Below are 71,683 nucleotides of genomic sequence, written 5' to 3' on the forward strand. Positions count from 1 at the left end.
TCTGGCAGGACTCAGCATTCACAAGTCCCTAGGGACCACACACAAAATAAAGAGGTAGCTCTAGATGTGCACACAAAGACTCCCCGTACCTATTTCCTCTGCTTACCACAAAGTAAGCAAAATCACCATTTCTCCATGATAGGGGTTCATCTCCATATCTAATGTCCTGACTTCTCAGCTGTGGCATGAAGGTCAGGCCTGCATCTGGGGACTGAAGGGGAAAGTAATTAGTAGTTCTCCAGGAGCCTGAACAGGTTCCCAAGCTTTAGGCACACTGACAGGTCTTCACATACCATCATCTACTGGGAGCCACTAAGAACCAAGACAGTGGCACAGACAATCACAAAGGTTTGAGTGGCAACCACGAACTTGGGCCAGGCCAATTGCAAGTTCTCAAATAAACAACCTAACTTATACTGCAAGGAACTAGGGAAGAAACTAACAAGGAGCGTAAATGAAAAATAGAGACTTTATGGACAGTAGGGAAAAAGTCAGTGAAACTAAGACTGGTTTGTTCGTTTTTTAAGATAAACAAAATTGACAAATCTTTGGCCAGACTCAGAATAAGAGACAAGACCAAAGTTAATCAAATGATAAATGAAAGACGACATATTATACCTGTTAACTACAATAGTGAGAATTTACCAATAGAGTACTTTGCAGTCTTACTGGTGCTTAAATTTTTCCAAAGAATCATTAAACAGGCCATTAAAAAGTATTAGATTGGGAACATACTGTCAAAAAGAGGGGAATAAGAAAGATTAGGAAAGGTCAAGTTGGGAGTAAATGAAGTATCAATTAGAGAAATGGTTTAGAACATGTGTTACTATTGATAGCTTACATGTGCCTATTTGGCAAGAAATGTGAACCGGTCATTTCAAGTCTAAAAGGCAAAGGACATAAAAACCACAACCATGTAAAATATTGATCCTATTCACCTTCCAATGTCACTTTCACCTGATGGAAATCCTTCAGCAGCTCTAGAGCATTAATGTGTAGGAGTCAGAGCTTCATGACTACTCTTATTTGGCTAGTCCTTTCCCATTGGAACAGGACATCTACCTAACCATGTTAGGAGTAGGTGGGGGCTATTTTCCCCATGGGCTCAGGATTTTGATGGAGTTAACCAATGCCGGGTATAGGGGGCAGGGTAGCAGAGAAAGGGTAGAGGAGAATAAGTCCACATAGTTTTACACAGTTGGAAATGGAAGATCCAGAAACTTAACGACTTCAGTGACCCCTAATACCTCTATTATTTTTTCAAGTTTCAGGAAGAGTATATTGTACTTGTGTACTAAAATTACACATTTTCTCCTGGTTCTCAAGAGTTGTCATTTATCTTACACTACTCTTCAGAATATTTTAGGGGTGCCTGGGTGGCTCAGTCGGTTGAGTGTCCGATTTTGGCTCAGATCATGATCTCGCGGTTTGTGGGTTCAAGCCCTGCGTCAGGCTCTGTGCTGACAGCTCAGAGCCTGGAGCCTGCTTCGGATTCTGTCTCCCTCTCTCTCTCTCTGCCCCTCCCCTGCTCATGCTCTGTCTCTCAACAATAAATAAATGTTAAAAAAATTTTTTTAATGAATATTTTATATTTTTAAATATTCTGTATTCTATAAGTCCCCTTAAATGACTTGTAATCAGTTTCTCTAAGGGCTGTGCACATAATGTTGCTGGGGTGGTATTAGTACAGCAAAAGTAGGCAAAATTCTTGCTGGGGACACACAATTACATTTTACAAATTTCATGCCACAGAGTGTCCTCTGGGACACATAAATTGCACTTGGAATAGTCACCACAGCTATTCGCTGCAGGGTGAGATGCGGGATATTTGAAGAATTTTCTGAACGACTGTAATATGAATGTTTTGATCAGAAGTTACACATCTGAATAATCCTTATATACAGAAGTTGCCTATGATGAAAAATGCAGTGCTTACTAGTTAAAATGGGAGAAGTTAGAGAAGTTAACGAAGTGTGCATCATTTAAACACCAGAAGAATATGTGGCTATGGGAGATACACTATGTTACACTAGGGTTATTCATAGTTTTTAGTGGTATTCCAACCTTTGGGGCCTAGCCGCACGTTACAGGTGCATCCCCAGGCAGAAATGGTAGAATCTTCCATACCTAATCAGGACTTTTTCCACCTGGGTGGGAATATGATATGGTATATACGTATCAAAAAAGAAAAGTATATATGCGTATGTGTGTGCGTTTCGTTTTGTTTTGCTTAAATAAGTGTTTCTGTCACTTGCAACTGAAAGAGTCTAATACTTAAGACAACCCATAGCCCACGACTGTGATCCTTTACACTTATAGTATGTTATGAACACGGAGGCTTTGTGCCTGAACTGGAGTTCATCTGGCTCTAATATTAGGGTTAATTTTATGAAATCAAAGGGTGAGATTCCCGGCTAATAACCCAGATCACACAGCAGACAAACCTGAGTTTTAACCTAGAGTTTGACCCTTACAAACTGTGTTCTCTGGGGCAAATTACATGATTTTATTTACCTTTATTCATTTTAAAGAGAAAACCATATCTGTTTGGCTGTCCATATATAAGACATTATGTATGGCTTATATATAAATAACCCTTGCGCACCTACCGCCTGTTAAGCTTTAAGTGCTAAAAACCAGTAGGAGCATCAAACAGGAAGGGGCGGAGCTCCAACGGCGGCCGGGGCAGAGCGCCGTTGGGGAGGAAGCTGCGGCAGCGGGAGGTGCAGGTGTGAGTCCGGCGGTCCGTTAGCCGCCCGCACTGCGCCCCTCGCCTTCCCGGCCATTGGTCGGAGGTCGGCGAGAGCCGGGGTGACTCTCGGATCTATGCCCTGGGGGAGCGGCGACACCAGATTCATGGCCACCGCGGCGGCTCCGTCTTCCTTGGCCCTCAGCGCCTCCAGCACGGCCGGGGCCCCCAGCTCATATGGAGTCTTCTGCAAAGGGCTCTCCCGCACCCTGCTCGCCTTCTTCGAGCTGGCCTGGCAGTTGCGCATGAACTTCCCGTATTTCTACGTCGCGGGCTCGGTGATCCTCAACATCCGCTTGCAGGTACACATTTAGTGCCGTGATTACGCTGCCTACGTCCCGGCCAGGACATGGCGGACTCCCAGGAGGCCTGGCGGCGGTGAAGAAAATTTGTAAGCACGGAGCTCTGGAATCTCGCGAGAGGTCGTGAGCGCTCTGTGCGGTTGCGCTCTCGGTTCCTACCGGAGCTTCCAGGGCCGGGGAGGAAAGCGGGTCGAGACAAGAGAAAGGAAATACGCGATTTTCCGGGGACAGCAAAGAACTTCAGTTAAGGCCTACGACAATATTTAAGATGCTTTGCAGCCTTAAAAAGAGGACGAACATGATGCCGGGTAAAGAAAAGGGCGGCTACTAAAGTTTTCAGAAAAAAATATTTTTCATGTACAAGCTCACGGTCCAAATTAAAACAAATTTCGGGAAGATGGGATTGGACTGGAACCAAGACATTGAATGAATAAGAAGGTGAAGATCTTAAAGAGATACGTGGAAGGCAAATATATTTCTTCAACAAGAGAAAACAATGACAGTCTGAAATTCTCAGTGAAAATAACCACAAGTGTACAGGAAAAACATCCTTCTAATACCAAACAACGAAAAATGCTGCTGGATTTTGAACAGGGTTGGAGTGTTAGAAAGTGGACCCTCTTGCAGTGTCCGTGTAGTTCAAGACCTTGGAACCAAAGAAAAGGAAGTCCAGTCATAGCACTAACCTTGGTTATTTTGTGAATAACACTTCAAAAATCATAATAATTAATGTAAATGCTGTTTATGGTTTTTATCTTTTGAGAGAATACTTAATTATGGTTACAAAGTAGAATGCAAATGTTAACAGCTTTGATAATGGAAAAGTACAGTTTTCAAGTAGGGTTGTTGAAGGGGGAGGGGAAAGTGTATGGAATGGTAATGATATCCTTATAAAGTAGGAAGTTCAGAGATACAGTCTTGTTGATGTGGAAAAGAAGCATTTGATTATTTAAAGGGTACAGGGCACAAAGAGTATGCCATAAAGTTGCTAAAGTCGTAATATAACTATTTTTAAGAGGGAGGAGAGTAGGAGAGAACAGCTTGAATTCAGTAAGAAATGACTAAAGATAGGTAGAATGTCTCAAAAAGAAAAACTGAGAGTACGGGATGTGTTTGAATATAAAGACAAGAGATACTTAGTTTTTCAGAGTCTGGGGATGGATTAGTGATCTGCAGAGTTTTTAAAAATTAAGGAAACAAACGTGCCTGGCGGGCTCAGTCGGTTGAGCATCTGACTTCGGCTCAGGTCATAATCTCAAGGCTTGCGAGTTTGAGCCCTGCATTGGGCTCTGTGCTGACAGCTCAGAGCCTGGAGCCTGCTTCAGATTCTGTGTCTCTCTCTTTACCCCTCCCCTGTTTCTGCTCTGTCTCTTTCTCAAAAATAAACAATAAAAAAATTAAGGAAACAAATTTATTATGAAACAGGACAATTCAAAGTTTTTCAAGAACTACACTGCATACTTCCAAATTATGAATAATACTAGTCCTATAAAGTCAGTCATAATTATATAAATGCTGAATACTAATGCAACAAGAAATGATTGTGGGGATTGGAGAGGAGACAGGTATGTGTAATGGGGAAGAATCAGTCAAGATCTAATGTAGAGAAGTCAATAAATCAGTATATAGACATCCAGAAAAAACAACAATAAACATAAGAAGTGGTTGTCTCGAGAAAAAAATCAGAGATAAGTAGAGAAAAGATAGAGGATTGCTGTCTTTCACTACCAGTGTAACAGTACTTTGGTTTTTCTTAACTGTATATATATTTCCTTGATTAAAAATTAATTTAGGGAGACCCGAGTGGCTCAGTCAGTTGAGCATTGGACTCTTGATTTCAGCTCAGGTCATGATCCCAGGTTTGTGAGATCGAGCTCCGAGTCAGGCTTCGTGCTGAGTATGGAGCCTGCTTAGAATTCTCTCTCTTTCTCTCTCTCTCTCTCTCTCAAAAAATAATTTAAGTTTTATTTTTAGAAGTTCCCCCCCAGGCAATTGAAAAGTACAGCATTGGTTAAGAGCCACCATAGTGAAATGGAATTGAGTTTTTAAATCAGGCCGATCATTGTTAAAATACAAACTTCATTTTGTGGTCTTAGGTGAGTCCATTAATCTGCCTAAAACCCAATTTCCTCAACTATAAATGAATAAAAATACCTACTTTAAAAAATCAGTCTGAGAATTTAAGATAAGCCTGCCTTAGTGCTTGATGCATACACAAACCGTATCTGTTCCAACAGAAGATTTCATTAACATGTGAATGAAACTTAAAACTCACAGAATACCGATTGTTTTCCAGTAGAGCTTTTCAAGCCTGAAGGAAGTCCATAAGGTGCTGACCTTGGGGGTATGGGGCAGATCCTCCAGAAGGATTTTAGGTGAGATAAAAGGGACCATTGTTTGCAGAGGTCAGGGTTTAAACTATTTGCTGTTTTGTGTTCCACTGTGTCCCACCAACAAGTATACTCTAGGGTTGGTAAAATAAGTGTTCCCTTAAGCACCAGGTCTGGCTTTGGGAAATTGTATTTCCTACTCTTTATTCCTTGTCTCTAAGCTGTTGGGTCATGTCCTCCTCTTACTACTTTACTTTTTTCTGCCTTCTGTATTTTTTTTTCTTTTCTTTTTTTTTTGTCTTGTCTTTTTTCTTTTCTTTTTGCCTGTTGTTGATGTCACTGTTTTAATTTAGTTTTTCCCAGATTCCCCTGACTATATTAAGTTAATTTCTTTTACTCCATCCAAAGGCTGTGTTAACATCAACTTATGCCATTTTCATAGGCTGCCTCATTTTTGCCTAATTGTGCATTAGTTATCAGATGTGGATTTTTGTTTTTAAATATCCAAGAGACCGGTTTCTACAATCTCTAACCTTGGTTATTACATATTGCCCTAAGAGTGCAGGAACTAAAACATTTTAATCTAAAACATCAGAAATGTAATTTGATCAATGAAGTCTGCCAAGGGACTTACCCATGGTGAGCGTCACTATTCCCTGGATGTACTCGTGTCTTTGTACCAAAGAATGGCTACCATTAGTCCTGGTACAGTGAGGTACAGGGATGCTCCATTCAGGTGGCTACATGAACATGTGCCTTCTTCAGCCTTTTTTCTTCAGATCAGCCTTTTGTTACACTAAAGAAACCATGGCACTTAGCACTTACTATATCATATCCTCCGGCTATACTGGAAACTGTGAGGGAAGATACTGTATCCTATCCAGTTTTACAGCCTGTATAGTATCAGCAAATATAAAGTAGGAACCGAGTGAAGGCTCCATGACTTACCCTTTATTCTTAACAATTGCTCTTACACCCAGTCCCTATTTTTCTTCCAACATTTATAACTTACTGAAGTTTCCCAGGGGAGAAAACACGATTTTTGCCCTGACTAAACCACTTATTATTCTAATGTGCAAATAGTTTTATTCCTTTTAGCATCCTTCTAGGCAACATCCATGAAGCCAAAAACATTCATTGCTCTGTCCCTTACCTATAGCATTGCCTAATGCAAAGTACATCCAGGCATAGTTGAATAAATGCCAAATTAGTTGGGGTTTTTTCCCACACATGGTCATCAATGAAGGAAATAAAGATATTTGCCCCTGATAATAAAGTGATTCACTTCATTGCCCATAAATTGAGCTCTTTCAGGCCACCATGAATATTGATTGGTCCAAGGATCCTGCAAGCATGGAGAAGCAAAGAGGTGGCATAGTTCTCACCAAAAAAGAAAAAACGTTTATGAAGTGTAAATGATAAAAATGCTGGGGGATGAGGACTGTGTTATATTTTAACTATAAAAGGGAAATGTGATCATAGAATATAATATAACTTAAAAGGGAACAAGAAGTTAATATAACTTTAGTTGAGAGCAAAAATACTTGTGATTGCTTGGCTAAAAGGGCATATCATTATTGCCAGCATTTTTAATTTGATTGAGTTTTTACTACCAGGAACTGTGCAGTTATTTACATACAGGGTCTCCATAATTCTCATGTATACCCTATGAGGAAGACCTTTTTATCATCATTTTTCAGATAAGGAAACTGGGATTTAAAGAGGCTAAGTAATTTCCCAAGGTCATAGTAATTGGCCAAACCACAGTTTATCTCTAAAGATACTTTTGATGAGAGAATCAATTTTTTATGATGTATAGGTAATTCTGAATAATCCTGTTTCTTAAATTTTCAAACAAAAGTAATTCCTGGGTAATAGTTGGCAATATCTTTTTTTTTTTTTCTTTAGTGTAATTATTGAGGGCTTTATGTATGAGAATATAAGCATTTGATATAATTTGATATTAAGTCCAGTATTTTATACTGTCTGCTGCCTGAAGTCATTTGGCCTGTTTGTAGGGAAGGGGATGAAGGGAGACAGAGAAAAAGACATTACCCCTAGAATGGAAACACTTTCCCCTTAAGGTGTAGAGATTAGCTAATCATGAATTTTGAAACTGTCCATCACTGCTTTGGGGAGGCCTAACTAAATTTTCTGTTAAAAGTCTTACAATCCTATTCTAATGGGGACTTTTCCTGGTAGAGCATGAATAGATTTGATAGAGTCAAAAAGAAAATGGGACTTACACGTGGAGACGTCAAGGGGCAGGAATGAAAGTTTAGGCATATAGGAACAAAAGGAGAGGGGGAGGAAAATGCCAGAAACAGCCTGGAAAGTAGTCTGAAGAATAGACTTGGAAGGTTTCGAGCAAGTGAACCAAGAAAGGAATCCCTGCAATAAATAGAATTTCAACAGGTTTCAGTTGAGTCACATAAATCTGCTTGGATTACCACGAGTGTGGGAACTTCATTACAATTTTAATAAGAAATCTTTAATAACCTACTGCCCAGCAAGATTACCATCAGAACAAGTCATGAATCTTTACAGCTAAAGTCCACTTCTCCTCACCTCTCCTCCACACAAATACCAATCTCAGTCATGCTCTTGGAACAATCAAAAGGCCAAGGACATTACTGAGTGCCTACAACAAATGATAAGGAACTATGGAATCCTTAGTAGTTTTAGCTGCAGTACCTCTGAGGCCAGGCAATCCTACCAGTTCCTATCCTAATTAGGGATCTGCCACATACATTAGGAAATTTTGCCCATCTTTATGGCTTTCCAATACTGTGGATTTATTCACAGGAAGGTAGTGGAGGGCATCCATGAACAAAGAAGAATGAAAGTTGTTCATTATACTGGGTGAAATAGATTTAGTATACCTTTTCATAGGAACCAAAGTGAGGAAAAATAAATTATCACAACCAAAAGGTAAAAGTTGCTAATGAAATAGTGTGCTTCAAATGTCTGCTCTGAAATCATGGAGAGTGGGGCCAACAAATAAATAAAAAGAGGTTTAATTTGAAAAAGGAGATTTTTTTTAAGAAACTATCTTAGTTTGCCAATTAATAAAAAGAAAACTTTGAAAGCATTTCAAACTGAAGTCAAAGAGGACTGTAATTAATAGGAGGCCTTAAAATTCAGAGGTCAAGTTAGATCTGTATAAAAGGAAAAAGAAGTTATTTTTTAAACTAACTCATTTAAACATGGTGCCAAGGAATAGAGGTACCAGTGCCTTTGTGTTATAAAGCTGCATGGATGTTGGTGTTTCCCAAAAGTGCTAAAATTGAAAATAGCCCAAGGGTGCCTAGGTGGCTCAGTTGGTTAAGCGTCTGACTTTGGCTCATGTCATGATCTCATGGTTTTGGGTTCAAGCCCCACGTCGGGCTCTGTGCTGACAGCTCGGGGCCTGGAGCCTGCTTCGGATTCTGTGTCTCCCTTTCTTTCTGCCCCTTTCCTGCTTGTACTCTGTCTCTCTCTCTCAAAAATAAACAAACATTTTAAAAAAAGAAAGAAACTAGCCCATCTGTCACCTGTGATTTTTTTCCTACAAATAACCTCTGTCAATAACTTTCTTTCTCAATTGTTCAAACCAATCATCTGATCAATTTTTTAAATGAAGATTTATCCTGAGAGGCGTCCAGCATATGGCATCGATTCCTACAAAAAGCACTAACCAACGTCGCAGGTGAGTGGAGTGTGAAATTATGGGTCTTGCACATGGCCCCCTTGTTTCCGTACCTCAGTTAAGGAAGTCCCTGGTTCAGAGCACACGAAGTTCAATCCAGAACAGCAGACAAAATACCTAAACCATCAGGAAGTCGACAATGTCACCTTTGAATCCGTATTGATCCATGCATATTTCCATTGGTACCTTTTCTTTTAGTAAATTTCAAGACCATATGGCTCGAAATTAAACTTTCTTAGCTTGGGCAAGGGTCCAGGCCAAGCTCTACACCAAGGGCAAGGGCTCAGGCAAAAGCCTCTTTTGGCATTGAAAACAAGTTATTTGCAACTCTCCTGGTCTCAGGTGTGGGCAAACTGAAAAAATAAATAAATAAAACTTAGTACATTAAGACTATAAAGAGTGTCTTTAAGGGGTGCCTGGCTGGCTCAGTCAGTAGAGCATGTGATTCTTGATCTTGGGGCCATGAGTTCAAGTCCCATGTTGGGTGTAGAGATTACTTTTTTTTTTTTTTTAATTTTTTTTTTAACGTTTATTTGTTTTTGAGACAGAGAGAGACAGAGCATGAATGGGGGAGGGTCAGAGAGAGAGGGAGACACAGAATCCGAAACAGGCTCCAGGCTCTGAGAGGTCAGCACAGAGCCCGATGCAGGGCTCAAACTCACGGACCGCGAGATAATGACCTGAGCTGAAGTCGGATGCTTAACCGACTGAGTCACCCAGGCGCCCCTGTAGAGATTACTTTAAAAAAATTCTTAAAAAAAAAAATTCCTTTTGGAGGGAAGTGATAACAAGAAAGCAATGGCAATCACTGGGAACAATAACTTGGTCCCAGAATAAGATACAATTCTCTCCTGATTGCATGGGACTAGCTATAGATGTGATAGGTGTAGCTTTTCTTGGATCATGACTAGAGTCTCTAACACAGGCTCTTGTTACAGGAAGGGGGAACCATAGGCCTCAATCTCAAATTATCTTTTTAATAGGGAAAATGCAATACATCAGTAGCCACTAACCAGTCTATAGCACAGGCCTCACATTTTAATAGTCATTTTCTGTGCTTCTTATTGTCAGGAATAGGTTCCTGCTTATAGCTTCATCCCCCCAACATTACTACATGAGAAGTGAAGACATAGTCCCTGTGAGACATTTACTGCTAAATCCCACTCATAATGGTTGTTTAAATCATTTTCATCTTGGTCATTAAAGTTGACTGATACCAGAGTGTAAATCTAAAAACGAAAACTAAATATGCTTGTTTTCTAATAAGCGCAAAGTAATCTAACTTTCCTATTGAACAGGATGCATTCTAAAGCAAATTATCCTCAATATCTGAATCTAAATATAACCAGTATTAGAATTTCACCTTTCCTTGAGCAAGATAATCCCAGGGACAATCATTAGGAAATGTCTTCTCTTTCCATTTTATAGAGATTTGGTTGACACACAGCACTGTATAATCTTAAACTGTGCGCCATAATAACTTGACTTACAATTATTGCAAAATAATTACCACAATAAGTTCAGTTAAAATCCACTATCTCACGTAGATACCCCCAAAAAAGTACTTTTCCTTGTGATGAGAACTTTTATGTTTTTTTTTTTGTTGTTTTTTTTTTGAGAGAGACACAGTGAGGGTGGGGGAGGGGCAGAGAGAGACGGAGACAGAATCTGAAGCAGGCTCCAGGCTCTGAGCTGCCAGCGCAGAGCCTGACGTGGGGCTTGAACTCACAGACCGTGAGATCATGACCTGAGCCGAAGTTGGACGCCCAACCGACTGAGCCACCCAGGTGCCCCAATGATGAGAACTTTTAGGATCCACTCTCAGCAACTTTCAAGAACTTTCAGGATCCACTGTGATAGCATACCATACAGCAGTGTTAATCATAGTTCCCATGTTATACATTACATCCCTAGTATGTATTTTTCTTATAACTGGAAGTTTGTACCTTTTGGTCACCATCTAATTCCCCCACCCCCCACCCAGGAAATTTCTTATATAGTGTCCAACATAATGAGTGAAGTTGAAAAATATAAATCTTTAGGTGGCCTGGCTGGCTCAGCCTGCAGAGCATGAGACCCTTGATCTCAGGGTTGTAAGTTTGAGCCCCATGTTGGGTGTAGAGATTACTTAATAAATCTTTTAAAACTATATTTTAAAAAATCTAAATCTTTATGTGGGTCTTATGTGCATGGGTCCTAATCATCATGGTTACATCAGATGGTTCCTGGAGTAAGACACAAAACCCTTATGGTTTTTATATTCTTCCCAGCATCAGACCTGACCTACTGCTCCATCAAAATTGACTTATAACCCACATGTATTCAACCTTGATTATCTAATTTGTTTTTGTTTTTTGTTTGCTTCTGCAATTGAAACAATGACAGCCATTTAAAACCCTACAAAGATCTCTTCATTGTTGATAGTTTTAAAACATGTTTAAAATTATAATCTCTAAAAATTACTATATATCAAACTTATATTCACAATTTCCATATCATTAGCAAGCACAATTTTGCCACCTGCTGACCTTAAGATTATATACATTTTCAGGTACTTTGATTTCATTTCAATTATTTTAGGAGAAAAGTCAACCTAGCACTACATATATACACACACATGTTTAAATTTTATACAAATACACAATATTCCCTTGTAAACTTTCCCTTCTTATCCCTGGTGAGTGAGTTGGTTGTGTTTGTCCTCTTTGACAAGATACACAAATGTTCATATAATCAATCCTTACATGCAGACACACACCCCACACAAACCCAGTGTCTAAGTGCATAAAGTAGACATAAAAGCATTATTCTACACTTAGGGATAATTATTCAATTTCTTTTTATAGATTAAGTCAATTTTTTTGTCTTATTCAACAAATGTAGTGTCTATTCTAGCTTGGATTCATAGTGACAGTCTGTTCCTTTGTTTTAAAAGTTATGTCTTTGTTACGGGACCGTGCTTCTGGCATTTTTATTCCTTTCTTTTTAACTTAGTATTGTACAAATATTCCACCTCGTTCAACTCGGAGAGGATTTTCTTTTCTAAATAATCATTTTTTCTCACATATGAATGTAATAAATATCTGCTAGCATGTGTAACATTAATACATGTTGCATTATAAATTTTATATTCATACTGACTCAAGTATTTTCTTGTTACCAGCAAGTTTTACAATGGCAATCATGTTTGCTTATTAAGTTTATAGGTCATTCTAGGGAAAGTCTGTGATGTTTAATAGTATCTAAAAAGCATCCAGTGAGAAAAACAAAAGTTAAAATGGATCTTCAATGTTCATCATTAATTCTCTTGGGTTATAGAAAATTCTGGAAATCTATGAAGCTAAAGGTTTCACCATTTTCAGGTGGCAATTGAGATGCCACAGTAGTCCTAAAGCAGTTTGTCTCAGTTTGCTGTTTCCAAAAATGAGGATCAATGAGTGGCCTGAAGGAAAAAGAGCCGATGTCAACGTGACCACCAAATTGGCATGATGTTTCTTCAGTAAAAGGAAAATCCAACCTGTTAACTGGATGGAAAAAAAATGAACCGTGGAGAGGAGGAGGAAAGACATCACCATTTTCATGGCCCTTCTATGGGCCTCTGTGCTGAAGTCCCTCGAGCTGGAGTTCAGTTGCATGTTCCTGGTATGTCTCATCAAGGAGAGAAATAAAAGGAGCAGTGAGGTCAGGGACAGAAGGAAGGGGATTAAGTAGATGAAACTGAGAATAACCAAGCTGTTAAGATACACAGTTTTACTTACATCTAGGGGCCGAGTTGAGTTTCTTTCATAGTTGTGGTAGATGGTAGCCCAGAGATCAGAAAATCCAACTAATAATTTGTAGTTGAAAACCAGTAAGAATAAAGACCCCAGAGGAAGCACAAGGAGCACCCTGCTAATTCTTTGCCTCAGCCAGGTGAAACAGCGGTGGGAGAAATTGGCTATCCTAAAGAAATAGAAAACACTCAAGCAGGTGGCAAACCAGGTAGCTAGGTGATTGGTCACTGTCCAACAGATACTAACAGCGGTAGCTAGTTTCTCAATGTTATATAGATGTGGCCAAAACACCATTACAAGCGAATCGAATAGTATCATCCAAAGAAGAATGATTCTGGAGACAGCCAGGCTGGTGAGGATGCAGTCAGCTGGCGAGAGCTTTCGATGCTTCACCCAGTCAATGCAGTTGACGAGTACGATGAAACCATTCCCCAACATTCCAATCATGAATGCTCCTACTGCTGCTGTCAGAAAGGTATTTTCGATTCCAGATGGCATTTCTGTAGAAAGAATCCAGGAAGCTAGCCCTATGTTTCACTGATTGTTGTTGTTGTTGTTCTGTCAAACGTTGGAGGGTAAAGTCCACTTTGATACCTTTCACTTTGATATTAAAAATGCTCAGATACTATCTCATTGATCTTCACGAAAGATCTTTCTCTTTGGTTCCAGCTGTAAGTCCGAGCTTTACACAAGGAGATCCGGTCTCACAGACCTAAATGAAAAACTTTAATGTAACTTCTAATCAGCTACTGATTTCCAAATTAAACAGTAAATGTTCCCACTCATCACTGGCACTGACAGCAGTGTTCCGCTTGTGAGGACATCTGGAAGAATAAAGTCAAATATGGGAACATGCAAATACGAGGCGATTTCTTTACACTGATTTGCACTTTCCTTTCTTTTATTTTTTTAATGTTTATTTTTGAGAGAGAGAGAGAGAGAGAGAGCATGAGCAAAGGAGGGAGAGTAGAGAGAGAGGGAGGCACAGAATCCAAAACTGGCTCCAGGCGTTGCTGCTATCGGCACAGAGCCTGACACAGGGCTCGAACTCACAAACCATGAGATCATGACCAGAACCGAAATCGGATGCTTAACTGACTGAGCCACCCAGCCGCCCCAGCGCTTTCCTTTTCAATGGAAAATACCATTTGGGTGGCACATGGGTGGCGCGGTCAGCAAAGCGTTGGACTCTTGATCTCGGCCCAGATCATGATCTACGGTTTGTGAGATTGAGCCCAGCATGGGGCTCTGTGCTGACAGTGTGGAGGCTGCTTGGGATTCTCGAAAGAAAGAAAGAAAGAAAGAAAGAAAGAAAGAAGAAAATACAATTTGGATTCAGGTTGCTTAATTTTAATAGAATTCTCAGGCACTATTCATTAAATCCATTTGATAAAACCCATCATATTTCAGACACTATTATAGATGTGGTAAGCGTAATAAAGAGAAGTAACGTCAAGGAGCTCACAGGGTATTAGGAAAAGCAACGTCAAATAAACTGTTACCATTGAATGTGACAGAAGTTTGACCAAAATGTAACTTGCCACACAGAGAAGGGTGCTACAAAATCTACAGCCAAAAGTTCTGGTTTCACCAGGATAGTGACGACTGGATGGGATCTTGAAACTTTTCAGGATTTCCTGAAGAAATAGACACAAAGGGAAATGATCTTCCAGAAGGGTATAAAACCATATGCAAAGGTACCAATATCAGACCTATTTGAGCTGTTACTCTGAATTTTTTGAGCTTTCTTCTCAATCAGTTACTGCCTATTTGATTCTGAATAAGCTCTTGTCAACTGAGAGGGAAAAAATAGTAAGAAAAAAATAGAGTAGAAAAAAAAAATGGAGGAGTGGGGAGTGGGAAGGGGTTCTTTTCATTTATCCTGCTTTTGGTAAAATCTTTTGTCTCATAAAAAATTCAGTTACAGTAAAATTTATTTTAGTTTGGTTTTGGTTTCAACAAACAGGTAACTTTAATACAATCGTCTTTCAACCTCAACCGCAAGGTTCTCTCTCCTATTGAGAGAACTTTAGGTGTACGTACGTGTGTTATATTAATAATTAATATATGTTAATGTCTGTGAGCCAACCCCAGGGAATCTTACTTAATTGTCTAGGATATATTGTTGGCACCCATTGAGAACTCCTCCATACATGGTTTAAAGTACCTTCTGAACCCAGGCAAAAATCTTTGTACCTGAAAGCTGCAAATCTATGAAGATTCTCCAGGAACGAGACAGGAATTTTGCCCCCTAGCCCTCTGACAATGCATTCCCCATTCATCCAATTTTGACTCTGGTTAAAACTACCTGTTTTGTGTTGGCCTCAGACTGTCAATAGTGATGCTCTACATTGCCAATGCCTGAACACTCAAAGGCCACGCCAGAAGTCACAGGGCACCAAAGGGAGCACCGACCTGGTGTTCTGCTTTTATGCACATTGAGAGTGGGGGCCTAGGATTTTACAGGCACCAAAAACATAATGTCAGGCATGTAGACTAGGTGACCTTAGCTACCAAGTACCTCTACGATCACATTAAGCTCCAGGACAGAAGGGACTATTTTGTTGTCCACCGATGTGGACAGGGAGGGGCTGGCAAACAGTAAACCCTCAATAGCTATTGGTTAAATGAATGAATACTAACTTAGTTGGTAATCCTATTGGGAGCAGAGAAAAAGAGACCAATGAATGAGACTCGACTGTGCAAACAAGTATAAGAACAAGAAACGAAAGCAACTCTTTAAAATTGGAGAAAGTTCTATGACATATGTGTGAATTCACGCACAATTTCTGTACTAACCTGGAAATGACTGACCCTGCTCTCCAGCCTTTCTGGTTGAAAGCCAGAAGTCATACCGAATCATAAAAGGTGTAGCACCCAGGAGGTGGGGACTTTTTTACTTTTCTTCATGAAAAAGAAGTACTTCCAGGCAAGGGAGTTGGAGACGGTTAGAGAATTCTATATTTTGTTTTTTAATTTTAATTTTCTAATCTTTAATTTTTAGAGAGAGAGAAAGCATGCACGAGCTGGAGAAAGAGACAGGAAGAGAGAAAGAGAGAGAGAGATAGAGAGAATCCCAAGCAGCCTCCATGCTGAGCAGACATAAGGCTCAGTCACATGACCCTGGGATCATGACCTGAGCTGAAATCAAGAGTCGGACACTCAACCAGCTGAGCCACCCAGGTGTCCCCAAAACTCTGTATTTTGTGTCAGGAAACCAAGAAGGCCCTAGAGATCACTGATATTTCCAGATCTATCTTAAAATAGAAGTTGTTATACTTGATAAAGAAAAAGTATTATTGCATGTATAAACATAAGGTATATTATTACAAAATGCTTGGGCAGATAATTAATTAAACTTATGTGTATGATACAGTGACAATCCCAAATAGTCTGAACTTCCAATGATGACTGATTTAAATCCGAAAACGTATGAACACTTACGTTATAGTCATCAGTTGAAAGAGAGACAATTCTTCTAAGCAATTGTGAGAAAATACATTTGGAAGCCTATGTTGGCCTATTTCAAACAAAATGCTGACTTCCTGAGTGATAGGGAGTGATACTTATATAGTGATGAACTAACACTTATGTGGGTTTAAATAAAGATGGTTCAACTGAATATTTTATGAGGTCCTATCATTAATACCACCTTGGGGGTGGGGGCGGGGCTTGAGTTCTTCCTGTTTCCTCCCCGTGTCTGTGACATCTCCAGTGAAAAAATATACCTGACCTTTCTGTTGGATTCTTTCTGGTTGCCTTTCCCTCCCCAAGCCCGCATGTTTAGATCTCCTGACAGTCTCAGAGAAGCGGGCAACAAATGTTGCCCTGTGATGCTCTCTCCCATCCTATCAATAGCAAGCTTTTCCATTCATTTGCAAACACAGAAGTAGCTTCCTAGTTCTTTTTGAATTGCAGTGAGGAACTTTCATGCACTGAACTTGATAGTCACTGCATTAAAGTACTGGCCTTTGTGGGGTTTTTGTTTGTTTGTTTGGGTTTGGTTTTGTTTTGTTTTTAAGTAAAAGAGAACTTCAGTGTTTCTTTGGCTGGACCCTAGTTGAAGAAGCAATTAGCTGGGGCAAGGGCCACCGCCTGAAGGGACGGAGATTTCATCTTTCACAAATGGAGACTATTTGCCCAGCGTAATCACTGCTTACATGAACAACCTTTCATGTTTCATCGTAGATTTTTGTTTCACTTAGCATATTCTTTTAGTTTTCAAAACTGAAGGCCATGGGTCTTTTCCCCTCAAAGTCCTTAGGGGGCAAACATCCTCACTGGCTCTTTCTCATGACAACCTAAGACAGGGCCAGTCTAACTGATACCAACCTCCACACTGGCAAACCTGTCTCACGCTCAAAATAAGAATGATTGGGTATTTCCACCGTCTTCTGAGGCTGTGTTAATATTGATGGAAAAAAAATAAAAAATAAAATTTGAAAAGCTGTAGTCTATAAGTGTACAAGGAGACAAAAGACAAGTTTGCCTGTATGTGTTTTTCAAATTCCTCAAACTTTTCAAATCAATTTGTTCTTGTGAAGATTGGTCTTAAGGTCCTGAATAGGATATGGAGTTACTCTAGGCAACATATCCGGTGTCTCAAATGACAGAATTGGGAAGACCCTGCAATGATGCGCATGTCCCTCAAAGGCATCCCTGGCTCAGAGGAGATGGGGTCTAATCAAGATCTTATGAGAGAAGCCACCTACTGGCAGATAGCAGACAAACCACCAGAGACCTTGAGGAAATTTGCATGCCTTTCTCAGAGATCAGTAGAGGTATGGGTTTCTATATGGCACATTCATCACCAGGGTTCATGAAAACTGTCTTGCTGTGCTTGATTTACGTCTTATCAGTTGCCTCCAGTAGTCACCCTGAGGATCAGAGATACGACCATTTCAGCAGTAGAAACAAGTTATTTGTTCCTCTTCCATAAATCACCTGGTAGACAAATGGAAAGAACCAATCATTACACCAGAATATTTAACTGAACATTTATTTGATGGGGGAGAAGAATAGTTAACAAGAAATCAGTGACAATCTCCATCTTTCCCCAACACTTTGGTCCCAGGGTAGGATACAATTATGGATATTTCTTCTCTGGGTGGATGACACTGGCCATGCCTGTGTTGGGAGTGGCTCTTCTTGGATCGTGGCTCAGCTGCTGTTGAGTCCCCCATGACATCTCTTGTTACGGGGAAAGTAGAGATGCAAGGCTCGATCTCACTCGCTCTTCAAATACAATCTACAGTACATCAGTTGCAATGACCCCAGCCTATGACCTTGTCTTCTTTTACTAGTCCTTTGCTTTGTCAAGACTAGAGCCCTATTCCTTATAGTTCCATCTCCCTGACTTTGTTGCATGAGTGTTGACTCACTCCAAGTTAAACATTCACTCACTTATCCCTAAGGCCTACTTCTTAGAAAGAAGAGCTGCTAAAAAATTAGCTCAATCACTTTATCTTGCGTACCAAAGAAAAGTTTCATAATGCTAAAAATTAAACAATGTGCTTGGTTACCATCTTATAAATAGTATAAGATTATGTCTAAGTCATTTCTATGAAAGGCTATCTAAAACAAAACAAACTCAATGCCTGAATCTAAAGGTACTCAGCCTGATTTGCATATTCGCTTTTACCAAAGCCAGATAATTACAGTGATGATCGGACAAAATACTAAGTTAAGGGCCAAATAAATAAATCTTCTTTTGTAAAATGTAAATTACTTAGGAAAAATGGTAAAATATGTCTTATGATTAAAACCGTTATCCACATCGTTATTGTTATCAATACACAGAAGCACCACACAGCCTAGACATGTTAGAGGTTTAGTTTTCTAAATACGGCGAGGGAGGACAGGGAGAAATGTTCATAATTCTAACACCATTCCAGGTCCAGGGAGCAGCCCTAGAACAATGTCCGTACCTACAGGTCCGTCAAGACTAATTTACAACCCACGTATTTATCATCATTTAATTACAACTTTTTGTTTCTTTAACGCAATCTAAAGAATACATCGAAAGTAAACCCTTAGGGTTTACTAAGGAAGTAAACCCTAAGAAACCCTAAGTAAATTCTTCATTTTTTAAAAAAGTGTATTTATTTTGAGAGAAAGGGGTGCGGGAGGGGCAGAGAGAGAGAGAGAGAGAGAGGGAGAGAGAATCCCAAGCAGGCTCCACAGCCAGCGTGGTGCCCGATGGGGACTCCATCTTAGGCTGTGAGATCATGACCTGAGCCTAAACCAAGAGTCAGACACTTGACTGACTGAGTCGCCCACGCGACCCAAGAATTCTTCATTTTTAAAGAATTCCATTATATATAGCTGCATAGCATCTGTATAATATTAAAATCTACAACATCATGTTCAAAATGTTATAGTAAACTTTTCTACCCTTAACTTTATTTAGAATTTGTCGTTACTGTATCTAAATTTAGGTTATGATAGTCAAAATACCACTTTCAAATTAAGATTAGCATTATAAGCATGTGTTTCTAGTTTATTTTGTTTTGCACTATGAATATTATTTTCAAATAACTCATTCCCATGTTATCAATAAGACTTCTAATGACAATGAAAAGCTTTTTCATTTAAAAAAAATTAAGCCTTTACCCTATGAGGTCATGTTTTTCCCATCTCTGACTTTAGTTGCTCAATTAACTTTTCTATCACCATTTTATAGATCATCTACCTAGTGAATAGTAATTTATCTTGATTTCTAAAATACGACATGCTTCTGACATGTAATATGAATTACAATTACATAAATCTTTTGCATATAAAATTAAATAATTTAGATCCTCTTTGAAAGCCTATTTGCGATTTTTAAATATTGGTAACCACTGTGTTAAACAAAACTGAATACTTTAAAAATTATATTGGCTGACCATGGGTCAATTATCATCAAAAGTAACTTTTTCTAGGGAAAATTTCATTAATGTTTGACAATACTTAAAGGAACCCTGTAGGGGGAAAAAAAAAGAGAAGTGAAATTGATCCTCAAAGACTCCTCATTAAGTCTTTATCTTTAGAAAGACCCTGGAACGTCTATCTGTAAAGACGAAACTGTTTTTTCTCTTTTCAAGGTGCTTTTAAGATGCCGCAGTACCTTCAAGGCTGTCTGTCTCAGTTTGCTGTTTCCCAGAATCAAAATTAATGAGTGGCCCGAGGGAAAGACATATATGGCCAACATGATAAACTTAGTGAACTTGTTGTTCCAAAATATCAAAAGCATCCAGTTTGTCAATTGGATGGAAAAAAAATGAACTGTGAAGAGGAGGAGGAAAGACATAACCATTTTAATGGCCCCCTTATGGGCCTGTGTGCTGGGGTCCCTGGAGTCCATGAACTTGAGCTGCAAATTTCTGATGTGTCTTACCAAGGACAGAAACAATAGGACCAGTGAGGTCAGGGACAGAACAATAGGAATGGTATAGGAAAAACTAAGAAGAATCAGGGTTTTAATGTAAAGGCTTTTACTGTCATTTATATGTAATGTCAGATTACTTTCATCCATCACATAGACGTTTAAGAAGAAATCATTCAATGATTCTAGCACCAGGAAGTCAAACAGCAGAAAGGGCAAAGAAAGGACAAGAATGGCAAGAACCACTCTGTTCGTTCTCCACTTCAGCCAGAGGAAGAAAGAGTGGGAGAAGTGAGCTATTTTAAGGAGGTAGAAAATGCTCAGGCAGGTGGTAAACCAGGTAGTCCAGTGATTAGTTATTCTCCAAAGCAAAGTAATAAGTTTTGCTGATTTCCAAGTGGAATAGAAAGGCGGAGATAGTGTCATTACAAATGATTGCCACAATGACACCAGCAGCTGAGTGATTCGGGAGAGAGCCAAGCAGGTGAGGATGAAGTCAACAAAAGAGATTTTTTGGTTCTTGATCCATTCAGAGCAGTTCACCACTCCAACGAACACATTCCCCGACATTCCAATTATGAATTCTGCTGTTGACAGCGTAAGAAAGATTTTATCCAGTCCGGCTAACATTTCCGCAGGAAAAAATCCAAATTTCTAACGTCGTGTCTCATTAGCAAATTTGTAATCAAACCGTCTCAGCACAGCATCCATTTCTGATAGTTACCTTCACCGTTGCGATTCCAGTGTTAACCAGAACCTTCTTCTGTTGGATACAGTCTCATATATATACATATATGGAAATTTCTCTGCTTTATTGTAATGCCGATCTTAATCCAGAACCATCTGCTAAGGGGTAGCATCCCATATACTTTCATGAAGATGGTTTTATTTATTTGAAAGAGCTACTCATTTCCAAACCAAACCGTTTGTGTTTCTATTTATAGTTGGCAAGGATTCAAATTTTCCACTTGAGGTAATGATCCAAAGGTTGAAGTCAAATTCGTTAGCATGCAAATATGGGCCAGATTCTTTTTCGCTGATTTGTGAAAAAAATTACCTCACCTGAAATACTATGCCATTTAGATCCAAATATTTTCGTTGTTTTTCATAGAAAGTTTTGAAATAATCTAATAATCTAAATCTAAATAAACTGTCCTAAAATTTAGTTATAATTCAATGAATATATCTTGAGTACCTGCTATGTGTCAGAGTCATTTCCAAAAGTAATATACTTTGCTACAAAAAAAAAAAAAAAGCATTAGGAGATCCAGAAAATAGTGAAAACACAGAAAGAAATAATAAGAAGTAAGAATAAAATGTAATGTGAACACAAAAAAGGTAACTATAAACATTACTGCTGGGGAAAGAGAAAAAAAGTGGTATTTTCCTCAGATTTTTTAGATAATTGGGATTTCAGGAGAGAACTAAGTTATATTTTGTACTGATCAAACAAAATACAAAAAGACGGCAAAACCCAAATTACTTTTCTGAAATTAAAGTCTTCTCACTGATAATTTACTGTAATTACAATGTTCTTCAGGTACCTCTGAGCAACATGTCTTCTGAGTAGTTAAACATATTCCCCAGTTTTGCTCTTTATTTTTGTACTTGTTCTATTTGTTTTGGCCAGAGATATAATGGTGTCCATCTAGCCTTAATTAACAGAAAATAGGTAGAAAATCATTGCAGATTAAATAAGGAAATAATAAACAAACATATCTGCTCTATGTTCTAGGAACAATGAGTTTGACACAAGCCATTAATGTACCAGAAATGAACTCAGAGTTACAGCTCTTGTGTGTGTTGGCATTAAGTGTTCTGGTGTTGCCAGACCACATCCAAAATAGTGAATGAAATTAAAAAAAAAAAAATTGAAAAATTAAAAATAAAATTAAAAACTTGGTCCTTGGCCCTTTTCAATGTTACTGTCACACTGCCAAATTAAATTCTATTAATTTTGTAAAGTGTATATTTCAAGAACAATGTTGTACAATGAACTATGGGTAAATTATTTTGTATGACAAAATTTTTGATTTAGAATAAATATTTAAAATTATAGGAAGAAAGAGAAAGAAAGGGAGGAAGGAAAGAAGGGAGGGAGAAAGGAAAAAGGAAAGGAAGAAAGGAATTTATTGGATACAGCAAGGCTGAAGGCAAATAAAGAAATTTGGTAGTAGCATTTTCGAAAGGAGAATGATAGCCTTGACTAAGATTAATGTCTAGAAATGGAGCGAAATTCATGGCTATGAGAAGCATTTAGGAGATGGAATCAGCAAGTCTTGGTGATGGATTTGGGGCTATAAAAAGGCAGAGAAGCCGGCACTTTCAAGCTTCTTCTTTTGCACCTGGATGCATGGAGTAGGAGGACCTGAAGGAATCCCTGGAGGGAGAGCAGCTCTAGAAGCAAGGGGTGGTCAGGGGCACCTGGGTGGCTCAGTGGGTGAAGCAGCCAACTTGGCTCAGGTCATGATCTCCCGGTTCTGTGAGATGTGAACCCCACATCCGGCTCTCTGCAGTCAGCATGGAGCTCACTTTGGGTCCTCTGTCTCTCTGTGCCCCTGCCCTGCTCCTGTTCTCTCTTTCTCAAAAATAAACTTTAAAAAAAAAACAAACAGGGGCACCTGGGTGGCTCAGTCGGTTAAGCGTCCGACTTCAGCTCCGGTCACGATCTCGAGGTCAGTGAGTTCAAGCCCCGCATCGGGCTCTGGGCTGATGGCTCGGAGCCTGGAGCCTGCTTCCGATTCTGTGTCTCCCTCTCTCTCTGCCCCTCCCCCGTTCATGCTCTGTCTCTCTCTGTCTCAAAAATAAATAAAAACGTTAAAAAAATTTAAAAAAACAAACAAACAAACAAACATAGTAGCAATGGGTGGGAGACAGAAGAAAAGTTGGAGAACGGTGAGTTCTGTTTTGAACATTTTCGGAGTATCTGTAAATCATCCAAGTGGAAAGATGGGGCAGTCACTTGGGTATTTGTGACTACAGCTCAGAAAAGAAATTGAGATTATAAACAGATTTGGGAGTCATCAGCACATACTCAATTCCATAAAAGGTGATGGATGAGCTCCACGGCCCTAAGGAACACCAGAGGATAAAGAAATCAAAGACAAAAGGCAGTCAGACAGAGAAAGGAAACCAAGAGGTCACAGGATTCAAAGCAACCATGAGCAAGGAGTGTTACAAAGAAACGGTAGCCAATTCTTCCTGATACTACCCTTCTTTTATAAGGAGGTAGCAAGGAGGTCCTTAGTTACTATGGAATATAACTATGGAATAGTTCAACTGAATAGAAACCAAACTGCCGTGTCAATGAGATCCCAAAAATGAAGCGTTAGAAACCCTATGCTTCTATACTTCTATATAGAAGTATACCCATATATGGCTATAATGCGATCAACACATTAGTAGATTAAAGGAGAAATACCAGGGGGAAAAAGTTTAACATAAATCTGCATTTATTCATAATAAATGTTCTTAGCAAACTGGGCATAGAATGCAATATTCTTTTTCCTGATAAAAAGCTGTGTACAAAACCCTAGAGGAAATATCGTACCCATGGATACGTTGCAATCATTCCCCCTGACTTTGGGGCCCAGTGAGCTAAAAACATCTCACTATATCTATTTTTTTGCAGGTTTTCACCAATCACAGTAAGACAAGAAAATGACATAAAAGATGTAAGATCAGAAAGCACAAAACAAAATTGACCTTATCCACAGACGATGATTGGATTACACAGATTATCCAAAAGGATTCTTCAATACATTGTTAAAATGCCCATTTGCAAGGTTTCTGGACACATAATAAATGTGCAAATATCTGTTCCATCTCTTCATATCATCAGCAAACAGTTAAAATGAAACACTCTCTTAAAAGATGAAATTTCCACAACCTCAACATACATCAAGTATCTAAGAATAATCATACACACAAAAAGTATGCAACACCTTTGTGGAGAATGTCAAAAAGTCTGAAATGGCTTTAGCATTTTTTTAGCCAGTATGTATTAATTACACACTAGATGTAATCAAAGCCTTAGATTTGTTAAAAACTTTAAACCGTTATTACACACATTTTCCCATTTTAGGTATGCGTCCAAGCACTTCAATTCTCTGACTTCATTGTTGAATATATTAAAGTTTCCTGCTTCATGTATAGGTCATGAATTTGTCTCAAGTTCAAAAACAACCGCTTCTAATATAGCACTGCCCTTCCCTATCTCACAGATAATCACCTCTCTTCCTTTCACCTAGTCCAGTCACTTGTTTTGAGTTTTTTGTGTTTGTTTAACCATCCCATAGGCTGCAGTTTTCCATGTGAGGCAATAAGGGATGAGATCATCTCTTGTTTGCTAATGTGCAAATACAGACTGAGGTCCTGTCATTCTTTTTGCATTTTCTTTGCCTAACAAATTTATATCTGTATCTTTCGCTATGGAGGATAATTAAAGCTATTTATAGTCCTCAAAACTTGGTTAGGATGACAAAAGTAAAGCAAATGTTAACTATCCAATAGAATTTTCTTCTAGAGTACCTTAGTATTCATTGAAAGTACTTGGATCTAGGGGCACCTGGGTGGCTCAGCGGGTTAAGCCTCCGACTTCTGACTTCCGTTCAGGTCATGATCTCACGGTTCATGAGTTTGAGCCCTGAATCAAGCTCTGTGCTGACTGCATAGAGCCTGCTTGCGATTTTCTCTATCCCTCTCTCTCTGTCCCTGTCCCGCTTGCACTTTCTCTGTCTTTCTCAAAATAAGTGAATAAACTTTAAAAAATAAATAAAAATAAAAAGATAAAGAACTTGGTTCTAAATAATGGGTGTAAGTTGATTTTATAAAATCAACTAAAATGAGCTGTGTGCGTGTTGTAAGACTCAGTCCCCCAGAAACAAATGTTGGATTTATTAAATAGGGTTCCTACAGCCAGTAGTAATTATGCCATAGAGAAAGGGACCTTGGAGAAAAGTTGGCTTGGTTTCCATGAACAGAAGTAGATGGAGGTGTGAAGAGCTCTCTTCTCTGAATGTAACGCAGTTGGTGTTCGAAAAAAAAAACCAAAACTTTTTTTTTTCATTAGAATGAAACTGTGATATTTAGCCCTACTTTTAGGGCTGTCCCAGAGATTAAAAAGATATGGATCCAAAATGCTTCAGACATAGCCCTTATGGAGCCATTTTACACTATTCCACCTTTAAACTGTGTCTACTCCATGGATGACCCTCAAATCTGTTGTGAGGAGATGGGATGCCGGATGATTGGGCCATTGATGCCATTTTGATCCTTTCTATTTGTCCCAAGCACCCAATATATGAGGTCGTTTTCAATGTGCATGGTGTTAAGAATGATCACTGTGAACACAGGATGGGGTTATCAAAATAGGCTGTAAAACCCTGCAGTCACTCTATGGGATTTCAACCTACATCCAACCTTTCCCCCGATCTAATCAATGGAGTATGTTGTTGTTATTGTTGTTTGTTTTTCCTTTTCTTTCTTTCTTTCTTTCTTTTTTAATGATCTAAACCTGTGGTGTTAAAGCTTTGCCTCCAAAGATAGGCTTTGTCTTCATTTTCTACTCTTTATTTTCTTTTTAAATTTTTTTTTAACGTTTATTTATTTTTGAGACAGAGAGAGACAGAGCATGAACGGGGGAGGGTCAGAGAGAGGGAGACACAGAATCTGAAACAGGCTCCAGGCTCTGAGCTGTCAGCACAGAGCCTGACGCGGGGCTTGAACTCACAGACCGCGAGATCATGACCTGAGCCGAAGTCGGACACCCAACCGACTGAGCCACCCAGGCGTCCCCATAAGTTCCTTATAAAAGTTTATGTGTGTATAAAATGAGTTCATATAAAAAAGTTTTTAAATGCTAAATAATGTAAGTCAAGTCTCTTACAAAATTATTATGAGAAAAAGAAGGAATAAGAAACAGAATAACATCCCTATAGATAGTGAAAGCACTTCAAAAAGATGTGCCCACAGAAAAGATTTTTTAAAAAACCCTTTTGATAGAAATGAGATAACAGAACTCAGAAAAGAATGAGAAATAAAAGGAAAAAAAATCACAATACAAACTATATCCGAGCTAGAAGGAACACAAAATGAGAACACATGACAAATAGTCCCTTAAAGGAAGCTGAAGATAAAAAAGAAGAAAACATTTAAAATCACAAAGGAATGAAGAAAAAGATAAAGGAATTTTAGAGAAAATAACAAGTGTTGAAAAGTAGTCTGAGAAGAGCTAAATTACAGTTAATAAGGGCCCCTAAAGAAGAAAACCACAGCGAGGTAAAAGAACAAATTTGGAAAACACTAACTCAATACATTTTTGTGAAAAAAATTTTTTAAAGGATTTGAAACTAGTAATTAAAAGAATTATCTGAAAATCTGAGAATACTGACCCTAGTATGATCAGTATTGATCACTGACCCTACTGATCCTAGTATGATCTCTGGACTTTAAAGAAAAAGAAAAAAAATTCCATGCACATTTCTGAGACATTGCAAATGACTTACCAGGAATAAAAGTAGATCACCCTAAGAGTTTTCAATAATAACACTCCTTGCTGCCAAAAGAACGTAGAGTAATATATTAAAGAGGCAAAAACAAAGAAAATGTGATTTTCTATCTGCAAAACTGACATTCTGGCAAAAAGGAGTACAGGAGCTGTCCTTAACTAGGGGAATATTGTTCTCTTGAGCCCTTCCTAAAGCGTTTACTGGAGAATGAGTCTTAGACAGCAAAAATGCCTAGAAAGAATCAGTATAGGTATTGATAGAACATTAAACATACAGTCACTTGTACAACTAAAACTTAGTGAAGGTTAATGGAGAGAAAGTAATAGTTATACGATATGACCATGTGGATATGGGAGCATTATTTATTTATTTATTTTTCAAATATTTATTTATTTGTTTATTTTTTTTTAAAAATTTTTTTCAACGTTTTTTATTTATTTTTGGGACAGAGAGAGACAGAGCATGAACGGGGGAGGGGCAGAGAGAGAGGGAGACACAGAATCGGAAACAGGCTCCAGGCTCCGAGCCATCAGCCCAGAGCCTGACGCGGGGCTCGAACTCACAGACCGCGAGATCGTGACCTGGCTGAAGTCGGACGCTTAACCGACTGCGCCACCCAGGCGCCCCTGTTTATTTATTTTTGAGAGAGAGGGACAGACAGACACAGCACGAGCTGGGAATGGCAAAGAGAGGGAGACACAGAATCCCAAGCAGGCTCCAGGCTCTGAGCTGTCAGCACAGAGCTCAGTGTGGGGTTTGACCTCACAAGCCGTCAGACCATAACCTGAGCCAGAGTCGATGCTTAACCCACTGAGCCATCCAGGCACCCGGGGAGCATCATTTAAAAATAGGAGGGGAGGGGTGCCTGGGTAGTTGGTCGGTTAAGCATCCCGATCTTGATCTCAGGGTTGTGAGTTCAAGTCCTGCATTGGGTTTTGTCCTGGTGTAAAGCCTACCTAAAATAATAATAATAATAATATAAAATACATAAGATAAAAATAAAAATAGGAGGGGAAAATGAGAGAATATGCAAAAAATTATCATAAAATGTTACTGCTGTAAGAAATTGTAGTGTTGTTTAGAATTAATTAGAATTAATTAGTAAATTAGATTAATATTATTATTCTAAGTCTGTTTACATAATGTGAACCTATTCTATCATCTCTATGTCCCTTTAATTTTTCAATACGTTAAGAATCCATATATTCTCAGACATTTAAAAAAAAAAAAACCCTCGCATGCAAGGCATCGAAATTAATACGGTGATACGCAGTGTGTTTTACGATATTTCTTTGAGTAGAAAAACGAAGGGGTGATAGAACACTTTGAATTACCTCTAGATCTTTTGACGTCCTGAAATTGCTACCTCGCTGCTTGTTTTAAAAGGACAATTTTTGCTTTTCAGCTTTCAGTAAGGCCCAAAGGCACCACAGGTTTTACATCGGTTAATTTGAGGACATTAGCAGTCTCAACATGCGACACATTTAAGACACGCCATCAGGAATTTAACTCCTCTTGGCCTTGGAGACCTGACAATTCGGCAGCCTTTCAACCGCGTGTCTGAGCCCAGGATCTAATGCCATCTTTCCCCAACAAGGAAATGTCATGCGTAAGAAACACCCTTGTTTCTCACAGTTGTCTGTAACCATTTTTGGCAGAGTAACTTCCCCTAATCGGCTACAACGTTTAAATCTTATCTCAACTGGTACGTCTGCCGCTTGAAGAATAAAAGACGTCGCTGTTCTCAACTCTACAGCGGTGCTGGCAGCAGTGTGCCCTGTGTTATGTAACAGGTCCCATTCTTAAGTTAATTCAGAATCTGAGATAGGAGTCATAAAAAAACTATTGTCCTGCCCTTCTGTTAATTGATGATGCCCGATGCATCACAAGGAAATTAATTCCATCAGTAAACTCTGCGGAGGCTTCCATTCCTTTCTCGAATCTCCTGCAAACACTGTCTTCTTGGGTATTAGGATATTTGGTTAGGAGTCTTTTCCGGCTGTCTTGCACCATCCGCTGTCCCTACAGCAGGAATGACCTTTGGGTTTCCACACTCATTTCCGTACACCAATTATTTATCGTTTTGAAACCATTTTCCAAAAGACTTACGATCACTGTCCAGAAAACAGTTGCCTTCGTCTCCGTACCTGTAACCTCAGGTATCTACGTACTATGCTACCTGCCTCTTAGGAGTTAGGACAGAAAATACACACAGCGTTTTAACCTGGTGTTGAATATAGTATGGCCCTGTGCTCAATATCGATGGAAGAAGCAGAATGCTGAAAATCCATGTTGTCAAAAATGCAGTGCATCTCAGTTATCCATCCTGACATTTTCTTTTCTTTTTCTTTTCTTTTTTTTTTTAACGTTTATTTATTTTTGAGACAGAGAGAGACAGAGCATGAACGGGGGAGGGGCAGAGAGAGAGGGAGACACAGAATCGGAAGCAGGCTCCAGGCTCTGAGCCATCAGCCCAGAGCCCCACACGGGGCTCGAACTCACAGACCGTGAGATCGTGACCTGAGCTGAAGTCAGACGCTTAACCGACTGAGCCACCCAGGCGCCCCCATCTTGACATTTTCGACAGGGTCATCTCCCACTCCCAACATGCATTCAACTCTGAGCTTGGAACACTCTGACCGATTCCTCAGCTGTACCGTCGTCTATATGCTTTCAACTATGAGTTTCCTTCCACCTTGTTTCTCTGTTAATCTATAGCTCATCCTTCTACCTCTAGGAGGGCTTCCTCACTTTCTAATGTGCAGTTAACACTCCCTGCGATTTTTTCAGAAATGTTACGAACTCATTCTTTTAAAGAGCGCTTTCAATCATTTCCAAGCAGTTGGGTCAAAAAGCAATGTAAACACATGTGTCCTATTTTGTTTTCTTGATCAAATCTCATGCACGATGATTGTTAATGGTTATATGAAATGACTGAAGAAAAAATTGTTCTCAGGTTTTCATTATTTGAAAAAGCTCTTAAATGAATTCATAAGAATATATGTTGATTTTTGTTTTGTTGTCTAAACTTAATTCTGCTTATACTGAATATTTTATTGTCAGAATAATGGTAGCTTTATAAAAACAAATGCAAGTTTTTCCCTTTCTCTATGCTGTAGAAGTGTCTAAATAGCATAATGGTCTATTCTTCAAAGGTTGAAAAGAATTAAATTTAAAAACATGTGGAACTGTCTTTTTTTTCTGTAATTTTCTGTAATTTTTTTTCTTTTTTAATTTTTGTTTTTATTTTATTTTTGTTATGAAGGTTATTGTCAAATTGGTTTCCATACAACACCCAGTGCTCATCCCAACAGGTGCCCTCCTCAATGCCCATCACCCACCCTCCCCTCCCTCCTACCCCCCATCAACCCTCAGTTTATTCTCAGTTTTTCAGAGTCTCTTATGGTTTGCCTCCTTCCCTCTTTGTAACTTTTCCCCCCCCCCCCTTCCTCTCCCCCAGGGTCTTCTGTTAAGTTTCTCAGGATCCACATAAGAGGGAAAACATATAGTATCTGTCTTTCTAACAGAGGTACTTTTTTAATAACATTGTCATTTTCATCCATGAGTGTTGGTCTGTTTGTGACAATAATATATTCTTGGTTCAGTTGTGTTCATTTATATTTTATTAAAAGTCTGTTTCAGTCAGAATTTAAAATTAGTTGGCATACAGTTGCACTATATATGTTTAATACATTTTATTTTATCAATCACGATTTCTTTGTTAACTAGGTTAGCCTACTGTTTATTTATTTACTCAATGCAAATACTCTTGGTTATATTTAAAATTTTTAAATTTTTATTCTAATTTTAGCTTTTTATTTTTGCCATTTTTATTCAGTTTATTTTGTTGTTCTTTTGCTGTCTTCTTGAATTTAATATTTATTTCACTTATTTTTCCAATATCTTACTTAGTAAATAAAATTATTTAATTCCATGAACTTTTATAAGTAAAATGTCGGTCAGATCCATAGATTTTAATATGTAGCATTCCCATTTTTGTAAATTCCTGAGTAGTTTATGATTTCACATTGAGTTAAATGATGTATGGTAAATGCTTAGCAAGTGTTACCTATTATTATTATCAGTCTAGGCTAAGAAAGGTAGAGACACTAACATAATTGTGGAATATGTATTTATAGAGAGTGAACATGAGATTAAAATATATGGACCAACATCATAATAGTGCAATCAGAATTTTTAGAGAAGTCTATGCAAAGTTTAATTCTTCCCAAAGACACTTGTGTTTATTTGCTCATTATGCCATCAGAATGCTTAGTGGATTCAGCAGACTCATCACTTCCACTTCACCTCTGGACCAGAGGAACCCAGTGCAATTCACTTACCGTCTCAGCACAAGTTAACCATTCTGACAATATTCGTCTCTCCTGGTAAGCCTATCCTTGGGAAACTGAAGCTTGAGAAGAATCTTCTTTCTTCACATTCAGAGAGCTTAGCACTTCTCAAGAAAGAGAAATGTCGTTCTTGAAAGAACTCAAGTATGAAATGTACATCTCACTACAAGGGCAATGGGAAAATCTGGGAGGGGGGATTAAGCCACATGATCTAATTTATATTTTTCAAAGATCTCTGACTGTCATGAGGAGACCTGATACGGGATGTGGTAGAATGCAGTGGGAGAGTGTGAAAGTCCTCCAGGAGAGAGAGATCGCTGCCTGAACGTGAGTCTTGGGGTAGAGATTATGGAAAAAGCCACATTCGGGGTTTATTTTGAAGGCAGAGCCGATTGCACTAGCTAATGGACAATGAGGAAAGATGAGTGGGCTGTAAAGAATGACTTCTATATTTTTGAACAATGCCTGAAACAACTGTCGTTAACTGAGAAAAGATTGGAGGAGGACAGGTTTTAGGATCTGGAAATCAGGAATTCTATTTGGGACATGGTAAGTAAAACCCACATATTAGAAGGCAAGTGGATTGCTTGATAGTTTCAGTTCCTCTTAAGGTGCCTAAGCTTCTGCTATGGTCTTGCTCATTGGTTCAAACCTGCCCTTCCTAGGTGGTAGTCTTCTCTTCCTCTGTTCATAGACAATATTTACTTTTTCGTTACACGCTGATCTATTTTACTCATTGCTGACGCTAAAGTTTAGTGAAAGGACCTGAGCTAAGTGATATTTTGAAAAATCACCTGCTCTCTTTCACTTCGAAGCTCAAGAGAAGGCTGCCTTCCAGCAGGACTACCCTTTCGCAGCCACCCACACAATGTGAGTAAGTGTGCCTGGCACTCTCCCCTCTGTGCCTTATCTCTGACCCTCCTATTCTGCCTGAAGATCTACCATCAACCTTATCGGAATTGCTCACCTCCAGTTTCCCTTCCCAAATGGTGTCTGGAGAAACCAGAGGCAGTCATCCCAATAACCCGAGGGGACCTATTAGCCCCAAGAAACTACTCCTTTCCTCCCACGAACCACTGCACTTCCCCACATAGCCAGAGAAGAATTGCCAACCAGGTATATAATCCCCTTTTCTAGAATATAACCATAGTAATGCCAGGAAAAGAAACCAACCTGCCGAGTCACCTTGCAAGGGCAACATTATCTGGGAAACCTTCTTGTAATATTATCTGCAACCATTTCAAAAGACCAGACCTAGGCACTCATGTGCATGACACAGAATCCACTCATCTGTATCCATCAAGGAGCCTGTCTTTTAGGATTTGGGGCTGCATGTGTTACCCCAACCAAACCATCCTCAGATTACCACTAGCCCTGCACAAAAACCAAACAATAACTGAGACTTATACTGGTTCTAAAATAAGTGTCAGCTAATGATCCTGGCTAATCATGATAGTCAACAAAAAAAAAAAAAAAAAAAAAAAAAAAAAAAAGGAGCAAGCAACTTCTAAATATAACAAAATAATCAGCAGCTGGAGAGAGGAAGGCAGGTAACTGGAAAGGCTTCTTGGAGACACCATAATACCTTGTTGCCAAATTAAAAAAGTAAAGGGAAACAACCCTAGCACAGAGTAGGATAGCCCCTGATTTAGAGGATTAAATTAAGGAATTCCTCCAAAATGTGTAACACCAACAACCACTAGATATAAGAGGGAAAATAAGCACAGGGAGGGATTGATTCAGGAGATGAACTATCAACAAATATGTTGCAGAAGAAGAATGGGAAGAAATGAGTGACAGAATATTGCCGAGAAAATTCCCTGTATTGAAGAACAATTTGAGAAAATAGCATAGAATAGCACAGAAACTGACTGAATAACAGAAGATCAGTGCAACACAATTGAGGCTTTGAAGGAGTATGACTACCTTGTTGGAGTACATAATTGTCGCCACTAAATCGTTCATGGCGGGGCGGGGGGGGGGGGAGTTCAAATTATTTCCTTAATGAAATAAAACCCAAATGGAATCTTACAGAAGATTTTAGAAAAAAGAAACAGCATGGAAGAAGTCCTAGAGACAAAAAATGGCATGAACTGTGTATTCATTATGTTCTGATCTGGAACTCCCATGGTGGATTCTGTGCCCACCTTTGTTCTCAAGAAATAATGTAACTCCCAAGGATATTAATTAGAATAGGAAGTTTTAGGTCACCTGTCTTCTGTGACACCAAGACTTTCCTATGAGAGACAGATCTTGGATCTAGATGATCTTGGATGATCTGTAGGGGTCCAAATAGGCTGAGGGTATTCGTCTGCTATCCATGTGTGCTCAAGTGTATGTTTCCCTCACACATTTTAAAGAAATGATCTCCATATCATCAAAAAGTTTAGCTACATCTTTCAGACATAGGTACACACGCATCATGATGAAGTCTGGATCATAATAGTAACCAAAGATAACAACCATCTTCACTTTTGGCGAAAGGACCACTGCCAACACACACACACGCACACACACACACACACACACACACACACACACACACAACGTGCATGCATGAACACAATGGAAGAACAGAGAAAGAGTCTCACCAGGCTGAAAATCCAACAATGACAGAACAATTCTAATATCTGTGTAGTATCTGTGCTGATTGCTTGGACACTATTCCTTCAAAAACTTTGCCCAAGTCACATGCACCTTTTAGAAATGAGACACTAACAACATCCTACCCACCCTATCCTGCTGGGCTAAGTCCCAAAGAAACAGGGGATTCAGTTGACTTGAAGTGAGCAAACTATAACCTAGTCTATCCAGTGATAAGGCCCATCTAGTATGGAACACACAGATGCTATTGTTCTGTTCATCTTTATAAAGGAAGCTGTCCAGTTTCTCCCAGCACAGAGTTGGGAACCACTCCAGAACTTCCTCCAAGATGCTGTTCGTCCTGTTCTCAGTGGCCTTACTGACCCTGAGCTTGGCTCAGAGCACAAATGATGGAAAAATTAAAAGGCGGGGGTGGGGGATGCTGTAACACAGCTGCAGGCTTGGGAGACAACAGTGGGGAAGCAGGAGGGGGTGGGAATGGGGGGAAATGAAAAAAGATGGGGCTGCAGAGTTCTGAAGACAGGGATAAGACTAGTCATGTCTTCATTTATGCCAAGGTCTTATGCTTTATTTAGAGCAGAATTGAGACTCAATGAAGAATTTCACCTGAGGAAGGACAAGATAACATGTGCTTTTCTAGAGAGGTCTCTCTGACTGTGCCATGAAGAACACCTTGGAGGATGGCGAGATGGGTACAGGGAAGTTCAGTCATGAAGAAATTACGGAGATCAAAGTAGACAGCAGCTGGAGGTGGCCTTGCTAGGGGATGCCGTGCAGACGAAGGAGATAATGTGCTCAGAGCTTTCTCAGAGATAGAGAATAGGATGTGAAATTTCTCTCTCTCTGGAGAAACATAGAGATACCAGAGCCCCATGTTCTCACTTTTCTCCCACCCACATTTAATATTTCAGTGTGCCATGATTGCACCCAAATGTTTCTTCCTGGTCACTCCCCTTGAGGAAGCATGTTAATATAAAGTAAAGTGTTTAATGAAGAAGGAATGCAGAGGAATACTAGAATATGACATCAAAATTCCACAACACTTAACCTAAATTAGCAGTAGAGTTTGAGGGATCCTAGGCAAGACAAGAAAGAGCCTCACTTATTTTGAATTTGTGGTTGATATTTAAGACAGTGGCAATTCTGTCCCCCACCTTCACATCTTGTTTTCCTATTCAGTTTTTTTTTAATATTTTATTTAATTTTTTTCATGTCTATTTTTGAGGCAGAGAGACAGAGTATGAACAGGGGAGGGGCAGAGAAAAGGAGACACAGCATCCAGAGCAGGTTCCAGGCTCTGCACTGTCAGCACAGAGCCCAATGTGGGGCTTGAACCTACAAACTGTGAGATCAGGACCAGAGCCAAAGTTGGACACTCAACCGACTGAGCCACCCAGGCACCCCATCCTATTGTTCAGTTTTAAGAGTTCTTTGTCCATTTGGGATAACAATTCTTTATCAGATGTTTTTTGTGAATATTTCCTCCCAGTTGACAACTCACCTTCTAATTCTCTTGGCATCATCTTTTGCTGAGCAAAAGTTTCATTTTAATGAAGCCCAGCTTCTCAATTATTTCTTCCATGGATTGTATTGTTGGTGTTATATCTAAAAAGCATGCTTTTTTTTTTTTTAAATCAAAATAGTTATCACCATGAGATGACCAGCATCTTGGGTTTCACACTCTTGTTAGGCCCCTGCCACATTATATCAGGATCAGTGTGGGTGACCAAGAGAATATGGCAGATATCACATAGACACTAAGCTTCTTGACATATGTCTTGGTGATGATTTTTGGAATCTGACACCAGTAGCAAAAGCAACAAAAGCAAAAAATAAACAAGCAGAACTATATCAAACTTTATCTTTTTTAACGTTTATTTATTTTTGAGAGAGAGAGAGAGAGAGGAGTGGGGAAAGAGCAAATGGGGGAGGGACGGAGTGGGGGGGGGGGGATAGAGGATCCAAAGTGGGCTCTGTGCTGACAGCAGATGCAGGGGTCAAACTCATGAACTGCGAGATCATGACCTGAGCTGATGTCGGATGCTTAACCAACTGAGCCACTCAGGCGCCCCCAAACTTTAAAAAAGCTTCTGCACAGTAAAGAAAGCCACTGGCAAATGAAAAAGTAACCTACTGAATGGGAGAAAACCTTTGCAAATAATATATCTGATAAAGAGCTAATATCCAAAATATATAAGGAACTCATACAACCCAATAGCAAAACAAAAACAAAACCAAAAAACAACCCAAGTAAAAAATTAGCAAAAGATCTGGGGCGCCTGGGTAGCTCAGTCAGTTAAGTGTCTGACTTCAGCTCAGGTCATGATCTCACAGTTCGTGAGTTCGAGCTCCGCATCGGGCTCTGTGCTGACAGCTTAGAGCCTGGAGCCTGCTTCAAATTCTATGTCTCCTTCTCTCTCTGCTCCTCCCCTGCTCATGTTCTGTCTGTCTCTCCAAAAATAAATAAAAACATTAAAAAAAAATTTTTTTTAATAAAAAAATGAGCAGAAGATCTGAATAGACATTTTTCCAAAGAAGACATACAGATGGCCAACAGGTACATGACAAGATGCTCTACATCCTTAATCATCAGGGAAATTCAGATAAAAACCATAATGAGATATCACCTAACACCTGTTAGATGGAAATTACCAAAAAGATAAGAAATAACGACCGTAAATTACTCAGACATAAAAAAGATAAGAAATACTCAACCATAGAAAAGAATTGGGGCCAACATGAATGACCTACAGAGTATCTCATGCTAAGTGAATAGACAGAAAAAGACATGCCATATGATCTCTCTTATATATGGAATTTTAAAGAAAAGTTTAATTATTAAAAAAAAAAAAAAAAACCAAGCTCATATAGGGGCACCTAGGTGGCTCAGTCAGTTAAGTGTCCAACTCTTGGTTTCAGCTCAGGTCATGATCTCAAGGTTCAAGAGTTCAAGCCCTGCATTGGGCTCTGCCCTGACAGTGCAAAGCCTGCTTAGGATTCTCTCTTTCTCTCTTTCTTTCTGTCCCTCCCCTGCTCGCTTGCTCTCTCTCTTTCTCAAAATAAATAAACTTAAAAAAAAAAAAGCTCACAGATACAGAGAACAGGCTAGTGGTTGCCAGAAGCAGGGGGTGGAGAGTGGGGGGGGGGGGGGATGGGTGAAATGTTATTGGTTTTGTTCTTGTTTAAGTAATTTTAAAAATAGAATGTGGCAGAAATGGGGATATGTCACTTGTGAGAATGAGTTATAGAGGACACTGTGGCTTCATCTTGGTCACTCTCTTTTTTTCTTCAATGTCTCTTTTTCTGTCATCACTGGCCTTGAGAGAAGCCAGGTGCCAGGTTACACAGCCCTATGATGAGGCCTTTACAAGTACAGTAAAACCGTGGATTGAGAGTAACTTGTTCTTCAAGTGTTCTGCAAGATGAGCAAAACTTTCTAACAAATTTTAAATTGATAAATGAGCAATGCCTTGCAATGCGAGTAGTACCTGATGCCGAACGTCACATGATCACAACTGAACCAATGGTTCTTGAAATTCACTTTGATATACGAGTGCTTTGGATTCTAAGCATGTTTCTAGAACAAATTATGCTTACAAACCAAGGTTTTACTGTAATTCTCTCGCAGATTCCCTAGGTGGTTTCATGGAGGGGAAAGCACCAAGAGGGAAGGAGAAGGAAAGCTCACTCCCAACTCCAACCCTTCACTCTCCACTTGGCCTCTGATAACAACCTCGCTCTTCCCCAATTGTTTCTGATGAGGACAGAGGTGGGGTGAATGACAGCAAGGGGACTGCTCCAGCCTAGTAAGCCCTGCAGTGTCCAGCTCCAATGGCTGAAGATTATTTGGCGGTGACTTCTTTTAGTACAAAAAAGTACTTTGCCTTTGTTTATTGTTAATTCCTATCTTCACCAATGCCAACTCTGCACCTAACATCGCCTGTTCCTTATACTTATATTTCCTTCATTGCAGGACTTTTTGTTTTTCCTAGATTTAATCATTATCTTTTTCCTCATTTATTTGTGTGTCTGTTTTTTAAACACCTAAGCCATCCTGCAACCTCTAGCTAGATCTGCAATGTCTCTCTCAATGCAATTTTCCTCACCCTCACACCTATCAAATAATTTTGTTCTGTCCTGGAAATTTTCTTTGCTCTCTTTTTAGTAGGATGATTAATATCTTGAGTTAATGCCCTCCTCTTTCTTGTTTTTTTTTCCCCCTTTGGTGAAGCACATCGTGCCATATCTTCTTGCAAATGAATGCATGAGAGGCAAATATTTCAAGATCTTTTTTTGTCTGAGAGTGACTTTCGTCTACCCTCACACTCAATTGATACTCTGACTGGATATAAAATTCTAGGTTGAAAATTATTTTTACACAGAATGTTTATGACAACTTTCCACTGTTTTCTGACTTCCTCCCTTGTTCCATTATCATGCTGACCCTCAGTTCATTGCAAATGACTGTTCTTCTCACTGAGATCTTCAGCATCATCTTTTTATCCCTAAAATTGAGTTAGATATATGCTGATGTGGATTGTCTTTTTCATTTATAGTACTGGGGTCTCAATGTTCCAGGATGGGCCCCCGATCCTGGGCCCTGCAATTTAGAAAGGGTCCCCACACAAACATCAAAACCAAAGGCATTGTTTTTTCTCTTTACTCTCATTAGAAATTATTTTAGAAGCTGAGCAAGTAAGTTTTTGTTTTAAGTGTTTGAGAGAGAAAGAAAATGGGGGAGGGGCAGAAATAGAAAGAGAGAGAGAGAGAGAGTCCCAAATTGGCCCCATGCTCAGTGGGGAGCCAGATACAGGGTTCAAACCCACAAACCATGAGATCATGACCTGAGCAGAAACCAAGAGTCAGATGCTTAACCAACTGATCCACCCAGGTGCCCCTCAGCAAGTAAATTTTTGAAAAAAACAAGAATTATGGGAGAGGGCACAGGCCCTTCAGGACTAAGAATGCAGGATTGTGAATATGTAAAGAGAAACAATTCATAGCTTCTCTGCCTTGGGGCACCAGAAACAAGGCAGACGGGTTCTCCCACCCCCCAGGGGAATTGTGCTATCTGCCACTCCCATGCTCAAGGCTATACACCCGGGAGGTGTTCAAAACTTTCTGGAAATCCCAAATCAGAAGTGAGACACAAGGGAGGAAACCTTGCCTAGCAGGTTCCCACACAAGCTTGACCAAGTCATTCCCCCACCAGACCAGCTTCCCTCTTGCTATTCCTGCAAACAGCTTGTCCCTGCCTGCCCCTCACTTCACAAGGGCGTGGGTGGTGTGGGGGAACACAGGGCTCCTTTAGTCTCTAGGCTTGGTCAAAGGGGCAGTCTCCAAGGAAAAGGCAGTATACGTGGGTGGATATGTGACCGGAACTTAGGTTCTATCTAGCTCAGTTTAAAACTTGTGCGTATTTAGAGATAGAGTATGCAAACTTCCATTTGCGTTCCTGCACTGGCCCCTGCAAATGCTAAGTGTGGGCCTGTGGATGAACCCTGGGCAGTTTCAATACAGAGAGCCGTCCTTAAGTTCTGGGAAATGCAGCCTTTCACTGATAATTTCTTTCCCGCTCTGTTTTCTTTGAAATTTGTGTTAATTGAATTTTCTCATTTCTTTTCTCACTGACCATCTCTTTTCCTTTTTTTTTTTTTATAAGGGAGTTTCTTAATTTCATCTTCTATTAAACTTATCATCTAAATTCACAATTGCCAGTATTTCTATGTTTTCTGGTTCATTCTTTTTTTTTAAGTTTTTATTTATTGTTTTCAGTAATCTCTGCACCCGACAAAGGCTCAACCCCAAGATCAAGAAGTTGCACATTCTTCCAGGATTGCCTGGGTGACTCAGTTGGTTGAACGGCTGACTTCAGCTCAGGTCACGATCTCATAGTTCATGAGTTTGATCCCCACATGGGGCTGTCTGCTGTCAGCACAGAGCCAGCTTCAGATCCTCTGTCCCAGTCTCTCTGCCCCTCCCCTGCTTGCGTGCTCTCTCCCTCTCTCAAAAATAAACTTAAAAAAAAAAAAAAAAAAAAGAGTTTCATGCTCTTCCCACTGAACCAACCAGGCACCGCTGGTTGATTCTTTATTCAATAGCAACCTATTCTTGTTGCAAGGATGCAGTATCCATTCTTATCCCTCAGAATTTATCCATTACAGTTTCTTAAAGGTTTCTTCTGCTCTTCGTGTTTTCTACGTTTCTTCTGAATTCCCCTTTTACTGCTCCTTAACTGTTATTTGATGGAGATTGTCTTCAAATGTCAGGTGATGCTCTGCTTTCTTTTTATACATGAAAATGAGGCACTGAGATAATCAGAAAACTGAGTGCCTTGCAAGGCTTTTATAGAATCCTGTGCCTCACAGGAGAATGATCGGGTGGCCTGAGACCCAATTTGTTGAAGACCTATCTCCAGATGCTACCTCTGAGACCACTCCAACTCTTCAGAAGAATTAAGACTGCATGGCAGGCATAATCCTCACTGCTGGCACTTTGGAGCTGGCCTGGGTAAGAGACTAGGTGTCTGTCCATTCATTTCACTCCATTGCCCTGCTTTTAGAATGGCATCTCCCTCGTATCTTCTTCAGTGATGGCGGTCCCAAGTCCAGCACTTTTCTGGGTCAATTTTCTAGAGAATAAATCTAATCTCACCTGCTGGAACAAGGGAGGATATGAACCTGTTTCCTGTCGCCTGTTTTTCCACCATCGTCACCTGTCCTTAAGCCTAATCTTAAGAGCACCTGTGCCTGTAACCCCTGAGCCTCGCCAGCAAGTTATGAGGACAACTGGCATCCTTCTATTTGGTACCACTTTCCCCCAAACAGGCTTCCACAGATAGTTAAGGATTATCTTTATTTCTCTTATGCCATTAACCATTCTATTTTTGGTCTCTGTTTATTGTGGTTTATAATTTTCCTTATGATTGTTCTAAAATGTCCTGTAACTCTTTATTGTTGTTGTTACTGTGTTGTAACAGCATTTTTTTTCATGTTTAAAGCTGATATTTATATTTGTCTATAAATCGCACAAATATTACTTATTTTGGGGCGCAATTGCATGCAATTAATAATATCATACATATTTACGTGGTGTAAGTAACTTATGTAAAGCTCTCAGCTCAGTCCATGCCTCCCATAGGCAAGCCTTCAGTGGTAGCTGCTATTATGAGGACAGTAATTGTGTGGGGCTCCTTGTCATTTGCTTGCTCTGTATGTCAAGTTTCTATAAGACTCTGTCAGGTGCCTAACTCCTCCAGTATATATACTATTCCTAAATGACCTCATCTGAACCCATAGCTTCAATGCCACTTCTACCAGGATCAGCAAATGGTCAGCACACATGTTGCAAATTCCCCCTTCAACCAATCCCCAAGTTTGGTAGTCATCTCATTAGTCTCTAGGCAGCTACCTTTAACTAATCAGTCAGAATCTGAAATGAAAATTTTTTTTTCTATTCTAGATAGGTACTAATGAGTGCCTAGCTGGAGGCAACTATCACATTTTCCTGGCTAACTTGCATAAACCATTCCAATGGTCCATCATAAAAGTCCATGCTGAAATGTACTTGAAACTAAGGAGAAAATAGGAAGAAAAATTGGAAAAATAGTTGACTGGCAAAACAGAAATAGATTTATCGTCTTAAAAGAGATCAGCAGAGACCTTGGAACTACTTTCCTATTTAGAAGAAAAGACCTGAGATAAGGGGCTTGATAGAGCCAGGATAAAGAATCCTAAAATCTGATGTGCTCTGTGGCCAACTCATCCTAAGAGTGAGGGATTTATTGCATGTTGTGTAAAAATCACTGGAAAGCATGGAATAATTTTCCCTGAGACAAGCTAGTAAGCTACTAATTCTTTAAGTTAATATTCCCAAACACTGGTGTATTCTGTGTTGAAATATATTAAGAAGAAAAAGGGAATTTTCAATCAACCTGGTATAATTGACTCATTTTACATAAGGAAGCTGGGGTTCCCAAGTGGTAGATATACACCTAAAATCTGTATTCTCCCCACTTTCAACTCTGCCTATCACTCTACATTTCTGCCATTTTAGTTTGTCATTTACGCTATTGCATACTGCGAAATTACAAATATGTGCCACGCCAACTAATTTTACATAAATTCATATATATCCTCTTATAAAAATCTAGTGTAAGGGAAAAAAAAAAAAAAAAAAGCATGGGTAATTATCTCCATCCTGTAATGAACCAAACCAGGTTTAGAGTGAGATGTCTTGTCCTGTCTGTGGTATGAAGGATAATGGCCTCACAAAGACACTCACTGACTAATTCCCAGAATCAGTGAATATGTTAAGTTACATGGCAAATGGGATTTAAGGTTGCTAGTCAACTGACCTTGAAATGGAGATTATCCTGGATTATCCAGGTAGGGCCCGATGTGTTCTTAGTGTCCCTAAATGTGGAAGAGACGGGCAGTAGTCAGTGTCAGCGACTGTGATATAACGAGAGAGTCAAACAGCCACTGCTGACTTTCAGGATGAAAGAGGGGCAAACAAAGCAGGCAAGAAAATAGATTCTTCCATAAAGTCTCCAGAAAGGGGCTCAGCCCCAGCAACACATTTTTAACCCAGTGAGATGCCTTCAGACTTCTGAGCTACAAAACTATAAAATAGGTCTGTGTTGTTTTAAGCCACTAAATTTGTAGTAATTCGTTACAGCAGGAATAGGAAAACTAATATGTTTTCCATAGTTGATTTCATGCTTTCTTGGGGCCATCAAGAGTTAAAGCCTGGTTATAAAGTATCTACCAGAGAGGAATAAAATGATTATTAGTACTAACACAAGGCAAATAAGCAATCTGTCCCTTTATAAAATAAAAAACCCCGGGGCGCCTGGGTGGCTCAGTCGGTTGAGCGTCCGACTTCAGCTCGGGTCACGAGCTCGTGGTCCATGAGTTCGAGCCTCGCGTCAGGCTCTGGGCTGGTGGCTCAGAGCCTGGAGCCTGCTTCCGATTCTGTGTCTCCCTCTCTCTCTCTCTGCCCCTTCCCCGTTCATGCTCTGTCTCTCTCTGTCTCAAAAATAAATAAATGTTAAAAAAAAAATTTAAAAAATAAATAAATAAAATAAAATAAAAAACCCCTCTCAAAATTCAATTCTAATCAACATTTATTGAGCCCCTGCGAAATGGGACACTGTTAAAAGACACCCCTCCTTTGTGTGGGTACAACTCCTGTCACTCTGTTTATCTTCAACAGGTACATCTAGGCCTTTACAATATTCAATCTCCAATAATGGGGTGGAAGCCTTGTTCAGAAGCTCAGAATCTTCTCAGAAAGTTGTGGTTAGAAGGGTGATGGTCACAACTAATGGAAAATCTGCTTCATTTTCTAAATTTAAAAAAAAAAAAAAGGAGTTACCAAAAGAAACTAGTGTTCAACAGATCACCCCCATCTTCCCCGCTGCCCACTGTGACCTTGGACATGTGACTTCATTTCTTTAAGGTGTAAACTCCTTATTCTCCCTCCCTCTCCTTGTGTCTCAAGTCAGATATTTACACACTGTCCAGGTAGCCACTTTATTTCATGAAGAAACCATTTTAGAGGCTTCCAAAAAAAAAGCCCAAAATGAGGCCACTTAGTAAAACCGGGACCTCCTGATTCAGAACTCTGAGGCTTTACAGTTTTTAACTGAATTATATAGTCTGTGCATTGGAAAATCTGATGACTTTTCTTCAGACTTTTCCTTTGAAAAAGACTCCATATGGGGCGCCTGGGTGGCTCAGTCAATTAAGCGTCCGACTTCAGCTCAGGTCACTATCTTGTGGTCCGCGGGTTCGAGCCCCGTGTCGGGCTCTGGGCTGATGGCTCAGAGCCTGGAGCTTGCTTCCGATTCTGTGTCTCCCTCTCTCTCTGCCCCTCCCCCGTTCATGCTGTGTCTCTCTCTGTCTCAAAAATAAATAAACGTTAAAAATAAAAAATAAAAAAAAAAAAAGAAAAAGACTCCATATACTGAATTGGAATCCACATCCAAGATAGAGAGGAAAATGCAATCTTGGGAAACTCAAGCAAGAAGACTTGTTTATCGTATGCTTATTTGGTTGCTGAACAACCAGACAATCAAGACAAACATCAGAGAGGAAAGAGGTTGCCTTTGAGCTCATGTGAGCTTTTATAACTGATCTCAGCATCTTGGAAGTTGTCAGTTTGGACTCCTTTCACAGTGTACGAAAACCAGCACTGAAAATGGTATCAAACCCTTGATAAGGAATCAGGGCCAGAGAGAAGAAACTTACAAAAAGGTACTTAGACATACTCATTGCTTCCCACGGAGGTGCTGGACTCTTCTGAAATTAAGTAAAGAAATGGTTTTATTCACATCAGTAAGGATCACTCGCAGTGGGTCTAGCATTCAGTTAACCGCATCACGTAGCCCTGGTAAACAGAGGGCTCCACTAAGTCTGTGGCACCCACACCTTCCTTCTCCCAACTGCCAGGGTCCTCTGCCATACCTGAAATCCTACTGTTATAAATGGAACACAGATGCACTCCATGAGGATGATCTGGTTTAAGGGGAGGTCTCCACTCACTTACAAGTCCCTAAGAGTAGCACGTGTATTTGTTATAACTTCATTCCCTCTTCTCCCCCAGAAGCTGAGCAGACATGAGTGAGAAGGGTATAAACAGAGGCAGAGTACCTACCAGAGTCCCACTTCCTGAGTCTGTTCTGGAAAGCCTCCCAAGGAAAAAAAAAAAAAAAAAAAAAAAAAAAAAAAAAAACCCTTGAAGACCAAGAATAGGCGAGAAAGACAAAGCTGTTTGGCCTTACCTGGTCCTCTAGTCATGGGCTCTTCTGAGTAAGTGGCAGTGACATTTTCTAGAAATAAAGAAGTACGTTTCTTAACTTAAAAAGTTAAAACCTCCATTGATTTTCTCTATTAAAAACCACAGCTTCTCAATATACATTCATATCAAATCACTACATTGTACACCTTAAGCTGATGTCAATTACATCTCAATAAAACTGAAAAAAAAAGTTAAATAAATAAATACATTATGGTGAGGGGAAAAAAAACAAAGACCCTCATTTTGTGGGTAAATTCCACAGTCAGAAAGCATCTCTTGATAAGCAGGTACGAGGTCCAGTGTATTAGCAAAAATGACCAGATGGATCTTGTAGTCAAACATGAGAATTTTCCTAACGCCCCATGGGAGGGGGCAGGGGAAGACATCATTAACACAGATGAACTCTTTAATTAAGCCAGATTACAGTTTGGGTAATTAGAACACAATAGTGAAGTAGAGCTTCGTGTTGCAAATGATGTCAATTCTTCGAGGAAGACAATTAGTGGAAGAGGAAGATGTTAAAGCCAGGGAAACAACCCTTCCTCAAAATAGGCCTTTCCACTAACATACCATTTCTAGATTCCTCCCACTACTCCCTGCGATACCCCAATACACTTAGAGCAGTGCTGGAATATAGACAATTGCGATAAATTTTAGCTATTATTTGCAGACATAAGAATCAGATCATATAGAAATTTGCTTTTGTAGATAAGACCCAAGAGTCTTTCTTAGCAAACATCCCAGGCATCCCTTAAAGTATTGGGTTTGTTTTGTGGGGGTAGAAAGCATCGAAATCTTATGGCCCCTTGGCTAGGTGGAAGACAGAAAAATGAAAGAAGGTAGAGACTGGAAAGAGGGATGGGCAAAGATAGGACCACTGCTTAACGCATAAAGCTTTTAAATCTCTTTTCTCTTTTGTTCAGTCTATATTCAAATAAGACTTACATTTACCATAACCTTCTCTCAAAAAGTTCTCTATGTAAACTGAATGGTAATGAACTGGCAGAGAAAAGGAAATTGTCAACCCCTTTTTGGCCACCACATACTTCAGTCCATTGGAGACACCAAGCCCCTCCTCTTTGAGAAGCCCTGAAGGCTGGTCCTGGTCAGGTCTGGGCAGACCTCTGGGATGGAGCTATGTTGGCCTCCAAGCAATTCCGGTTTCTGACACTCGGGGAAAATGTTTCAATTTTCTACAAGTTTCAGAGAACTTTTGGCAAAACTTCCCTCTACCATAGAGAACAAAGCAGCAAAAGTATCCCCAAATGTATAAGATACCTCAGGACATTTCTATGCAATGACCTATAAACAAGAAAAAGGAGGAAGGAAGAAATTTCTGCATTTTTGAAGTCAGAAATCCTTACCTGTAGCCTCAGCAGTTGCTTCCTCAGAGCTATCAGTGTTTGATTCCACTTCAGTAGATAATTCTAGGACAACAAAATAGAGGATGGCTTTGATCATCAGCTTACATTGGGAAATCAAGTACACTGGAGGAAAGCAGGCTTTCTCTCAGAAATGCAATGGGAGCTCACCAACTCCTGCCCAGGCCTCCTCTGAAGCCCAAACCCTCACCTACCAAAGGTTGGTGTGTTCTCAAGATGCACATCCGTGGTCGATTCTACACCAATGGAGACTAGGTCAGTGGTTGACTCTGGGGTGGCCGTGGACTCCAGGTCAGTGGAAAACTCCAGGTCGGTGGAGGACTCCAGGTCAGTGGAAAATTCCAGATCGGTGGAGAACTCTGGGTCAGTGGTCAACTTCAGGGCAGCAGTGGACTCCGTGGTGGTGGACAACTCCAGGTCGGTGGGGGACTCTGGGTCAGTGGTCAACTCCAAGGTGGCAGTGAATTCTGTGGTGGTGGATGACTCCAGGTCGGTGGGGGACTCTGGGGTGACAGTGGACTCTGGGTAAGTAGATGACTCCAGGATGGCGGAGGACTCTAGTTCAGTGGTAAATCCAAGGGCATTAATCAACTCAAGGTCAGTGGTCAAGTCTAGGTCAGTAATGAATTCCAGAGGAGCCAAAAAAAAAAAAAAAGGAGAAGAAGAAGAAGAAGACGACAACGAAGAAGAAGAAGAAGAAGAAGAAGAAGAAGAAGAAGAAAAGGAAGAAGAAGAAGGGGAAGAGGAGGAGGAGGAAGAAGGAGAAGAATTATTTAAGTACTCTCTAGGAAGAATATTTTCACCATCTCTACACTACTTCAAGCTAGATCTTTTTCCGGGGAAAATCTGGAACATAAAAGAGTATATTGAGTCAAATGTGGTCTCACCACAAGTTTCTCTCCTGCCAAGTGCTAGAAAGGACAGAAGACTTTAACTGCCACCCGGGAGAGTATGCTCAAAGCCCGCTACACCATCTTTCTTTGAGAGGGTCAGTTTAGGAAGAAGAATTCAATACTGTGCCTCTATATACAAATTAGACAGAAACCGAATAAAAACTCCAGGGATATCCTTCCTTGGATATAATCCTTCCAGGTTCCTGAAAACTAAAAACAGAAACCAAAAGGGGGAAGGAGCCAGGAAAACAGCTATGTCCAAGGTGCATAAACCAGAATGGAATCGACTCTAAAATGGGCTACTCCTACCGGTTTTTCACTTACTGGGTGAAGTCTAGGACCCAACTTCCCAGTCTCTCCCATAGAATGCACAATGCAGATATTTGGGGGTTTGCTCACCATAAGAGCATCATAACCATGTAGACCTGATGAGCTTACAACCAGGGTCTTCTTGAGCCTGTAGTGAATCCTTCACTGTAGTGAAATATACCCAGTCATTGTGGCTGCCTAGCCTCGGTGACCAGGTTATGGGCACACTGCCAATGAGGCCAAAATCATTAGCTCTCTAATTTAGTCACTATGCTGTATCATTCATGCGTATACAGTAAAGAACCCCAAATACAGCATCTGATCAATTGAAAGGTATCAGAGGGAGTTCTGGGAGGAAGAGGATGGGGGAAAGTAATTATTTTTAAAGTTTTTTTAACGTTTATTTATTTTTGAGAGAGAGAGAGAGAGAGAGAATGAGTGGGGGATGAGCAGAGAGAAAGACAGAGAATCCAAAGCAGACTCCACACTGTTAGCACAGAACCCGAAGCAGGGCTCGAACTCACGAATCATGAGACCATGAGCTAAGTCGAAATCAAGACTTGGACGCTTAACTGACTAGGTCACCCAGTGGCCCTGAAAGTAATTATTTTAATGCAAAAGAATGAACACCCTTTCTCCCGAGAAATCAAATTGAATTTGGAAAGAAGTAGAAATGAAAGCTTTTAGGGGAAAGCTTTCCTTTTCTCTCCAGTTCAGGAAGACCCCTATTTCTTTCCTTTCTCAGTGTGATTCATAAGTTTCCATTCCAGACACCCTGATTTCCATTGCATGTGACTGAATGAACTGCTGAAGCACTCTGAACTGCACTCTGCTATAAAATGAGGATACAACCTAGGACTTTTCAACCGGCACTAAATAGAATAAAGCCTCTTTAGGACCCAAGAGCGAATAGGGCCACAGAAAACCCTCAGTAGTGATGTTTTCCCATCACCCACCCTAAGCCCATCTAGCCCAAACTTATTACCTTGATGAGATCAACTCAAGCACCTAATCCACATTTTAGCTTAGCACTCCATGTGTCCAAGGCGCCGGGGCTCCACCACCTGCCCATCTCCAACTTAACACCAAGTGGATATAATTTCACCCACTTCACTTTGCAACATTCACTGCTGGTCTTTGTCTTTTGCTCTTTCTGTTTCTGCAGAAAGACCCCCCCCCCCCCACACACACACACCATAAAAGAATTTCAGTTTCATTCTCCAACAGACCTCCCAATGGTCCACTTACCCGGGAGTATTACAGGGTAAGCCACAGCCAAGGTAAACCAGGCTGTGACTATCAGAGCCTTCCTCAGCATGGTGCCAGCGGGAGCGCAAGAGGCTGGTGGAGGTTAAGTGGAAGGAAGCAGGTCCTGAGTGTGATGGATAGAGTTCCCTTGAGCTTTTATGCAACCCTCAGCCTCACGTCCCTCAAGGCAGCTTTTCCAAGTGGTTGTAGGAAAAAAAAGAAAAAAAAGGACGGAAAGAAAAGAAAAAGCAAGCCACACCCCACCTGATGAGAATGCCCCTGGAGCAAAGGTGGGAAGGGAACTGGGGGCAGGGCTAAGCTAGAAGTATGGAAAATTCTGATAAGGACTGTGGCGAAATTAGGTTGCACCTTGGTGGTAATGGACCACCAACCTGTTGCTTCTCAGAGAGGGGGGGGGGGGGAAGTCTAGCTCCTCCAGGTCCCAGAAAATACCCCCTCCTGGCCTCAGGAGGTTGCAAATTTGTCATGGAGGCTGGAGCCTAGCCCTCTACCGCCCTGGAAAGCTGTTTTGTATCAGGGTGTGGGACTAAGAACCACAGTCAGAGCCTGATGGCTACTCTGATTCTAAGGGAGAGCCCTACTGCAAAGTCTTCTCACCCTAGCGGGTCCCTTAAAGACAATTGTCCTAGCGGGTCCCTTAAAGAGAATTGTCAAAGAGAATAATTATTGCTACTATAACCACTACATAATGACAGAAACATCTAGAATCATAAATTTTCACATGTGCTCCTATCTTATTTGATTCTCACCACGATCCTGTGTGTGAGACATTACTCTCCCCATTCTTCTGGTGAGGAAAGGAGAGGCTGAGACACTAAGTGACCCCAGATTCACTTGAAGATATTCCAGCTCTGAGGGAAGTCGCTAACATGGGATACACTTCCTGGCAGAGCAGACCTGGCTCCTGCTAGCGACTTCCTCAGTCCTCTAGGGGGCAGTAGTAAGTCGCCATGGGGTCTTGGCTGAAGCACTGACTGGAACCCTCACAGGAGATGCAAACTAGACAGGGGACAGATAAGACTGTGGAGCTGGCTCACATCAGTCAACCTGGGCTCTCTATTACAAGTCAGGACCCTTCTCTGGAAAGAAAGTTCTTTATCACAGATTCACAACTCCCATCCCAGGGCCAAACTCCCATAAGGCCTTTAGCTCTCAGTGTTCCTTACTTAAAAGATTCCAGCTGATTCCTGCTGCTCAGAAACCATGGGGTTTCTCTCAATACCGTTGAGAGGAATAATAACAGCTCACATTTATTAAGTGCTTAACTGTGTCCCACCGGCGTATGTTATTTTGTCCAATACAAACCCAAGTCAATTTTATTATTCTCCTTTCCTAGATAAAGAAACCAGGGCACAGAAAAGTTAGGGAACTTATGAAAGGCCACACAGTAAGTGTTCTAGAATCAGGAAGCAAACCTTCCGGCCGTCTGTTGCTAGGGCCTATGCTCTCCATCACGCTCTTTGTCCTCCCCACCCCCCACCCAGGTGTCACCCTGACTCTTCATGGCCAGCTTTGTCCTGCAAAGTGTGGCACTGCACAGGCTTCCCCTTAACGGGGTGGGGGAGGAACATCCACATACATTAGAGAACATTCTGTTCTTCTATGAACTACCTTTCTTTGGCGAGCCCTGTGCATTTTGAAGGGTAACACAAACACAATAGTCAGGAACTTGGGAAGCAAGAACTCTTGAAAAACTTGCAGGCAATGAACACCAGCAAATTATAGGACTCAGATGAGACAATAATCCAGTAAGTCATAGGTCAGTGGAAGAAGGGGGAGTTTTATCTGCATCAGCTACAATATGAGAATATTTCCTACCCGGAAACCTGTAAGAATTGACTTCCAAATGTGCAAGGTAGGATCTCTGAACTCTTTGGGGAGATTTACAAGTTCAGGTATGGAAGGGGCAGAAATGACCAACTTCTTCTAGAGGCTTTGTTTTGCAGCTCAACCACCTAAAAATACAGATACTATTTTAGATATTCTTCCAAAGGTCATGGTCCATTTTTAGGTGCCGCGGTTTTCCCCAGAGGCGGTGAAAAAGCAGCTGGTGACCTCTATATTGGAAACTGGGAGGAACTTGATGCGTCCTGAAGATGCGTCACTGTTTCTCACCACCTGAGTATTATTAAGTAACTGATACTGTGGGTCCAAGGAGGAGCCAGGCCTCTGGTAAGGTGAGATCTAATTAAACTGTACAGCTATAGGGTCTTTTTAATTAATATGGGCTTATAATTCTGTTATGTATTATTAAATTATTGGGCTTTCGTGACTTTACATATGTTATCAAATGTTCTAGAATCATGTAATCTCATGGCTTGAAGGTATATTAAATTGTATCCAGCTCAACCAGACATTCGGTGTCTTTTTCTAATATACGAGAAATTTTTCCATACATAATACACCTGTCAAGTGGCCTGACAGCCCGAGTGATGGGGAACTCACTACCTTGAAAAGAAGAGTTCATACTTGGCTACAAATTCCTTGCAATAACAGCCTTGTTATTATTTCGACCTGTTGACCTCAGTTTTATTTTGGAGACAATATATATAAAATTGGGCCTTTCTTTTCTCTTTTCAGATGTCAAAATTAGCTATCATTGTATTTTCCAATTTCTTCACCATACTAAAAAAAGTGTAAGTTTTTTCCTATCTTGTTCCGTCAAATTTCTCCAGCACTGAGCACAGTATCTGGCACATTGGAGGTGTGAAAAATATTGATTAATAAATTAAGGACTAGATAACACCTGGTCATTAGTCTCTGATCTCGTTTGTCTATGGTCTTCTAAAAAGGAAACACTAGAATTAAGTGATCACAGATTTGACCTAATTAGAGCCGGGGGCAGGGGCGGGGGTGGGGGGGAGACTATCACTGTCCTTTCTGGATAATACATGATATTAATCTGATTGTATTAAATTGATTTGTACCTTAAATGCAAAATTAAATGCTGAAAGGTAGGCCTGGCAGGATGTATGGAAAGGTTCCTGACAGCATTAAAGGACCTCAAAAGCCTTTGCATCTATTTCCTCCAGAGTGAGATCAGTTTCTGGCAAGCGGGTTGAGCTGGGAGTGTTGTCCTAGGGATGTGCCTCTGTCCCTCCCCTAATTCCTACCTTCAACAGACACAGGTCCTGAAGCACCTGGGAAAGAGGAGCCAGGCATTTGACCCAGGGCAAGGTGCTTCATTCATTCCACACGCCAACAGTCATTCTTCCCTTAAGGAGCAGTTTCCAGAGACTAAGACTCAAGTTTCTGCCCCGGGGAACAAGGAGCCCAAAATGGGCCATCTAACCTCACAGATTAGATATGGATAAAGACTAGCCCGGTCTTCCAGGGTCAGACCAAACATTTTCCAACATCTGTGCAGTGACCCAGCAATTACACTAAGTATCTGGAACAATCCAAAAGAAGCCCCAAAATTGATTCCTTCTTTAAAGTTATAACCATGGAGTATGTCGACATATATATATTATAATAAAGGCAGTTTACAGCAAGATACTAAGAAATCTAAAGCAGCACCAGGAATTTAAAAAAAATGTTTATTTAGTTAAATGTTTACAGAGGGACTGTGAAGTACAGTGACTAAACACTAGGCAAAGAGGTCAAAATTGCAGACTCCAAGAGCCTGAGTAGCAATCCTTGCTGTGCCAGAAATAACTAGCAACCATGGCCAAGTCACCCAGTTCACAGGACGTCAGTTTTCTCTTTTACAAAATAGAGATGAACGTAGGTTTACTTCATTGGATTTTGTAAAGGTTAAATTAATCTATTCATGTTCGATGCCTGGAATAAGCAAAGCACATAATAAAAATTAGTTATTATTATTAGGTGCTGAAATGAAACAGGCCCAGGTCCCCAGTGAGTTGATAACATTGTTTTACAGCAGGAACGGGATGGGGCATTGCCCTGGAAAGTTCCAGGCGGGAGATGGAACAAGTTGAAGTAAGAGTGGCATTCGCTTGAATTCAATAAATGTATCTTTGGGTCTGTCTTTGGTTTACGGGAGATAAACCAAAGGAAGAAGATAGGCAAAAAGAAGTAATAGGGTATCGGAGGAGACAACAGTGTGTACGAAAAGCAATGTTCAAGGTGTCATGGCATGTCAACTATAATAAATTTGGGAACATAGAGCAAGAACGGATCAGTAGGATGACTGAAACCGTCTTCATCGACTTTCCAATGCCTATGCCTGGAAGTGCATAGTTTCTACTCTGGTGCCCTATGCGTGGCAGTTGCCAAATAAATGATTCGTGACTCATTTGTACTGAATTCTAACATGGGGAAGGTGGGAAGACATCACCAGCTGAGAAGTAGAATCATGGCGAAAAACTTGGGTTCTGGACTCAGATCATCTGGACATGAATCCAGGTCCTGGTAGAACTCGGGCTTGCCCAGGTTACTCTACCCTTCTGATTGCCTCGCCTGCAAAATGCGGATGATGACAGGAATCATGGCCTTTGTGAAAGTTAAATGAAGGAATCTGTGTAAACTGGTAACTGGCATATAGTAAATGATCAATGATTGGCAACCGCCATCATTATAACTTGGAATGGACTTTGAAGAATGAGTTGAAGCTGTAAGATTAACTACTGTCATTACAGAGAAGTTCGTGATGGGGAATATAGTGAGAGACTGAGGGTAAAGGAGAGGGTGGGAGAGGAGGTTGTGAAAGTCTGAAATGATATTTGGGACCAGACCCAAGAGAGCTCTGAAAGCTAAAGAGATGAGTCATTATTCTGCCAGCAGAATAGAGTCATTGAGGCTGTTTAATCAAGGATTGTCATAATAAAACTAACCAAATAAACCTGCACAGACCACAGACGAAAAGCAGGTCAGCTATGGCTCTGCACAGGCAAGAGCTAATGCGGATTGAGCAGGGTAGTGACCTTAGGCATGAAAAGAACATAGATATTAAAGATATTACAAAGGTGCAATTAAAGGGACTGGGTGGCTGATTGGGTGTGGGGAAGTCAGCCCCACTGTGAGATATGTATATCCTCACAAGAGTTGGCCTTCTAGGCTTTTAGTTCCTCGAGGACATGAATTTCCAGAGTCAAAACCCCTGTGTTAAAAACAATAGAGGAGAATGAAGAGAATGATAGTTCTTTCTTGCCTGATGGTAAATGAGCTATGGTACACCAAAAATGGATTTCACTGGGTTTGAATGAAGTTTTAGGGCCCATATTTTCTTTGGCACTAATATACATCCTCATGGGAAATTCTGAGACTGGAGACAATGGTTTTGTCCGTTAAATATTTTGGCTCAAGATCAGACCCTTTTAAGTCATTGGGGGGGAGCAAGGAGATTCCATCAGTGAATTGGTAAGAAATAAAACAACAAGATACACTTCACACCCATTAGAATGAACACTATCAAAAAAACACAGGGGCCCTGGGTGGTTCAGTCGGTTAAGCGTCCGACTCTTGATTTCAGCTCAGGTCATGATCTCACTGTTTGTAAGTTTGAGCCCCACATTGGGCTCTACACTGACAGTGGGGAGCCTGCTTAGGATTCTCTCTTTCTCTCTCTCTCTCTCTCTCTCTCTCTCTCTCTCTCGCCCTCCCCTGCTCTCATGCATGCTCTGTCTCAAATAAACAAATAAACATTAAAAAAAAACAAATAGAAAAGACCAGTGTTCACAGGATGTGGAGACACTGGAACTCTCATATACTTGGAACATAAAATGGTGCAGCCATTAGGGAAAACAGTATAGAGGTTCCTCAAAAAATTAAAAGTAGAACTATCATATGAGCTAGCGATCTTACTCCTTGGGGATATATCCAACAGAATTCAGCGCGAGGTCTCCAAGAGATATTTTCACAACCATGTTTATAGCAGCAATATTCATAATAGCTAAGAAGTGGAAACAACCCAAATGTCCGTCAACGAGTGAGTAGATAAAGAAGGTGGTATATACACATAGTGAAATATTATTCAGCCTTAAAAAAGGAAGAGAAACTCATCGCATGCCATGAACAAGGTCGTATGGATGAACCTTGAAGACACTATGCTATGTGAAACAAGCCAGTCACCAAAGAACCAATAATGCATGATTCCACTGACATGAGCTATCTGAAGTTCAAGCTCATAGAGACACAAAGTGGAATGGTGGTTGCCAGGGGCTGGAAAGAGGGAGAAAGGACAGTTGTTGTTCAGTGGGTACAGAGTTTCAGTGTTGCAATGAGAGAAACTTCTAGAAATGTGTCGCATGACATGAATATACTTTTGAATATACTGTACATTATTGAACTATAAAGAACACTTAAAGATGGTTAAGTGGCAAATCTTACGAGTTGTTTTTTTTATAATTAAAAATGTTTAAATATTCTAACAGTTAATAATGCCTAGATGACCATTACTGTGTGCAAGGCAAATGCTAAATATTTTACAAATTGTGAGTACTTCACAAATGCCTTTCATTATAATCCTCATAACAATCCTAAAAGGAATGTAAATTGTTATCACTGCATCCAATTTAGAGATGAAGAAACTGGGGCACAAAGAATTTAAGTAACGTGCCCAAAGTTAATAACAGGTAGAGGCAGGATTCAACGCAGACAGAATGGACCAGAGTCAATTCCTAGTTTTGCTCCACCAAGATTCATCTCTACTCATTATCTCAGTGTCAAAGGTAACTATTCTGATAGTTTGGAATCAGTTCCTTCCTTATGTCGCTAACCCAACTATAATGAAAGCTTCAGAGGACAGGGACCAACCTTACATAATAACATGACATTGTGTTCCCTGACAACACTCAGGGAGGTGCTTTGCCCATTATTGTTGAACCTAGTTAGTGCATGCATTTTAATTTTTTTTAATGTTTATTTATTTTTGAGAGAGAGAGAGAGAGAGAGAGAGAGAGAGAGAGAAAATGAGTAGGGGAGGGGCAGTGAGAGGGAGACACAGAATCTGAAGCTGGCTCCAGGCTATGAGCTGTCAGCACAGAGCCTGGTGTGGGGCTCGAACTCACAAACTGCAAGATCATGACCTGAGCCAAAGTCAGATGCTTAACTGACTGAGTCACCCAGGCACCCACATATATACATTTTTAAAAACAGATATTGAAGCTGAACAGAATCCCATCCATGTAAGATTTGAACCAGGAAACTTCATCCATTCCCCCCACTGATTCATTTCTTTTTCTTTTTCCTTTTAGTTTCCTGAATGAGCAAACTATTTTTATTTTGCAGACTTTGAATGGGATATCCATCACCACATGCTGTTGGGAAAGTAACACAATTGTTTTCATTTCTTTGCCTTTTTTTTTTTTAGTTTATTTTGAGAGAGAGAGAGAGAGAGTCGGGGAAGGGCAGAGAGAGAGAATCCCAAGCTGGCTTTGCATTGTCAGTGAGGATCCTGATGCAGGGCTCGAACTCATGAACTACGATATCATGACCTCAGCCAAAATCAAGAGTCAGATGCTTAATCCACTGAGCCACCCAGGTGTCTTCCCTATCACATTTTGAGTTACATAGGGAAACATCAGAAGAATGTTCAAGTGTCTTTGACCTTCCAAGAGATTTCATAGAAATGCACTACAGAATTTTATTCATTACTGTTTTCTGTACAAATGAGACTCCCCTTAAATGGGAACCCTCTTGCACTGTTGGTGGGAATGCAAACTGGTGCAGCCACTCTGGAAAACAGTGTGGAAGTTCCTCAAAAAATTAAAAATAGATAAATAGATCTACCCTATGACCCAGCAATAGCACTGCTAGGAATTTACCCAAGGGATACAGGAGTGCTGATGCAGAGGGGCACTTGTACTCCAATGTTTATAGCAGCACTTTCAACAATAGCCAAATTATGGAAAAAGCCTAAATGTCCATCAACTAATGAATGGATAAAAAAAATTGTGGTTTATATACACAATGGAATACTACTTGGTAATGAGAAAGAATGAAATAGGGCCTTTTGTAGCAACGTGGATGGAACTGGAGAGTGTGATGCTAAGTGAAATAAGTCATACAGAGAAGGACAGATACCATATGTTTTCACTCTTATGTGGATCCTGAGAAACTTAACAGAAGACCATGGGGGAGGGGAAGGAAAAAAAAGAGAGAGAGAGAGAGAGAGAGAGGGAGCCAAACCATAAGAGACTCTTAAATACTGAGAATAAACTGAGGGTTGATGGAGGGTTGGAGGGTGGTTATGGACATTGAGGAGGGCACCTGTTGGGACAAGCACTGGGTATTGAATGGAAACCAATTTGACAATAAATTTCATATTAAAAAATGAAATGATTTCATTTGTTTCATATTAAAAAACAAAAAACAAATGAGACTCCCCTTAACCATCTGAACACTCATTTAAGTAAAGCTGAAAGGAGGATAAAGGATAAAGGATGCAAGAGTCCATTATTCAATTTGATAAATCCCTAAGGCGATCTGAAACAAAGTCCCAAAATCTTTTATATACAAAATTTCTTTTGTCTCTTCGTCACTGGAATTTCCTCAGCAATATTGTCCCTTATCTTTTCCTTTAAAAAAGCATATTAAGAGGGGTGCCTGGGTGGCTCAGTAATTAAGTGTCCAACTCCATTTCATTTCATGTCATGATCTCACAGTCCGTGGGTTCAAGTCCTACATCGGGCTCTGTGCTGACCGTGTAGAGCCTGCTTGGGATTCTCTCTCTCTCTCTCTCTCTCTCTCTCTCTGCCTCTCTCCTGTTAGCTCTTTCTCCCTCTCTCTCCCTCAAAAGTAAATTAAAACATTAAACAAAAATTGGAAAGCATATTAAGAGAATATTTCTTATGAGCATATTATTTTTCTCATAGGAGAAGCCTGAACGGTAGTTTCTCCCAATAGTGCTACTGTCCCTTTGACACCTTCCTTAGAAAATCACACCACCGCCTCTCCACCATCACCACCATTGGCCAAACAATTCTGTCGAAGCAACATTTAATGGGGTTAACATTAAGTCCTAGAAAATGTACTGAGGATACAGAATTGAATGGACCCTGCCTCCAAGAATCACACAATCTAGTGGGGGAAGGATGTTATAAAGGTTGTAGAGTATAATCTCAGGGGAAATTAATTATTAGTACCAACTCTAACCGCTTATGTGAGCTTTCTGGTTAACAACGTAATCTCCTCCCTACTCTAATGCTTCCTGACGTTCATTCGTTTAATGCATATGCATGGATCGTCAACGCTATGCAAAATTCTTGACTGTTCCAAGGGCTCAAAGCTAACGATACAAATAAATGTAACATAAGAGAAGCACCAGGTATTCTAGTGACCCAGAAGAGACAGGGGTTCCATTTAGCTCGTGATTGTCCCTTAAGTCAACAGTTGTTGAGCAACTCAGTGAGCCAGTAACTGTGCTAGACACGAGTGACACAAACACAAATAAGCTACCGTCACTGACTCTGAAGGTATTTTTGGCTAATAGAAGATCAGGGGACCTTTCATAAAGGATGTTGCATTTTCACTGAAAGTTAACAGATGGTTAGGATTTCATCGGGAGAAAATGGTGGGTAAAACAGAGAGGGTTATTGGAAGAAGGAAAATTCCAAGTAAATATAAGAGAGGAGAGAAGATGCATCCAGGGAACGGCAATAAGTCTAATTTGTCTTCCGTGGATATTGCCATGTGGAAATGGAACTGACTACCTTGGAATGGTACACTACAGACATTTGACACATTGATAAATAGGAACCTGTTACCGAAGGCTTTTTAGTAGGTTAAGTTGATCCGAATCATATCGTACAAAGACAGGCAGTGAAAAGAAATGTAAAGGAAAGAAAAGGAGCATCCTGATAGCACAGGCAAGACATTGAACAGGAGGACCACAGTGATGGAAGTAATGTATGTTTACATGTGTGATACATGAAGTGACGGTCCAGGGAGAGGAAAAATGACTCCGGGTTGTAAACCAGGAATTATTCCAATGACACACACAAGGGGGGTCAAACCAGGAAACGGCTTCTGAGTAGTACTGGGATGAGTAGACAGTTGGCAAGAAGGGGATTTGCAGAAGCAGTGGGTAAGATGAGTTTGGCTAGTGGAAATTTAGGTGCTGTAAGAGAATCTTGATAGAAATATACCAGAGACAAGCAGAAAACATGAGTCTGTGAGATTTTGGTTTATGATTATAATTCTGCGCTATACATGGGGATGTGATTCATTTGCTTCAAAATAATGACTGGGACGAAACAGTGGATACGATTTCAAGGCCCTTCAGGAAGGCCTGGCAGAAACTTGGTTCCGAAAAATTCTTTCATTCAGGAGGATGGAGGAAAAGTCAGCAAAGGAAACAGAGGTAGAAAACTAGAATGTTGCATGGACACAGAAGATAGGGAGGGAGAGAATTTCAAGAAGACAATCAGCAGTATTAGATACAGCCAAGAGAGGTCGAGAAAAATGGGGAAGTAATCAGAGGGGCAAAAAGATCAAGAGAAGGTGAAGAGTTTGGGTGGTTGGGAGGTATTCTAGGTTTTAGGTGAAGGGCATTGAAAACAAGACAATGGTCCCAAAATGAAGTCACTCATACTGAGCACCCCATCAGGAAACCAAACTTAACTCAGTTACAGCTTTGGCCTCTCCCAGAAATGGAATCTTAAACTAATCAACCAGATATCACCTGATTAGCACTAATTAGGGAATCTGTCGGATTCCCTACAGAAAAACAACCTTACAATAACCAACCCACTTTCTTGCCCCATATAATATTCTTGTTCTTTCTCGCTTCCCCTATAGGAGTCTTTCATTTTGTACAGCTTCTTGGAGCTCCAATCTAAGCTCTGCTTAGATTGCATGCTGCCTGACTCGTGCATTGTTGAACAAAGCCAAAAAGATCTTTAAAAAGTTACTCGGCTGACTCATGTTTTTTAGAAGTCAACAAGAGCATAGTTTAGGCAGAGGAAAGGGAGACAAAAGAGAATAAGAGAATGACAGTGTTAGGTGGTAAAAGTGTTGGGATAAATAATAATTCCTTATTTACACTTCCATTTTCTTCTACCAACATAAGCAACTTTTAGGAAAAGACCAGGAACTGTTCACATTTGTGCCCCAGACAAAGATTACTTGTTGTCCTTGAAACACATTCTCCCCTTCTCTCCCAGATGACATCTCAATATGAAGACTGCATTTCCCAGAGGACATAAGCAGAAATAATATGCACAACTTCTAAGTTTTGTCCTAACATGGAAAAGGCATACCCTTCACTTCCACCTTCCCCCTTTCTGCTATAATGGATGCGGGTGTGGTGGTAAGTCATCTTGAACCATCTGGATGAGGGCAACACTGTAGGGATGGCAGAGAAGATACAAGGAAAGGATCCTGCATTCCTCTGAAACCTCTCCCCTGTTTGAGGTACTGACATTGTAGTGTTAGTGTGGGATACACCCTCAGTATGTTCCGTGTTATCCCAAATAATTTCACATCCCAGCACCTTGCGTAGCTCCTACTAGTTGCCTGATAAAGATGGAAGGAGAGGAAAGACAAGAATTTCTAAGGTCTATGTCAGTAAGGAGACATTTGAGATGATGCCAAGACCATAGAAAGTAAAAGAAACATCAGGTCAACCATGAGCACACTGGTTTGTTTCCCCTGTGTTTCCGTTTCTTTGTATCAAGTCAGGCTTGCTGTGATGACAATCTCCAATTTGGTCTTGCTTCACTTCGTTATTTATTTAGTGAAACACTTTGTTATTAAAAGTCTAGTCTTCAGGGGCGCCTGGGTGGCTTGGTCGGTTAAGCGTCCAACTTCGGCTCAGGTCATGATCTCACGGTCTGTGAGTTCGAGCCCCGCGTCGGGCTCTGTGCTGACCGCTCAGAGCCTGGAGCCTGCTTCAGATTCTGTGTCTCCCTCTCTCTCTGCCCCTCCCCTGTTCATGCTCTGTCTCTCTCTGTCTCAAAAATAAATAAACTTTAAAAAAAAATTAAAAAAAAAGTCTAGTCTTCAATGAGGCAAGAATTCTCTTCTTTGATTTGAAGTCTTTTGTTCTGAAATGCATGAGGTTTTTTAATGTTTTAAAGGGCTTTCAAATCCAATTTTACTCCAATACTAATACTGAGAGATTGCCAGAGTTCATAGTATTAATATTATTCTGTGAGTGAGTGCTCAGCACATTGCTGCCTCCAGAAATAGTTACATACGGAGCGTTAGCCAAAAAAATAGAAATACAGGATGGTAAGTGATTTGCCAGGTCACAGCTAGTTAGTGCAATGCCATGAGTTAGAGCCTGTAGGATTCTTCCCACGTTTAATTGTAGTAGATTAGTAGATTGTAGTAGATTGAATGAACAATAACTTCCGATGAGCCTCAGTCAACTCATCAAGAATAAGTTTCTCTGGAAATAGTAAGAGGCACCCAAGTCCTCATCCTTTCTGTTTGAAACCCAAAATGTCTCACGATTGGCATTTTTTCACCATCACTTATGAGGAAAAACACAGAAGCACATTTTCTAAATTACCTAATACCAGCAATGGGAAAGACAAGGAAAAGTCTCATTCATTTCCAAGTAACTAAGATCAATACTGTAGGGGAGCAAAATTTGCCACTTCAAAATGTGTCTCTTTGTCATTGGATTTCTTCAGGCTGATTATGCTTTTTAAGAAACAGAAGACTCAGGGGGTACCTGGGTGGCTCAGTCAGTTAAGTGTCCAACTCTGGATTTTGACTCAGGTCATGATCTTAGACTTTGTGAGTTTGAGCACCACGTCAGGCTCCATCCTGACAGTGCAGAGCCTGCTTGGGATTATCTCTTTCCCTCTCTCTGCCCCGCCCCCTTGTTCTTTCTCTCTCTCTCTTAAAATAAATTAATTAACTTTAAAAAAAACACAAAATACAGAAGACTCAAAAAGGTTTCCTTTTTGCCTGTCTCCTAACTACTCCAGGTAGGGAGTTATCACCATAGATAACTACAGTAAAATATAAACTAGGTGTGGCAGACAAGGAGGAATTTAGCAAAATCTCTGTGAAAATTCCTCTCTATGTCCCATTGTTTCTGCGTTGCCCAACAAACATTTGTTTACAGAACATTTACTCTTTTTCACCTTCCTGTGAGTTGCCTTCCTTCCGGTCAAGTCCCAGATTCCTATCCCCTTCTCTTTAACTCTGGATGGCATATAAGCCTCAATTGCCTGACCGTCGGTGGGCCTCATATTCTCATAGAGCCCCTGAATGTTCTGTAATTAAATATTAAACTTGATTTTCTCCTATTAATTTGTCTCAGGCCAATTTAATCTTAAGACCAACCAAACAAATCTTGAACGGTAGAGGAAAACTTTTCCTCCACAACAATACATTCTCAACTCATTCCACTCTTTGCTTCCATGAAAAGCAGCCCATCTATGTAACAGTGAATACGTTGTTCATCTTTATTCTTCACGTTTAACTAGAAAGTACTACTGTAGACATGTAAGCTTGTAAGTTCTCTTGCTTAAAACAGAAAAGTATTTGATGATGCAGCCCATAAAAATATTTTTTAAAAACCCACAGCAAGAATCCACTGAAGCTTAAGCATGGGAAATTTTCTGAAAGGAGAACCAGACGGGCATTTTGCCTTCCAGGGATCTGTGATTATGATTAAGCTGCCTCAACTGGTTGGCCTTGTATGTGCAGTTAATATCAATGATAAGGACAACTTGTGTTGCCTTTAAGCCATCAAGGAACCTTAATATATATTGTTTCCAAATCTTAGTCCTCAAAACCTGGCGCACTTCTTCCTCTCTCCTCAAGAACTTCCCTGATCTTTCTAGTAGCTCTCTGGATACAATCCCTCTTAAACTCCCCCTTAGTCCTTCTACAGTCTCCCCTTCTCCACCATCCACAACTGTATTTGATGTTGAATGAGATGTAGATTACTAGCATCACTTGTGCTATCGGTTTATCCACACAACAAATATTGAGGGTCTCAATCCACTGGTCCCTCCAGGTGTTTTCTTATGTATGACTTCCATGATTACCTTTTCCTCCTCTGGGCTAGTCATAGAGCTGGATCCACCTGTTATATTCCTTTTCCCTCGGGAAGAGTAAATGGTCCTCCTCACTTCTCCTCTGCCCCAGTGGTTCTCCAAGAGCCCGACTGAACAGAGGGCAGAAGCGAGGACAAGGAGCCACAACCCTTTTAATTCTGCCAATGACTCTTCTATCCTGCTGTCTAGAAGTCACCCAGTGAGATTAATCCCTTTTCTTATGTCCCCAGCCATACTCTTCATATAATGAGAGATCAATAAAATAAATACTCATTGAATAAATAAGCCAATAAATCAAGAAGTTAATTAGATATTCTCTGTTCTCAATTCAGTGGACCATCCTAGGACAGCCGTTCTGTGTGATCCAGCAATGGGTGCCTCCAAACAAGAAAACTCTATGCACCATAAGCCCAAACATTTGGGAAGCCACAAAAAGAGCCCAGGAAGTTCAGGGAGGTATCCTGTTTTTTCCATGCAAGAAACTAAAGATGGGTAATAAGGATGAGAATGAGAAGCCTGGAATCAAGCAGAATTTTAAAATCATGATGCAAGGAGCATTTTAAGTGAAATCAGGAGGGGTTTTGCCCTTCCTATACTTGTTATTTTTAACTAGTTAAGGAAATGTAAGGGCAAATGTAGTGGCATGGGGCACCTGTGAACACTGCTGGCGACCAAACACCCTAGAGGTTTGTTTATGGAGGCTGTTGTGTATCTTGACCCTAGAAAACCTAGAGCCAAACTGGGGTTTCTTGCCCTGTAATTAGCACAGGCACTAATGTGGGCAGACAGAATGTCTGCCCAGGCTTCCTAAATTCAATTTGCATAGGAAACTCATGGAAAAACTGGTCCCCCAGTTTCTAAACTGGGAATCAGTGTTATAAGATGATATCAAAATTTCCTCACATTTATACAGAGCTCAACAAGTTTCAGGACAGTCCCCAAGCATTATCTTATTCGAGTCGCACAACAAACTTGTGGGGTGGGTGTTTTTCCAAGTTTATAGAATATCTTTGGGACTTGAGAGTGCTTCTTTAAAGTGAGAAAAATGGGTCAGTTCCTGCTTCCTTTGAAGAAACAGATATTGGCCCCTCTGTCTCAGTGGATGCCACCTTCATGCCCTAAAAAACAAAAACAAAAACAAAACAGTGAGTCGGAAGGAACAGCTCCTGTGGTCTTGATAAAAACAGCTGTTCGGGACAATCACCTTCATGTTCAGGGCAATCACCTTTTCGTGATTACTGCATGAAACGAAACTTCCTGCAATTGTCATGGCGGGCTCCCCATCTGTAAGCCCTCAGAGACTCATACAGTTTAGAATAGAAATAAACTTAGAGATTATATGACCCAATACCTTCATTTTAATGAGAAGGAGACTGAGATCTAGAAAGATTAGGTAAGAGGGTCCAGGTTCCAATCCCAAGCCTGCCTCTTAGCAAATTTCTTAACATTTCTACGCCTCAGTTCTCCCGTACGCAATATGGGAATAAAAATATCTACCTCATATTGTGGTGAGGATTAGGATAATGCCTGTACCTATTAAGCACAGAGTACTTAGTAAGTAATCAATAAATAATTGATAGTGTAGTCACTGTCATCTTTTACCAAGCACAGATAGAAGAGTTGGCATTAAAATCGGGCTGTAAATTACGACTCCCCAATATTGTGTCCACTGTGGGACATGGTCAGTTTCTGTGAGAGGAGTTCTGCTCTCTTTGAGGCGCCAAAGGCATTACAAGAAAATTCTTATTTTTCACATGCAAATGCATAATAGAAACTGGATTCAGAGAAGCCCCGAGGCAAGGGGTGTCTAAGAATGCCGTATCAGGGAGACATCCACCATTGCCCTGAAGAATGGGACAATCAGTTGATCTGGAATCTTTATTAGTCCTGGAGTTGCAGAGAGATGAGCAATGGGGGGTGGGGAGCAAATGGAAACTTCCAGGATAGAATCAAAGAATGTATGTTGTCCCTCTCATTATTAGTGACTGATTTCCCAGTGTCATTTATGTGAAAAGGGAAGGGGAGGGAGTAAAACAAGAAATAAAATCAGAAAGTCTGATATTTGAGAGTTATTGCAGACAAAGAAAAATACATTTACACAGGGTTTAGAAGGAAGGAAGAGGTGAAGAGGCAGAACACAGGATTTTTAAGGCAGTGAAAATACTCTATATGATACTATAATTATAAAGGGGCGCCTGGGTGGCTCAGTCAGTTAAGCATCTGACTTCGACTCAGGTCATGATCTCGCGGTTCATGAGTTCGAGCCCTGCATCCAGCTCTGTGCTGACAGCTCAGAGCCTGGAGCCTGGTTCAGTTTCTGTGTCTCCCCCTCTCTCTCTCTGTTCCTCCCCCTCTCATACTCTGTCTCTCTTTCTCTCAAAAATAAATAAATATTTTTAAAAAATTTTTTAAACGTTATAATTGTAGATATATGTCATTATACATTTGTCCAAACCACACAATATATAACACCAAGAATGAACCCTAAGGGGAACTACGGACTCTGGATAACGATGTGTCAATGTAGGCTCATCAGTTGTGACAAATGCACACTCTAGTTGGGGGGTAGGGTGGTTGTTGATAATGGGAGGGGCTAAGCATGTGTGAGAGGAGGGGTATATGGGAAATCCCAATACTTATACTGTTTGCTCAATATTACTGTTAACCTCCATCTGCTTTGAAAAAATTAAATGTATTTAGATAAATAAAAAAACTTCACACGTCTAACTATAGAATCGGCTGATTCTTTCTCAAGGTGGAATGTCCCTGGAATAACACATTTAGCAAGATACAGTTATTTCACTTGAGGGGAGACAGAGCAGCCAGATCCATTACTAAGGAGATTCTCATCAGAAAAACCAGTATGGCATTCCAGAAATACTCTGCCACCGAAGCATGTGGAATGGAGTCACAGAATGTTAGAACATAAAAACCTGTAGAAGAAGGCCAGTCTAAACCCCCTTTGTCTTTCCTAGAGCCTAACCATAGGCCTGAAACAGAGTAGGTTCTCAAAGCTTGAGAAAGAACAGGAAGAAACTGAGCCAGAACATTACGAGATTAATACAGATAAGACTCCATTTGCCCCCTGTGGCATTGAAGTTCCATATGACTACATGGTCCAAGAGAAAGAAATCAGATTCTGGAGCCTGGTAACCACATCCTTCTTTGATGAGTGCTCATCACCTCCACGGGCCCCCAGAGCACAGTGTCTTGTTTTCATAATGTGGGCACAGTAGCCTTTACCCAGATCCTGGGACTGTAAGAAAAAGCAGATAAAGCTCAAATTTTCCAGCTTTCCTCTAATCAGGAAGAGGCTTGATCTGGAGCAGAGTATCACCAGAGCCCGAGCCCCCAGGGAACAATGGCATGCTGTAATCCCACTAAAGGCCATAAATTCAGGGAGTCCTAAAGGCAAAATCTTAACTGGAGTTGGTGGGAAAGCCCCAGACTCCTACCACAGTATTCGAAAGAGGACTTTACTTCCCGTTTTCCTCTTGTTCATACTTTCCATTTCTTGTCCATGGAATTCCCAAACAGGCTGTTGGTCATACTCCCAGTTATAATCAGGAATGCCTTCCCAACTGGACTCCTCACCGGGTGGAATCTGAGGTGGTTCTTCTGACTGCTTCCCTTTGCCTTTTCCCTGTGGGTTCTTTTCTGGATTCTTCTCTACACGGTTCAAATGAATCTTCAGTAAATTCCCAGCTGAGGTCCTGTCCCTAAATGTCACCGAATTCTCCACTGATGTGCCTCAGTCTGTGCACTTCGCTCCATGCAGAAGACGCCAAATAAAAGGCAGTTGAGCAAATACAAACGTTGAGCATCTCAGCGTCAAACTCTGCGATGAGTCTCTCCCATTTCCTTCATGTTGACAGGGGAGGAGATAGCACATCTGTGGTTCTCAGTCATCTCTACAAGGATGGAAATACTCTCTATCTCCGTTGCCCAGTTCCATAGCCACTAGTCGCAGGTGGCTACTGAGCACTTGAATTTTTGACCTAACTTAATGTTCATCATTTTAATTTATAGGGTTAGTGGCTATGGTGTTGGACAGTCCAGCCTTGCTTGAGTGAGAGATTTCTGTAATTTTTCTCGGTTATGAAACAGATACCTTTTCCCTACTCCTTGCCCAATCTGGTTTCCCTCATCTGATTCCCTTGGAATGAGAATTTTCTCGGGGGAAAAAAAAAATAGAAAAAATTGAGAAATAACTGAGGTGTTTGGGAATTCACTAACACAAACAATAAAACTGTTCTTATGATCTTGTTCTATACACAGGCCAAACTCAATGCCATTATCCTATTATTATTATTATTATTATTATTCAGGGCCCCAAATAGCTTGGGTTTGCTGTCACTTAGAAAGCAAACAGATCCTCATAGTCTTTCCTACTGCTACTTGAATGACAGGTTTAATGGGAATATTTTCTGAGTCACCCCATGTTCTTTCAAGACTTTTTCTTTGTAACTTACCAACATGGCAGGCTTTGTGTAACCAGAATCTATGTCTAGTACATCACAGATACTCAAAACAACATTTCTTATGTGAAAGAAAAGATTAATAAAGTGGGAAACAGACCATAGCTCAGCCAGACCCAGGCTAAGTGAGATTCAGGAAGACGTCCTTAAGGACTGGGTGAGTGGGAAAGCCAGCAACCAGGAAATTAGGTTGTCTCTGGGGTTAATTCAAACACCTTGGAAAAATCAAAGCATCACTAAAATGGTGAAGGGTGACAAGCTGACGATGGGCAGAGGGAACAGAAAGAAGGCGGAGTTTGCAGGACCCAGAGAGCAATCCCTGGACTCCCTTGGGGCAGAGGAAGCAGGCATCAAATGGGCCAAGGTTACCCTCCTCTTGGCGGGCGGTCTTCAGTCTCTGGTGAGAAATGTACTGGGAACAAAGCAGAAAAGTACATAAAGGTCAGTTGTGCCAAGGTCAAGCAAACCTCAGGCCCAGGCCCTTCCCCCACTTTACAGTCTCATTACACTAGAGAGAATTGTTTGATTCACTAAAATTCACTAGGACATGTCACCAGGGGCTGAATGAGTGGGACTCATTGCCTATAAGGGACCAAATCAAAGATTTCAGAGCAAGTCAAGAATTTAAAAAAAAAAAAAAAAAAAAAAAAAGGAGGGGGTAAAAGAAGGATGATTATAAATTGGAAGTAACTTGGAATCACATTATATGTAGCTGTCACCTTCAAATAAAAATGCATTGAGTTCCTGCTGGCTGGGAATTAAGCAGAGATGGCCAGTAGAATAACTGAGTGGAAGGATTTGCAAGAAAAGGCAAGTACAAATCATCAGAGACCAATCCAAATCATTACGACCATGTCCTCTTCTTTGAAATGATCAAAATAAATAAAACAAAAAGAATAATAAAACTTGAAAGAACAAAACGCCCGTAGGTACAGAAAAATATGAAAAATACCCTGCAGCTGCAAATATACTCTGGAAATACCTGAGTGCTGGCAAAATCCAATTAGCCATTTAGGTCCTGCTTTGGTTTTAAAATTAGTTTTCCTCAGGGAGCCTAGGTGGATCAGTCGGTTATGCGACCGACCCTTAATTTCGGCTCAGGTCACGGTCTCAGGGTTCATGAGTTCGAGCTGCCTCACCTCTGGCTCTGTGCTGACAGTACAGAGCCTACTTGAGGTTCTCTACAGGGATTCTCCCTGCCCCTCCCCCATTCTCTGTCTCTCTCTCTCAATAAATGAACATTGTTTAAAAAAAGAAAATTAAAAATAAATAAATAAATAAATGAAAATGATTCCTCCAGTTTCCATATCTCCATATTCCTCCAATTTCCTCCATTGACGAAACAGAGTTAGGGGATGGAGATGGGAGGAAGACGGGCATTGCCGGTTCAAGTCACCAGAAGGAAAGGAAGAATATGATAAACAAGGTCTCAGTTGCAAGATAAGAGGCTGAAAACAAGTAGCAAGCTTGAAGAAACTCTGAAAAGTGTCAAGACAAAGGAAGCCTTTGGGTCCGTGTGCAACCCAGAAAGGATGAGGAAGCTAAGGCACAGAGAGGCTAAGTAACTTGTCCAAGGACACAGAGCTAGTTAATGGCAATTTCAAGGACTAGAGAAAAATGCACAATAGCTTCAACGGACGACTTCATCAAAAGCTGATTCAAAGCTTATAGACCAGACCTGAGGCCAGCACCATCCCTCCCAAAATGCTTCTTTACCACAAATTCTTCTAACCAGTACCGAGAGGACTTAAGGAGCTTCCAAGAAAGAACGAGTGAAAGAAAACCACATAAACAAGTATATGACCCTGGTGATGGAAGGCAAGGCAGTGCCCTTAATGGTTCTTCATTCCGTGTCTATAAATGTCGAGGAACGGGGAGGAGCTGGGGCAATGAAATGAAATAGAAGAAAAATGAGGATCACCAGCTTGGTCCAGGGTCCTGGACCAGAAGCCTTCAGGCCCACAAGGCTAAGGCTAAATGCTGCGGTCTTCTTATTCACTGAAAGGGAACAAGATCACGCATGTATGGAATTTTTTTTTAAAAGAAGTTGGGGAATGAGAGAAAGACTCTATCCAGCATAAGGAAATTTCAGAATCAAGTGAGGAGTCAATGTTTCTCTGAACAAGAAAGCATACCTTAAAATCGGTGTCACTTGGGATACCCGGGTGGCTCAGTCGGTTGAGCATCTGACTTCAGCTCAGGTCATGATCTCACGGTTTGTGGGTTTGAGCCCCACATCAGGCTCTGTGCTGACAGCTCAGAGCCTGGAGCCTGCTTTGGATTTTGTGTGTGTGTCTCTCTCTGCCTCTCCCCCACTCATGCTTCTGTCTCTCTCTCTCTCTCAAAAATAAATAAAAACATAGGAAAAAAATGGGTGCCACCCACTTAAATAGCAAGAGCCTCCACAGGCCCAGAGCCTGCAATAGAAAGCAGAGGAGGGACACCTCAACAGCTCATTTGGTTAAGCATCCAACTCTTGATTTCAGCTCAGAACGTGATCACAGGGTCGTGGGTTCGAATCCCCTGTCAGGCTCTGTGCTGACAATGCAGAGCCTGCTTGAGATTCTCTCTCTGCCTCTCTCTCTCTCTCTCTCTCTGCCTCTCCCCTGCTCATGCTCTCTCTCTGTCACTCTTTCAAAATAAATAAATAAACATTTTAAAAAATTTTTTAAATCTTTATTTTTGAGAGAGAGGGATGCTGAGCGTGAGCAGGAGAGGGGCAGAGAGAGAGAGAGACAGAATCCGAAGCAGGCTCCAGGCTCTGAGCTGTCAGCCCGGAGCCCGACGCGGGGCTCAAACTCACGAGCCATGAGATCGTGACCTGAGCCGAAGTCAGGTTTAACCAACTGAGTCACCCAGGTGCCCCCATCAATGAACATTTTCTAAAAATTTTCAAAAAGAAAAAAACTACAGGAGACCAGCCCCGCCCCCACAGATCCACCTGTTTGCTGCCCATGCCCTGTGTCTCCTGGGAAAACCCAGGGCCTCATCATAGTTTCCGGTGCCTGAGTCCCACCAGACAGTTCCTCCACTCCTGTGCCTCCGCTCAGATGGCTCAGTCACCTCCTTAAGGCCCCCAGAGACCTGCAAGCCTCACGTTAGGTTCTGCCCTGCTGCAGGGCTGTTCCACCCGCTAATGGAATCAAGGCAGCCATAGTGACCCCGGCCTCCCTTCCCACAACTTCAACCCTCCCCTCGGAGTCCATTTCTCATCGTCAGCCCGAGCTGAAGCACTCCCCAGCAGAGTTCCCAAGCCTCGCCCCAGTGTAACCTGAGCGCACACTGCTTGCCCCTGCCTGGTGGGCACAGAGCCCCCCAGCCGAGGCAGGCTGCCTCGAGGGCAGCAACAGCTCAGTTGTCTGGGCCTGGGTCCCACCGCTTCAGCTCCCACCCCGCCCCACCCCCTTGCCTCGGTCCTACATGTCAGTCAAATCCCAAGAAGCCGCTTCCCACCGGTCAAATTCACCTTCTGTTCTTCCTAGAGAATTTGCGATTTTGCCTCATGAACCTGGCTCTCACCTTGTCATTTATTTTTTTTCATTATTGCTGACGCTTTTCTTGCTAAGACTAAATACATAGCCTTCGTCTGGGCAGGGGCACACTGTTAACTCCTGTTTGCATACCCAGGGCCATAAAGAATATACTGATGTTGATAATGAGAAGGAGGAGGAGGAGGAAGATTACATGCTCCTTACGTTTTCTGGCTACATTTCCACACCATCGGCCGAGTATATATTAAGTCAAGCACCGTCCTCAGCATCAGAGGGGGGTGAGTATCCTCCTTATCCTCAATGAGCTCCTGATCAAATGGGCAAGACAAACAGGCAACGCGAGGGGTCTTGAAAGTAAAATGTCTAAGAAGAGGAGGAAAGCACCCCGAGCAAGTACAGGCCAAGATTTGAGATCACGTCTGTGATGGTCTTTCAACCGTTCGTTCATTCATTCAAGAAAAATCCCCGGGGTATCATATTCCAAGCCCTGCGGTAAGCATCGAGCGTATAACGATGCATAAGACATGATCATAATCGTTGCCATTAGGGAGTTTACAATCTGGAAAGGAAGGGAAGCCAGCAGGCAGCTAATTAATTGCAGCGGCAATTCTTTAAGGGGGGGCGTGAATGTGGGCTACTCTGTCTCATCTTAGAAGGATTCAAGGAAGCCATGAAGTCTGAAATCCAAAGGACACGTGTTGCCCTGTGAAGAGGGGGGATATGGTAGGGAGAATTTCCTGGTAGAAGAAAAAGAAGGAAATCCTTCTTTCTCAGCCCCTTTTCTAGAACTATATATCTACCTCATCTCTGCCATGTGGTTTAGGGATAAAAAAAGACTGAGCCTGGGTGGCTCAGTCGGTTAAGCATCCAACTTCAGCTCAGGCCATGATCTTGCAGTTCATGAGTTCGAGCCTGCGTCCGGGCTCTGTGGTGACAGCTCAGAGCTCGAAGCCTGCTTTGGATTCTGTGTCTCCCTCTCTCTCTGCCCCCCCCCCCACTCACGCCTCTCTCCCTCTCTCTCTCTCTCTCTCTCTCTTAAAAATAAATGTTTAAAAAAACTTAAAAAGAAGAATTTAAATTCATAAAGGAATGAATGGCAGAGAAAACTAGAGAAAGTAAAGTATTTCTGAATTGTGCTTTGAGATTGCATTGGCATTACGCCGTCTTAATTTTATTTATTCTTTGAGAGACAGAGAGCACATGCGCACAGGGGAGGGGTGGGGGGGCGGGGGGGGAAGAGGGACAGAAGATCCAAAGAGTGTTCTGTGCTGCTAAGAGCAAGATTATGACCTGAGCCAAAGTCAGACACAACAACTGAGCCACCCAGGTGCCCCTACACCATCCTGCTTTTAAAAGCAATGTGGGTAACGAACGCCTATAATACAAGAATCTATAAAGGGAAGAAAGCAAAATGCAAAACTATATATACTACCTGCCTGTAACTGAATAAAAAGAAAAAACAG

The 71,683-nt window shown here is 40.8% G+C and overlaps 4 protein-coding genes across 5 annotated transcripts; 1 reads left to right on the forward strand and 3 right to left on the reverse strand.

The window, feature by feature from the left end:
* Positions 1–2,690: 2,690 nt before the first annotated feature.
* SMIM10L1 (small integral membrane protein 10 like 1) lies at positions 2,691–3,787 on the forward strand. The gene has a single exon (XM_007076320.3). It carries the CDS (start codon positions 2,827–2,829, stop codon positions 3,061–3,063), a length of 237 nt encoding a protein of 78 aa, XP_007076382.1. The 5' UTR covers positions 2,691–2,826; the 3' UTR covers positions 3,064–3,787.
* Positions 3,788–12,401: 8,614 nt separating this feature from the next.
* On the reverse strand, positions 12,402–13,340 carry LOC102969999 (taste receptor type 2 member 42-like). The gene has a single exon (XM_007076319.1). It carries the CDS (start codon positions 13,338–13,340, stop codon positions 12,402–12,404), a length of 939 nt encoding a protein of 312 aa, XP_007076381.1.
* A 6,529-nt stretch (positions 13,341–19,869) lies between these two features.
* On the reverse strand, positions 19,870–20,838 carry LOC102969714 (taste receptor type 2 member 42-like). The gene has a single exon (XM_007076318.2). It carries the CDS (start codon positions 20,836–20,838, stop codon positions 19,870–19,872), a length of 969 nt encoding a protein of 322 aa, XP_007076380.2.
* Positions 20,839–42,782: 21,944 nt separating this feature from the next.
* Positions 42,783–48,507, reverse strand: LOC102969420 (flocculation protein FLO11-like). 2 transcript variants are annotated; one of them, XM_015534934.2, is made up of 6 exons: positions 48,309–48,507; positions 46,053–46,415; positions 45,841–45,903; positions 44,460–44,507; positions 43,947–43,977; positions 42,783–43,021 (listed from the first exon to the last, which is right to left on the reverse strand). In XM_015534934.2, the coding sequence occupies exons 1-6, from the start codon at positions 48,376–48,378 to the stop codon at positions 43,015–43,017; spliced, it is 582 nt and encodes a 193-aa protein (XP_015390420.2). In that variant the 5' UTR covers positions 48,379–48,507; the 3' UTR covers positions 42,783–43,014. The 2 variants fall into 2 exon arrangements, with proteins under 2 accessions (XP_015390420.2, XP_015390419.2); XM_015534933.2 differs by having other exon boundaries at positions 43,927–43,977.
* Positions 48,508–71,683: the final 23,176 nt, after the last annotated feature.

This window comes from Panthera tigris, chromosome B4 (assembly GCF_018350195.1).
Source record: "Panthera tigris isolate Pti1 chromosome B4, P.tigris_Pti1_mat1.1, whole genome shotgun sequence".
Lineage (NCBI taxonomy): Eukaryota > Metazoa > Chordata > Mammalia > Carnivora > Felidae > Panthera > Panthera tigris.

Bases quoted from the DNA above. Each gene is read 5' to 3' on its own strand.
- SMIM10L1 (XM_007076320.3), top strand. From the start codon at position 2,827: ATGCCCTGGGGGAGCGGCGACACCAGATTCATGGCCACCGCGGCGGCT.
- LOC102969999 (XM_007076319.1), bottom strand. From the start codon at position 13,340: ATGCCATCTGGAATCGAAAATACCTTTCTGACAGCAGCAGTAGGAGCA.
- LOC102969714 (XM_007076318.2), bottom strand. From the start codon at position 20,838: ATGTTAGCCGGACTGGATAAAATCTTTCTTACGCTGTCAACAGCAGAA.
- LOC102969420 (XM_015534933.2), bottom strand. From the start codon at position 48,378: ATGCTGAGGAAGGCTCTGATAGTCACAGCCTGGTTTACCTTGGCTGTG. The intron at 45,904-46,052 runs GTAGGTGAGGGT...TTGTTGTCCTAG, and splicing joins TGAGAACACACCAACCTTTG to AATTATCTACTGAAGTGGAA. The intron at 43,978-44,459 runs GTAAGGCCAAAC...ACTTAATTTCAG, and splicing joins GCCCATGACTAGAGGACCAG to AAGAGTCCAGCACCTCCGTG.